Below are 71140 nucleotides of genomic sequence, written 5' to 3'. Positions count from 1 at the left end.
ATCAGCAACAGGTGGAGACAGTTGCCTTCATCAGGTGTGAGTGAATGACTGGCAGGCGCTGCCCCCTGCTGGCAGACTCCTCTCACTGCGTCCTGTTTTACACAAAGAAGGAGAGACAGATTTACATTTCAAACCTCTTTATTAATCCTTCAGCTGCAGGCCTGCGGAGGAGAGGGTCAGCCTGCTGCTCTCCCCCAATATAACAAACAACCCCCACCTTTTTATTACAAATACAAGTCTATGAAGAGTTCCCAAACTAAATCCACGTGCCGTTCCCCAATAGCATCAGAAGTTATTCCTAATAAGAAAAGGTGAAGGCTGAGGGCGGGACCTCCTGATAGAGCGGCCCTTCAACAGATCCTCATGTGTCCCTGCTGCAAAGAGGGCCAGTGAACACACAGTTATATACACACAGGAAATAAGAATACAGAGGGTAATTCGAATAACTCTGAGGTGAGATCTTCCAGCCTTCCATCTGCAGGTTGTTTCTGATGAAGGCTGATTCTGATTTACACCGTGAGCATCAAATGTATACAGAGGGGCACCACCCTCTGGATGGGGGGGTATTAGCTGTTGTAGAGGGGCACCACCCTCTGGATGGGGGCCCTGCAGATGGGGCACTGGGGAGGCTGCTGCAGGAGGGCGTAGCAGGGGCTGCAGCAACAGACGTGTCCGCAGTGCAGGAAGACGAGGCTGCGCTGGCGGCTGAAGCACACGGAGCAGCTGTCGGGCGCCGCCTCCTGCAGCTGCACCTGCTGTATGCTGCCCTTCTGCAGCAGCAGGAAGTCCTGCATCAGGCTGCGCTGCCTCCGCCTCTCACGGTGCAGACGGCAGCGCCTCCACAGCAGTAGCAGCAGCGTGGCAGCGGCAGCGGCTGCGCAAACGGCGGTGAGGATCCTCCAGCGCCGCAGGCCTGCGCTGCGCCGCTGCAGCAGGGAGGCGTAGTCGCAGCGGGACAGGAAGTACTGCAGGCCCTGTTTGGGCGGCTGCAGGCGCAGCAGGTTGTTATCCAGCACCAGCTCGCCCACCCCCGTCACGCTGTCTCCGACCCGCAGCATCTCCTCACTCTCCGTGATGCCGCGCGGCCGCTCCCCGCTCAGGAAGTGTCCGAGGACGTTGGACAGCGTCTGCGCGGCGGGGTGGAAACTCTCGTACACCGTCTCAAGCTGCAGCTCCGCCGCCTCCAGGGGGCGCAGCACCCGCACCGAGACGCCTCCGTCAGGGGAGCAGAGGGAGAACGGCACGGTGTTGGTGCGCTGGTGCAGCAGCTTCTCCGTGTTGTTCCTGAAAACAGCACCGGGTCAGGAGGAACATATTCAACATCCATCAATAATCAGAAAGGATTCATCAAGTCCCCACTGTCTGATCTGACCCTTTACAGAATGTGGGGGTCCGGAAGAGGATTAGGTCCAAGGGTTAGGGTTCTCTAAATATGCATCGAGTCATAGATGGAAGATGTTCAGCAGACTAACCGTCTGAACATTAAGAGTCTCTCTGGGTCTTTCGATAGAAAATGACTCAAAATGTATTCAAAGTCTTGATCCACAACATTTCCCAGAATGCTTTATTCCTGCATGCAATACATTTCCTCTGTGGATCGGACTCTAGATGATTTGGTTTGCAGAGATCTTTGTGGGTCTATACACCCCCCCTTCCCTCACCAGAGGTGTGTGGTTCGGTTCCACACCATCTTCTCCTCCCTCAGCGTTAACCTCTCGATGACGCCTCCGCAGTGCTCCACAAACTGACTGTTCAGAGTCTGTTTCACCGAGCGCACCGCTCCTGCTCACCAACGCATGCATCAAGACAAAGTACAGATGTCAGAATTTATGAAAAAGTTTATATTTTGACATTTAAATTAAAAACCCCATAATTCTGACATTGACGGAGTGAGTAAGGACTGCTGATCAGGGCTGCAGTTCTCTGCGGTTTAGTTCATGCTTTGTAAAGTGAAGCTCCTCACCCTCGATGACGGCGTACGGGACACAGCGACCCGGAGTCTCAGAGAGCAGCCTCACCAGGTCCTGGTCCAGGGACAGCTTCTGAGCCCCCTGAGGAATCACACAGGAAGCATGAACCTCATGCAGCAGGAAGTCCCCCCCCACAGAACCTCATGCAGTAAGAAGTCCCCCCCCGGAGAACCTCATACAGCAGGACGTCCCCCCCCACAGAACCTCATGCAGCAGGACGTCCCCCCCACAGAACCTCATGCAGCAGGACCTCCCCCCCACAGAACCTCATGCAGGAGGACATCCCCCCCACAGAACCTCATGCAGCAGGAAGGCCCCCCCACAGAACCTCATGCAGCAGGAAGTCCCCCCCACAGAACCTCATGCAGCAGGAAGTCCCCCCCACAGAACTTCATGCAGCAGGACGTCCCCCCCACAGAACCTCATGCAGCAGGACGTCCCCCCCCACAGAACCTCATGCAGCAGGAAGTCCCCCCACAGAACCTCATGCAGCAGGACATCCCCCCCACAGAACCTCATGCAGCAGGAAGTCCCCCCCACAGAACCTCATGCAGTAGGACATCCCCCCCACAGAACCTCATGCAGTAGGACATCCCCCCCACAGAACCTCATGCAGCAGGACATCCCCCCCACAGAACCTCATGCAGCAGGAAGTCCCCCCCACAGAACCTCATGCAGTAGGACGTCCCCCCCACAGAACCTCATGCAGCAGGACATCCCCCCCACAGAACCTCATGCAGCAGGAAGTCCCCCCCACAGAACCTCATGCAGTAGGACATCCCCCCCACAGAACCTCATGCAGCAGGAAGTCCCCCCCACAGAACCTCATGCAGTAGGACATCCCCCCCACAGAACCTCATGCAGCAGGAAGTCCCCCCCACAGAACCTCATGCAGCAGGAAGTCCCCCCCACAGAACCTCATGCAGCAGGAAGGCCCCCCCACAGAACCTCATGCAGCAGGAAGGCCCCCCCACAGAACCTCATGCAGCAGGAAGGCCCCCCCACAGAACCTCATGCAGCAGGAAGTCCCCCCCACAGAACCTCATGCAGCAGGAAGTCCCCCCCACAGAACCTCATGCAGCAGGAAGGCCCCCCCACAGAACCTCATGCAGCAGGAAGGCCCCCCCACAGAACCTCATGCAGCAGGAAGTCCCCCCCACAGAACCTCATGCAGCAGGAAGGCCCCCCCACAGAACCTCATGCAGCAGGAAGGCCCCCCCACAGAACCTCATGCAGCAGGAAGGCCCCCCCACAGAACCTCATGCAGCAGGAAGGCAACATGAACTGAGTGCAGTCCAGCAGCAGGACAGGAGGAGACACACCTTCAGCCTCTCCACCGCGCTGGCTCTCCTCCGATAGACAGAGTAGAAGACGGCCGTCAGTGCAGAGCTGGAGGCCAGCAGGAGGAGCTGAGGAGCAGAGGCACCTCCAGACTCCATCTGAGGAGACACATGCATGGATTCAGGATGAACCCTCTCCTTTTCAGGGGGGTTCAAACATAGTTCAAACAGCAAAGTAACAAAACAACAAGACAACAATCACAGCCCCTTCAGACAGAAGCACACAGCACGGAGTGCTAGCTGCAGTGAGAGAGAGTAAACAGTGAGAGGACCAGATCCATCTGAAACCGAGGCTACAGACTCATGTTTCTGTTTATAAGCTCTTTGATATCAGCTGAGACAGAAACACAGCTTTACCGACCCTGAAATCACAAGCTCAATCATGATAAAAAAAGGAAAGTGAAACTCACCTTTACCACAGTGCTCAGTGCTACCCGGGTACAGGTGCAGGGTGCTAGCAGCTGAGTCAGCTCCTATTAAAGAGACATTAATGATGCTGTGTTACAGAGAACGAGCTTCTACTGTCCAAACTACTGGATAGCCCGCTGACCAGGCTCTGTTTCTGACCTGCTTTTACTCACGTCTCCCCTGTCAACATCAACAGCGGATCCTTCAAAATAAAAGCTCTGGAAGTGTGGTTCTTCTTACGGGTTCTTGTCGGTTGTTAACCAGCGTTAAAGGTGCATCATCGCCCCCTGCTGTGCTGGAGTGTGGACCACAAATATCTACCCCCTAACTCTACAAAAAGCACGACATTCATATGATCACCTTTTCTTTTAGAAGAATACTCACCTCATACCAGAACATTCTATGATACATTCATAGAATAAAGGGCAAATACTGTACAAAAAGTATGTTCTGTATCAAGTGAAAAATGCGAGGAGAATAAAAAACAAGCTAATAGAATTACACGTGTCTAAAATACCCCCCTCTCCTCACCACCAGGTATCAGTGCAGCTTCTTTTACAGAGGGAGACATCATTAAAAATACTACGTCACTTAATAAAAGAACTTATACTATACTAATAAAACACAATGCAAACATTTAAAAAGGGACTGAGCACCGTCTGAAACACCCCCAGAGCACACTGAGAAACAAGAATCACCCCGAACAGATTGTGAGGATGTGACAGCATGAGGGAGGGGAGATGTAACAATGAAAGGCTTTTGTTTTGAAGACTTGCTTCTCATCTCAGACTTGTTTTTTGAAACACTGAATTCTTCTTTTATATTTCCTTTCTGCACACTCTGATTGCATCATGCTGTATTTCCTCTCAGGCGTTCAAATCAAACCAGAAAATCATGCACTGTTCAGCTGAAACTGTCCGGATGGTCTCTCATGCACAGGTACGTTTAGGGGATTTAGTCTCTTTATCTTCTACAACATGTCTTTAAACATACTAAACCTCCAGAGTCCTCATCCAGGAGTATTGATTCCTTCCTTTGGTTCACTGTGCAGGAGCAGGTCTCCATTAATGACCTTTATTATGAGCTGAATCCATATCCTGCAGAATGCAGACGAGCTGCTCTGATTGGATTACATGCACACAGTGCCCCCCCTCCCAACACCCCGAGGGCCGAGGGGATCTGATGTCAGTCTCTGCAGGATTTCCTCTTCCAGTAGACTGAGGAGACTGTGTGTGCACGTGTCTGCAGGTGTGTGTGTGTATGTGTGTGTGTGTGTGTGTGTGTGTGTGTGTACGGTGTGTAGGTGTGTGCTATGGGAGCAGATAAATGCATGTCTGAGATGTGTGTGTGTGTGTGTGTGTGTGTGTGTGTGTGTGTGTGTGTGTGTGTGTGTGTGTGTGTGTGTGTGTGTGTGTGTGTGTTGGGGGGGTTCTGGCGCTGTGCAGACTCAGACTAATTGATTTGAGGAGCACATAGAATCTGAAAGAGGGAGCAGCTGATAATGAGGAGGAGGAGGAGGAGGAGGAGGAAGAGAAGGAAGAGGAGGATGAGGAGGAGGAGGAGGCGGAGAAGGAATTGGGATTTTAAAAAAGTTGACATTTACTAAAGACTCCAGAAAGATTTCCGCTTTACGAAAACAGTGAACATTTTGAAGAAACAGTTGGAAAATGTGATCTGGAGCACATATCTGAACTTTGAAGGAAAGAAAATTGAGACAAAAAGTGTGACATTTTATTAGAGCCACATGAAGTTAGTAAGAATATTGAAAAGATATTGGGATATTTTTAGAAGTCGCAATTTTTAGGAAACACATCTAGAAAAATTCCAGAAATTTGAAAAAAAGTCTGATCTTTTAGGAAAAAAGTGATAATTGTGAAGAAATTGTCGGAAATTCAAATTTGGAGAAAGAATTCTGAAATTTGAAAATAAAATTGGTAGAGAAAAAGTTCAAATCTTTTGAAATATTCACACTTAAAGTATTAGCCTGCAGAACAGTACAGCGTCCAGACTGTAGACAGTAGCTTCATTGCCTCGTTTCAAGAGTCATTACACTGTAGAATATAAATCAGGTTTCAGTTTCAGAGTCTTTATCGTTATTCGAGGTGACTAATGTGTTCCTCTAGATGGGAGTACAGACTGTTGTAGCTCTTGAAATAATCAGTAATGTGACTCTGATGGAAATGAGAATATATTTATACAATCAGTGTGTGTGTGTGTGTGTGTGTGTGTGTGTGTGTGTGTGTGTGTGTGTGTGTGTGTGTGTGTGTGTGTGTGTGTGTGTGTGTGTGTGTGTGTGTGAGGACAGATTGTGTCAGCTTCCAGAACATGCACAGTGCATCAGCAGACTGCACAGATGTGTGGGAGAGTTGGAAGATGGACATCGCCCCGGATAGGGGGACAGGCAGCCCCCTCACAGCATCTGCATCTAGCATCGTGTGTTTCTGTGATCGAACAAACCTTTTACTTCCTCCTGCTCAATCTCTCCCTCCTCAGTCACACAGAGAGCAGTAACTCAGCGCAGCCTCGGTGAGTTACACTCTGGTACGGAGCCACTTGGAAGCAAAACAAAAAGCGAGGGGAGGGGGGTTCACTCTGATCAGGCTGCATGATGCAGACAGAGAGGAGGAGGAGGAGGAGGAGGAGGAGGAGGAGGAGGAGGAGGAGGAGCGAAAAGCAGAGAGCCCTCAGTCTCTGCTCAGTGTTCAGTGCAGCAGCTACTCTTCCTCTCCTCTCGTCCTCCTCTCATCTCCTCTTCCTCCCCCTCACAGCGAGAGTCGGTGGCCGTGGAGCGGCTCTCTCTCCCCCGTCATGCTGCCCTGGAGGAGGAACAAGTTTGTCCTGGTGGAGGAGGATGCAAGCACTAAAGGGAAGAGCTTCAGCTACAGCTCCATCCTGTCCTCGCTGCTGCGCTCCTGCCCCGACCTGCTGCCCGCCGCCCCCCCACCCTGGGTGGGCAGCTTCTTCCACAGCAAGCGGCAGAAGGTGGAGCTGAACAAGGAGGAGCCAGTGTACACCGTGAGATACCTGGGCAGCGTGGTCACCATCACGGCGAAGGGCGAGGGCTGCACCCAGGAGGCGGTGGCCAGGATCTGGACGAGGAGTAACTTCGGGGAGCAGAGCGTGAAGATGCGTCTGAGCGTCGGTCCTCAGGGCCTCCGCATGAGCGCCGACAAGGCAGGAAAGAAGAAGCCGGTTCACTTGTACTCACTGAGCCGCATCACCCACTGTGCCGCCGACCCAGCCCGGCCCAAGATCCTGGCCTGGGTGTACCGGCACCAGGTGAAGAACATGGCGGTAGTGCTGCGCTGCCACGCCGTACTGCTCAGCCGGCCGGAGAAGGCGGCAGACGTCGCCTGCAGCCTCTACAGGAACGCCACCTCCGCCTTCAGCGAGTTCAAGCGGCTGAAGCGGCAGAGCGACCATCGGCACGTCCAGCAGCAGCTGCTGGGTGGAGGGGGCGCCGTGCCGCTCATGCCTATCCGCAGGATCCTGAATGGGCAGTGCCACTACAGGCCGCCGGCCGACAGCCTGGGGAGCATCACCCGGCTCTGCTCCATCACCGAGGAGGAGGAGGAGGAGGAGGAGGAGGAGGAGGAGGAGGAGGAGGAGGAGGAGGAGGAGCGGGAGAGGCAGGTGTTCACTACCAGCACCGACCCCACCCAGCTCCTCTCCCAGCTGGACCTCGGGGACATCGCCCGGCTGGAGCAGTGCCAGATCAACTTTGTGAGCGACAACAACAACAACACGTTTACCTTCATCACCTCGCTGGTGTGAGAGACTCCTCCTCCTCCTCCTCTCCTGACGTGACCTTCTCCTATAAGGAACTCCTCTCAGGATGTAACCTCAAAGTTTTCAAACCCCGCTGCAGAAGGACATGCGCAGAATATTTCTGAAGCTGTTGGATCTGCAGTTTATGCGGCGGCGTGTTGACCTGCAGCAGTTGTGTGTTGATGCTTGTTGACCTGCAGCAGCTGCATGTTGACCAGTTGCGTGTTGACCTGCAGCAGCCGCATGTTGACCAGTCGCGTGTTGACCTGCAGCAGCTGTGTGTTGATGTGTGTCGACTTGCAGCAGCTGCATGTTGACCAGTTGCGTGTTGACCTGCAGCAGCCGCATGTTGACCAGTCGCGTGTTGACCTGCAGCAGCTGCGTGTTGATGCGTGTCGACTTGCAGCAGTTGCATGTTGACCTGCAGCTGCTGCGTGTGGACCTGCAGCAGTTGTGTGTTGATGCTTGTTGAACTGCAGCAGCAGTGTGTTGACCAGTTCCGTGTTGATGCGTGCAGACCTGCAGCAGCTGTGTGTTGATGCTTGTTGAACTGCAGCAGCAGCGTGTTGGCCAGTTGCGTGTTGACCTGCAGCAGCTGCGTGTTGATGCGTGTCGACTTGCAGCAGTTGGATGTTGAGCTGCAGCAGCTGCGTGTTGATGCGTGCAGACCTGCAGCAGCTGTGTGTTGATGCTTGTTGAACTGCAGCAGCAGTGTGTTGACCAGTTGCGTGTTGACCTGCAGCAGCTGCGTGTTGATGCGTGTCGACTTGCAGCAGCCGCATGTTGACCTGCAGCAGCTGCATGTTGACCTGCAGCAGCAGCAGCGTGTTGATGCGTGTTACACTGCAGCAGCTGCGTGTTGACCTGCAGCAGCAGCGTGTTGATGCGTGTTACACTGCAGCAGCTGCGTGTTGACCTGCAGCAGGTGCGTGTTGATGCGTGTTGACCTGCAGCAGCTGCATGTTGACCTGCAGCAGCTGCGTGTTGATGCGTGTCGACTTGCAACAGCCGCATGTTGACTTGCAGCAGCTGCGTGTTGACCTGCAGCAGCAGCAGCGTGTTGATGCGTGTTACACTGCAGCAGCTGCGTGTTGACCTGCAGCAGCAGCAGCGTGTTGATGCGTGTTACACTGCAGCAGCTGCGTGTTGACCTGCAGCAGGTGCGTGTTGATGCGTGTTGACCTGCAGCAGCTGCATGTTGACCAGTGGCGTGTTGACCTGCAGCAGCCGCATGTTGACCAGCTGCGTGTTGACCTGCAGCAGGTGCGTGTTGATGCATGTTGACCTGCAGCAGCTGCATGTTGACCAGTGGCGTGTTGACCTGCAGCAGCCGCATGTTGACCAGCTGCGTGTTGACCTGCAGCAGGTGCGTGTTGATGCATGTTGACCTGCAGCAGCTGCATGTTGACCAGTGGCGTGTTGACCTGCAGCAGCTGCATGTTGACCAATTGCGTGTTGCCCTGCATCAGCTACGCGTTGCCCTGCAGCAGCTGCGTGTCACTGCATGTTGTCCTGCAGCAGCCGCATGTGGCCCTGCAGCAGTTGCGTGTTGCCCTGCATCAGCTACGTGTTGACCTGCAGCAGCTGCGTGTTTACAGAGCTGTGGATGTGACGGAAGCACAAAGGAGACGCAGGACGGGCCGCTCCTCTCTTTGTATTGGCATGTTATTAACGTGTTTGCCAGCAGGGACTTGTAATATTTTCAGGGAGGTTCTTTGTAAATGTGTGTAATTTTTCTATTGTGACAATCGTGACAGACTTACAATCACGAGGAGGACTTTATTACGGTTCCTAACGCGCACTAATGAATCAGGCTGTAATTTAGGAACAAGCCATGCAGCCGACATGTTTATCGCCCTCTGTGTTACATACCCGGTTATTTATGCATGCCGTGTGGGCGTTAACCTTTCATGTGACACCTTTTGATCCCCGGCTTTTCAAAGAACACTGTGATGAAGAGCATCTGCTCGTGCAGAAAACACTCATTTATGTAATGCATCATTTCATAACAGCATCTTTTTAGCCACGTTTTGCAGAGTTTCCACATGAGCCCTGAGCAAAAACGCCCTCACAGTCTCCCATAGAGCTGATTCCTGTTTGTATTACCTGTCCAAGATGCATTGTGATATCTACCAGATGAGCTATCTATTTTCCCAATCTGATGAATAAAGTTACCCTCACTCGGGACTTTTGTATTTCTGTTGTCAGAGAGATTATTCAAAAGGGCAGTTTTGCATTTCACCAAAGAGCATCCTCACATCTGTTGGAGTGGGAATGTCTGCCCTGCTTCAGAGCGAGGAGAGGATTTTATCAGGTCAGATGTTAAAGTGATAGATCTGTGCTGAGAGGGGCCATTCATCAGCACACTGAGCTGTGGAGGAAGTGACCATAAAGAACCGCTCTGACGCTGAGGGTCCAAAACAGGGAACAGGAAGTGACTCACATATAATCTGTATTCATCTCATCTGAACATAAGAGAGACAGCAAAGCGCTTAAACCTGAGGCGCCTCTGAGTGTCAGCGTCTGTAATACTGACTCATTAAACACAAACAGAGAGAAAGACTTCACTGACGCAAGGCGAGCCCTCAACATGACTGCTTCCTGTTTGCTGTCATTCCATCTGACTGCAGCTAGCATGCAGTGCTAACGTTTTATAGTTTAATGCGAGCAGGAAAATAAAGAATCTAAGGATTCCTGGCCGTTTACCTTCCTTAAGTTGTCTTCTTTCAGCTAAAAACACTTCCAGCTCATTTCACTGACAGTGATTGAGTCGGTAAATTTCACCTAATTATTAATAATGGTGTTAATGTCAGTAATGTCTGCTCTGATTGGTTAACTGGCCTTCTCTGTTGTGACTGGCCAACCCATCAGACGGTCAGACGGTCAGACGCTCTGACGCTCAGAGATGCTCAGACGCTCAGAAGGTCAGATGATCAGGCGATCAGAGCTCAGAGACGCTCAGAAGGTCAGATGATCAGACGCTCAGACGCTCAGAAGGTCAGACGAACAGACGATCAGACGCTCAGAGGCTCAGAGACACTCAGACCATCAGACGATCAGGCGATGAGACGCTCAGAAGGTCAGATGATCAGAGACGATCAGAGACGATCAGAGACGATCAGAGACGATCAGAGACGATCAGAGACGATCAGAGACGATCACAGACGCTCAGACGCTCAGACGCTCAGAAGGTCAGACGAACAGACGATCAGACGCTCAGAGGCTCAGAGACACTTAGACGATCAGGCGATCAGAAGCTCAGAAGGTCAGATGATCAGAGACGATCAGAGACGATCAGAGACGATCATATGATCAGACGCTCAAAAGGTCAGACGATCAGACGATCAGACGCTCAGACGATCAGAGACGATCAGACGATCAGACGCTCAGACGCTCAGACGATCAGAGACGATCAGACGATCAGAGACGATCAGACGATCAGACGCTCAGACGATCAGAGACGATCAGACGCTCAGACGGTCAGCTGATCAAACGGTCAGAGACGGTCAGAGACGGTCAGACGGTCAGAAGGTCAACTGATCAGACGGTCAGAGACGTCAGACGCTCAGGACGCTCAGACGATCAGAGACGATCAGACGATCAGAGACGATCAGACGATCAGACGCTCAGACGATCAGAGACGATCAGACGCTCAGACGGTCAGCTGATCAAATGGTCAGAGACGGTCAGACGCTCAGAGACGATCAGAGACGATCAGACGATCAGACGATCAGACGCTCAGACGATCAGAGACGATCAGACGATCAGACGCTCAGACGCTCAGAGACGATCAGAGACGATCAGACGCTCAGACGGTCAGCTGATCAAACGGTCAGAGACGGTCAGACGCTCAGAGACGATCAGAGACGGTCAGACGGTCAGAAGGTCAGACGATCAGACGATCAGACGATCAGACGATCAGAGCTCAGAGACGATCACAGCTCAGAGACGCTCAGAATGTCAGACGCTCAGACACTCAGAAGGTCAGACGATCAGGCGATCAGAGGCTCAGACGCTCAGAGGCTCAGAAGGTCAGACGATCAGACGCTCAGACGATCAGAGACGATCAGAGACGATCAGAGACGATCATATGATCAGACGATCAGGGACGACCAGATGATCAGACGATCAGAAGGTCAGACGATCAGATGATCAGAGACGATCAGAGACGATCAGATGATCAGAGACGATCATAGACGATCAGATGATCAGACGATCAGAGACGATCAGACGATCAGAGACGATCAGATGATCAGAGATGATCAGACGGTCAGAGACGATCAGAGACGATCAGACGGTCAGAGACGATCAGACGGTCAGAGACGATCAGAGACAATCAGACGGTCAGAGACGATCAGACGGTCAGAGACAATCAGACGCTCAGACGCTCAGATGATCAGACAGTCAGAGACGATCAGACGGTCAGACGATCAGAGACGGTCAGAGACGATCAGACGGTCAGAGACGATCAGACGGTCAGAGACAATCAGACGCTCAGACGCTCAGAAGGTCTGACGAACAGACGATCAGACTGTCAGAGACAATCAGACGCTCAGACGCTCAGAAGGTCAGACGAACAGACGATCAGACGCTCAGAGGCTCAGAGACACTCAGACCATCAGACGATCAGGCGATCAGACGCTCAGAAGGTCAGATGATCAGAGACGATCAGAGACGATCAGAGACGATCAGAGACGATCATATGATCAGACGCTCAAAAGGTCAGACGATCAGACAATCAGACGCTCAGACGATCAGAGACGATCAGACGATCAGACGATCAGACGCTCAGACGCTCAGAGACGATCAGACGCTCAGACGGTCAGCTGATCAAACGGTCTGAGACGATCAGACGATCAGACGATCAGACGCTCAGACGCTCAGAGACGATCAGACGCTCAGACGGTCAGCTGATCAAACGGTCAGAGACGGTCAGACGCTCAGAGACGGTCAGATGGTCAGAAGGTCAGACGATCAGACGAACAGACGATCAGACGATCAGACGATCAGACGATCAGAGCTCAGAGACGATCACAGCTCAGAGACGCTCTGAATGTCAGACGCTCAGACACTCAGAAGGTCAGACGATCAGAGACGTTCAGAGACGATCAGAGACGATCAGATGATCAGATGATCAGAGATGATCAGATGATCAGACGCTCAGAAGGTAAGACGATAAGATGATCAGACGCTCAGACGATCAGACGCTCAGATGATCAGAGACGATCAGAGACGATCAGAGACGATCAGACACGATCAGACGGTCAGAGACGATCAGACGGTCAGAGACGATCAGAGACGATCAGACGGTCAGAGACGATCAGACGGTCAGAGACAATCAGACGCTCAGACGCTCAGATGATCAGACGGTCAGAGACGATCAGACGGTCAGACGATCAGAGACGATCAGACGGTCAGACGGTCAGAGACAATCAGGCGATCAGACGCTCAGACGATCATATGATCAGACAATCAGAAGGTCAGACGATCAGATGATCAGAGACGATCAGAGACGATCAGATGATCAGACGATCAGACGATCAGATGATCGGACGGTCAGAGACGATCAGATGATCGGACGGTCAGAGACGATCAGAGACGATCATATGATCAGACGATCAGAGACATTCAGATGATCAGACGATCAGAAGGTCAGACGATCAGATGATCAGAGACGATCAGAGACGATCAGATGATCAGACGGTCAGAGACGATCAGACGCTCAGGGACGATCAGACGGTCAGAGACGATCAGAGACGATCAGACTGTCAGAGACGATCAGAGACGATCAGACGGTCAGAGACGATCAGATGATCAGACGATCAGAGACGATCAGATGATCAGACGCTCAGAAGGTAAGATGATCAGACGGTCAGATGATCAGACGCTCAGACGATCAGAGACGATCAGAGACGATCAGAGACGATCAGACGGTCAGAGACGATCAGACGGTCAGAGACGATCAGAGACGATCAGACGGTCAGAGACGATCAGACGGTCAGAGACAATCAGACGCTCAGACGATCAGAGACGATCAGAGACGATCAGACGGTCAGAGACGATCAGACGGTCAGACGGTCAGAGACGATCAGACGGTCAGAGACGATCAGACGGTCAGAGACAATCAGGCGTTCAGACGCTCAGACGATCAGACGCTCAGACGGTCAGCTGATCAAACGGTCAGAGACGGTCAGAGACGATCAGAGACGATCAGACGGTCAGAGACGATCAGACGGTCAGAGACAATCAGGCGTTCAGACGCTCAGACGATCAGACGCTCAGATGGTCAGCTGATCAAACGGTCAGAGACGATCAGAGACGAATAGAGACGATCAGACGCTCAGACGCTGAGACGGTCAGAGACGGTCAGAGACGGTCAGGTGATCAGACGATCAGACGATCAGGCGGTCAGACGGTCAGACGGTTAGAGACGGTCAGAGAGGGTCAGAGACGGTCAGAGATGGTCAGAGACGGTCAGGTGATCAGACGATCAGACGATCAGACGATCAGACGATCAGACGATCAGACGATCAGGCGGTCAGACGGTCAGACGGTCAGACGATCAGACGGTCAGACGGTCAGACGGTCAGACGGTCAGACGATCAGAGACGATCAGACGGTCAGACGGTCAGACGGTCAGAGACGGTCAGAGACGGTCAGGTGATCAGAGGGTCAGACGATAAGATGATCAGACGGTCAGAGACGGTCAGGTGATCAGACGATCAGACGATCAGACGGTCAGACGATCAGACGGTCAGACGGTCAGACGGTCAGACGGTCAGACGATCAGAGACGATCAGACGGTCAGACGGTCAGATGATCAGACGATCAGACGGTCAGACGGTCAAATGATCAGACGGTCAGAGCTCAGGCGCTCAGGCGCTGAGAGACGGTCAGACGATCAGAGCTCAGAGCTACCAGGCATCGTTCCCATATCTTCTCTCATGCTCTGCAGAGAGGAGCTGCTCACCTGCTGGTCGGTAAAGAAACTGCGATCTGAATGCTCCTGCCTACACCGTCTGCAGCCTCACTATGTTTCTCTGAGAGGAAGTGAAAGCCCTCCGCTTCACACGGCTGTACAGCGAGCGGGAGCTCATTAGAGGAAGTCGTCCCCGGAGGCCGCCGCTGTTCCTGCAGAGAAATAAAACATGTTGAGATCCAGAGAGCAGAACTATAGCTATAGCCGTGATTAATTCATGAGGAGCGGGGATTAGTTACAGCCATAAAACATTCATGCTTTATCCCATAAAAACATCATCAGTAACGCCGGGGAAGGAAGAGGAGGAGGAGGAGGGAGCAGGCCTCAGGAAGCCAGAGCGTGCTAGACCACGGTCGTCTGGAAGGGTTGAACAGGATGCTTTTTTTAAAGCGGCTCACTGAACACCAGCCTGAACATGCCTCTCATACTGCAGCACCTCCGCTCACCCTCTGTCTGAAACCAGAACCCAGTCTGCTCTGATTGGTCAACCAGTTTAGAGATGTCCCGCCCCTTAGCCTATCATGTACACTGTGTTGGAGCGCTAGCCAACAGGAGACTCTTTAAATGACAGGGGATGAATAATAGAACAAATAAAAACTCCTAAGCCCTCTCAGCTTCTCCTCCTGCAAACACTGCCTCAGATCCTCTTCACCTGGGCTGCATTACAGAGAAACAACCACAATAAATAATGCCTCCTCCTCTCCTCACTGAAGACTCCTCACTCTGCAGGAGGAGAGGTCTGCTCCTCGTCTTCATCAGCAGGTCGACACAGAGCAGGAGGTCTGATCATCATCATTATACCTGACAGTTAGACTGAGAGAGTTACATCACTGAGGAGGAGGAGGAGGAGGAGGAGGAGGAGGAGGAGGAGGAGGAGGAGGAGGAGAGGAAAGCACTCTGCAGGAGAGTTTGTGAAGAACAAGAAAACAAGATGATTGTATTTTACCCGAAGCCTCGTGTTCGACAGCGGAGACAATCAGTGCTGCACACACACACACAAACACACACACACACACACACACACACACACACACACACACACACACACACACACACACACACACACACACACACACACACACAGCCATAAAGAAAGTGGGACAGGACTCAGAGAGCTGCAGGCTTTCATTACGGCGACTGTTGCTGGATGAGAGTCAAGCAGAGAGAGTGTGTGTGTGTGTGTGTGTGTGTGTGTGTGTGTGTGTGTGTGTGTGTGTGTGTGTGTGTGTGTGTGTGTGTGTGTGTGTGTGTGTGTGTGTGTGTTGGCTCAGAGAGGACGCAGTGTGTGGACCCAGGCCTCGGACACAGTACCTGAGTAAACAGGATGCAGAAAACAAACTGGATTTATTTTCTGCATCGCTGAGCACCGGAGGACGTCAGGAGGCTGAAAACAAGCCTTTATATAACGAGGGTTTTTTTACCAAACGACAGGAAAGGGACATTTCTGCGCTGGCTACAATAATCCAGAACTCTTCCCTCAGGAGGAGCAGCTTCAGAACGGATGCAGATACAGAAACACAAATCAAATCTCATGCAGAAACATCTCCAGCAACTCTTCAACACATGCAGCATTTAGAGAACATTGACACCCTGATTTGCTGATTTGTGAACTGCTCTGAATCTGAACCGCCTCCTCTCCACAACTTCCTGTCCTCTGAGCAGACGTGAGTGTGCGTCGGGCAGCCAGCTGAGTGCAGCTCGGTGGAGGAGCTTGGTGATGTGCTTAAAGATGTTCCAGAGATCTGGTTTGCACATGAGGCCTGGAGGAATGAACCCTTCAGGACTGCTGAAGAACTGTAAAGCTTCATCTCTGATACTGGCTTACCGCCAGAGGAAGTCAGGGGGCTGCATGCATGTTCATCAGGGGGAACATGTCGTGATCAAAGTGGGGAGCGGACTGATGAAATGAGAGTTGTTTATGCTAAACTTCGAGATGATTTGAAGCTGCTGGAACCTTTATTTTTGGGATGAACAGAGAGTGTGTCTGCAGAGCCTCTGACCCGGGTGGCAGCTCCAATCATTCAACTCATTTGCAGATTGTACATGCATGAAGACTCTCACACAGCTCAGATGACTTTAAAGACCTGCAGGTTATACGGGGGGTTTGTAGCTTTGTGTTTCTATCACTGCTATCTCTCTGTGTCTCGTTCACACTCAGCAGTCTGCATGTTCCTGAGAGGGTTTGATATTACACCATCACACACCTCTGAGATGAGAGCTGCAGAGGATATTGATGAACACACACACACACACACACACACACACACACACACACACACACACACACACACACACACACACACACACAATATTTCAAGTCATCATGACCTCCGGTGTCTGGGTGCAGCAGACAGCCATCACTCAGACAATATTAATGAAGATATGAAAGTAAATATCCCCCGCTGCCGCCTCTCATCAGCACCATCATCCACCACAGAGTTCATCAACTACTGTGTGTGTGTGTGTGTGTGTGTGTGTGTGTGTGTGTGTGTGTGTGTGTGTGTGTGTGTGTGTGTGTGTGTGTGTGCAGGTAGAACGGCAATGTTTCCACTCCTTTAAAGTGTCCCAGGGCCTAATGGGTTTATAATGAGTTTCTGTATCTGCATCCTTTCTGAAGCTGTTGCTCCTGAGGGAGGAGGTTTGGACCTGTGGGCCACCGCACCTACTTCTAGGATGTGAACTGTCTCCATCAGGACGACAGAACAGAACTAGCAGAAGGACATGTTGCTATGGAGATGCAGTTTGCAAATTGACTAACAGTCGTCTGATCCCTCAGTAAGACTCTGCAGGCGTTAGCGGCAGAGGGCAGCACTGCTTAGCATTAGTGCACAGCGAGCTTCCCAGCAGAAGGAGGCCGTGTGTTATGTCTCTATACCTCCATCACAGTCAGGGTAACACCGGCATCCCGGGGATGTAAATGCTACTCTACTACTACAGAGTATTTCTCTGTGAGATCAGAGGACCCGTGAGCAGCGTCTTGTTCTCCGGAGCGCTGACATGGTGTTTTTCCTGGAGATTGTTCCTCCTTTTTCAGAACAACTCCATTATTCCCCCGAGGGGCAATTATTCACAGCAGCACAGAAACAGCAACATGTAACACAGAGGAGCCGACATGAGGAATAAAACAGGACTGTGAATACATAAATCATGATGAGGAGAGGGTCAAAGAAGCAGAGTGTAACGGGGGTTAGTTTACCAACAGGATTCACCGGCAGGATGAGAAGACACGGCATGGTTTGTGGTCAGCTTACTAACTATCCTGTTTATCGTACAAATGTATAATAGTCCCATTTGATTATTTACATCTCACTGATGAAATTCACATCAAGCTGCTAAAGTGTTGACTTCCTGAGAAAGACAAATGTCTGTCTCTCTGTCCCTCGATTTAGCTCCCCCTTTCCCCCTCCCTTTGTTTTAGTATCATGTAATGTGGAATCTGATTGGCTGTTCCCCTCCTTCCTTCCCTTTAAGAACCTGGTCTCATGTTTGATCGGGTCAGGTCCTTGTAGACACTGGTGGTGCAGGTTATCTGGCCTCCAGCTGGACCTGATTCTGTTAAATGCTCTTTATTAAATAACACTACTTTGATTTGAAGCTGGGAGATGTGTGCTTTTCTTACCAGAAGGTGATTAAGTGTGGAATTTCCACAACAGTGTTACGCCTGGAAATGCTCATATAATGACAGTTTTTCCTTCTCCTCGCTTATTAATTTCCCCCTCCCCAGCGTGGTTACTCCGGCTGCAGTTTATTCACGCTTACTTTCATTTTGCATCTGATTTGAAGGATTCCTTTGATGCCCTGCTCCCTGTCCCTGCACACACGGCTGTGCATGGTAAACATGATGAAGGGACTGCTGATTTATCTCAGCTAATCAAATCCAAACAGAGAGCTGGCCTCCCCCTCCAGGATAAAACCTCTGAGGATTTAAGGTTCGTAAGAGGGAGGACTGATTACATTTGCTTCTCCTTAAGATGTCAAATCTTGACATCTTAAGGTTTTGGGTGGATGTGTTTTTTGAGAAGCTTCAGGTCAAGGTGCCTCCTTGACGGTTTGAAGTGCGTCATTTCCAGGTTCACCAGTTCTGCAGAAAGTAATGAGAAATCTTTCAAAGGTCCCACAGCAGTTCTTACAGCAAAGGGACAGAGAAACTAACGGCAGAAAGGATGCATTCTGGGTAGCAAGAGAGACAAGAGATTCAGTTTAAATGTTATCCAAGAATCACCTGACTCTCTATCCTCTGGGGGGGGTTAATTTATTTTGGGTTTTGGCTTTTACCTGCTGAACCTGACCGTGTCAGCCATCATTAGTTGGCTGTGTGTGATATGAGATTGACTGCTAGCACTAGCAGAAATAAGGTGGCGTTTGTGATTAGTATTTCATTGAATTTCGATAATATGTGTATAACTTAATGTTCAAATTATATTCTTAGTTTAACATGATCGTGTTCGTGTTGTGGTCCTGGGGGGGGGGGGGGGGGGGGGTCACTTTCATCAGAAGAACTGAGCTAGCCGAACGCTGAACAGACCACGGCAAACCTCTTAGCTAGATGGGAGGCTAATGGTTGAATCGGAATTTATAAGCAAAATCACGAATCAATAAAACAGCCCAGTTACGTTAAAATGAAAATCATGAGACATCTATCACCAGATGAGTGATATGGAAAGGAAAAGTTAAGTTAGAACTCAGTGGCGGCTCCTGACAAATTTCTCAGGGGGGGCAAAAGTTGTGATGATGGCTAAGATGACCCATTCAATGGGTAAAATAATAATAAATAAAAGTCAGATAGCCAGCTTTACAGTGTCACATCTCATTGTTTAATTTGGTTTTCAACCACTAGATGCAACCCCAGACATAAAATATACAATACATTTGGTTCCACAATAAAACACACATTAACAGATAGTTTGTCATCTAATAGTTTGCCCTTGAAATCACTTTTAGCACAGTCTACAATTTATAGCCATCATGGATGCCATAGCAATAATCAAATCAAATTATACTATAATCAAAACTGTAATTAATCAAAATTTTCTGTCTGGCGGAGACCGCCGAATCGGCGGTCTCCGCCAGACGCGCGCGCTGTACGTCCGAGCACGCATCAGTGCGTAACTGCGTATGACGAAATCACGTTAGGGCAAGCCCCCCCGGAGCCCATAGAAATGCATTGTATCGTTCGATTTTTGAAAAAACGAGTCTCAACATGTAAGTCTATGAGAGCGCCTGGGGCGATTTTCAATCTGACTGATATCGCCCCAAGGGGGCGGGGCTACTGGTTGGACAGTGACATCCAGGCTGCTGATTGTCGCAGCGATATTCAGGCTGCTGTTTGGACTATACTATTAAGACTTAGACCGGCAAAATAAACTCTTTTCTCTCTTTTTTTTTTTTTTTTTTTTTTTTCGTTTGGCTTAAGGAGGGCGGTGCACTATCGCCCCCTATGGGCCAGCCGCCCCTGTTAGAACTACTAAAGCCAGTAGTGTGACCCAAGGGCGCCGATTTATGTTTCTGCCAGTGGGTGCTCAAAACAGTGGAATGTCCGCGGTGTTGCAGTGGGGGGTGCTCGGCCTTCTCCGGCTATGGTGCGACCCATGCTAACATGAAAACTAAGCTTCTCCCCCCACAAATGTAAAACTAATCTACACCGCTTTCCGTTGTCACCCTGCCTCTCCAAATGCAAAACTGACATTACACGATAATGCAATAACAGCTGAAAAAGTGCTTAGGTGTGTTTTCTTTAATATTTACCATTCAATCACGCAACTGCTGTCTGTCCCATAGCATAACGTGACAGCGCAGTGTTTGTTTGGAACTATCCGGGCTTACATGAACCACGTGACTGCCCTGGCAACACATCAGAGTGTCGCAACTCTTAGATCTATATGGCTCTGGGCGGGAGGAGAGGCTAACGAAACGCTAAACAGCAGAAGATAATGCACCGAGAGAATGCTCCTTAAGACCAACGATTTACTGAAGAGGAGAGAGAAGTTTATCCTCCCAATTGACCTGAGAGGACCTGAGACACGTTAGCATTACCACAGTGAGACACGTTAGCATTAGCACAGTGAGACACGTTAGCATTAACACAGTGAGACACGTTAGCATTACCACAGTGAGACACGTTAGCATTACCACAGTGAGACACGTTGGCATTACCACAGTGAGACACGTTAGCATTAACACAGTGAGACACGTTAGCATTAACACAGTGAGACACGTTAGCATTAACACAGTGAGACACGTTAGCATTAACACAGTGAGACACCTTAGCATTAACACAGTGAGACACGTTAGCATTAACACAGTGAGACACGTTAGCATTAACACAGTGAGACACGTTAGCATGTTTTCACAGATGAATACGTTAGCATGTTTTCACAGATGAATACGTTAGCATGTTTTCACAGATGAATACGTTAGCATGTTTTCACAGATGACTACGTTATCATGTTTTCACAGATGAATACGTTAGCATGTTTTCACAGATGAATACGTTAGCATGTTTTCACAGATGAATACGTTAGCATGTTTTCACAGATGAATACGTTAGCATGTTTTCACAGATTAATACGTTAGCATGTTTTCACAGATGAATACGTTAGCATGTTTTCACAGATGAATATGTTAGCATGTTTTCACAGATGAATACGTTAGCATGTTTTCACAGATGACTACGTTAGCATGTTTTCACAGATGAATACGTTAGCATGTTTTCACAGATGAATACGTTAGCATGTTTTCACAGATGACTACGTTAGCATGTTTTCACAGATGAATACGTTAGCATGTTTTCACAGATGACTACGTGAGCATGTTTTCACAGATGACTACGTTAGCATGTTTTCACAGATGAATACGTTAGCATGTTTTCACAGATGAATACGTTAGCATGTTTTCACAGATGAATACGTTAGCATGTTTTCACAGATGAATACGTTAGCATGTTTTCACAGATGAATACGTTAGCATACGTTAGCATGTTTTCACAGATGAATACGTTAGCATGTTTTCACAGATGAATACGTTAGCATGTTTTCACAGATGAATACGTTAGCATGTTTTCACAGATGACTACGTTAGCATGTTAACAAACAGCTTGTGTGAACGAATGCATTCATTAGCCTATGCACTAATGAATAAATTAGCATGTTAGCGTGAGAGACACATGCTGTATATTTTATTGGAGCTTTCTGGAAGTCAAAATGCTGTGAAAAGCTCCGTCTCGGAATTCATGCAGAGAGCAGAGCACTAATAGTTCATGTGAGCAGGGTTTGTTGTGGGAGGGAACTTTAGCTTCCAAATGACATTTCAGTCGTGATGTGGTGCCAGAGGCTCTGGAAACATTGTTCACGGGCTGTCAGTGAAGCAGCAGGTCCCCTCCTCTAGCTGGAGTTTCCATCTTTAAAACCAAACGCTAACCATCAGAAACCCATCGACCATCACCAGAAACCAGTGTGAGTTATATTGTAAGGTTTGCTTACGAGTCATGGCTCTGAGTGTGAGATATTTGAGGGTCTCCAGAGAGTGGGAGTAGTTTCAAGTCTGAGTGAAAGGCAGTGAAGGAAGGCCTTCTGTGAATATATCTGACCTATTAAACTAAGAAACGTCCTCAGCTTCCATCAGTCCTCACTGTCGGCTCAGGATAGTTAATGCAGCTCAAAACCCACTGATGTCTCTGGCCTTTAATGTGAAGTATTACTAAATACACATATTAATATAGAAAGTATGCACATGTGTGTACTTGTATGATGAATAATAACTGCACAATGTGATAAGGGTTAAACTCCTCAAGCATGCACACAATAACCATGCCAAACACTTCATATTAACCATAGTTATTAGGAATACCTGTGTGTGTGTGTGTGTGTGTGTTTGTGTGTGTGTGTGTTTGTGTGTGTGTGTGTGTGTGTGTGTGTGTGTGTGTGTGTGTGTGTGTGTGTGTGTGCGTGCGTGCGTTTGTGCTATGGTGTGTGTGTGTGCGTGTGTTTCTGCTACGGTGTGTGTGTGTGTGTGTGTGTGTTTCTGCTACGGTGTGTGTGTCTGTGTGTGTGTGTGTGTGTGTGTTTCTGCTACGGTGTGTGTGTGTGTGTGTTTCTGCTACGGTGTGTGTGTCTGTGTGTGTGTGTGTGTGTGTTTCTGCTACAGTGTGTGTGTCTGTGTGTTTGTGTGTTTCTGCTACGGTGTGTGTGTGTGTTTCTGCTACAGTGTGTGTGTCTGTGTGTGTTTCTGCTACAGTGTGTGTGTCTGTGTGTGTCTGTGTGTGTGTTTTTCTGCTACAGTGTGTGTGTCTGTGTGTGTGTGTGTTTCTGCTACGGTGTGTGTGTCTGTGTGTGTGTGTTTCTGCTACAGTGTGTGTGTCTGTGTGTGTGTGTGTTTCTGCTACGGTGTGTGTGTCTGTGTGTGTTTCTGCTACAGTGTGTGTGTCTGTGTGTGTGTGTGTTTCTGCTACGGTGTGTGTGTCTGTGTGTTTGTGTGTTTCTGCTACGGTGTGTGTGTCTGTGTGTGTGTGTGTGTTTCTGCTACGGTGTGTGTGTCTGTGTGTGTTTCTGCTACGGTGTGTGTGTCTGTGTGTGTTTCTGCTACGGTGTGTGTGTCACCCCCCTTCTACAATAAATTGGATCTGAAGGATTTACGGTAACAGCAACACTGAGCTATAGGACCCTTTAAAACGAGATTGCATTTGGGTGGGGGGGTCATGCCCCAGGGCCCTAACCCTTTCACCCACATGCACACACAAGCACACACACACACACACATACACACACCATAGCACAAACACACACACACATCCTCAAACACTGAAACACATCCTAACACACTGACACACACACTGACACACACACTGACACACTGAAACACACACTGAAACACTGAAACACATCCTCACACACTGACACACACACTGACACACACTGAAACACACACTGGAACACACACTGAAACACACACTGAAACACATCCTCACACACTGACACACACACTGAAACACACTGACACATACTGAAACACACACTGAAACACACTGACACATACTGAAACACACTGACACATACTGAAACACACTGACACATACTGAAACACACTGACACACACTGAGACACATACTGAAACACACTGACACATACTGAAACACACACTGAAACACACTGACACACACTGACACACATCCTCACACACTGACACACATACTGAAACACACACCGAAACACACTGACACACACCGAAACACACTGACACACACTGAAACACATCCTCACACACTGACACACACTGACACACATCCTCACACACTGAAACACACACCGAAACACACTGACAAATACTGAAACACACTGACACACACTGAAACACACTGAAACACATCCTCACACACTGAAACACATCCTCACACACTGAAACACACACCGAAACACACTGACAAATACTGAAACACACTGACACACACTGAAACACACTGACACATACTGAAACACACTGAAACACACTGACACACACACTGAAACACACTGACACACACACTGAAACACACTGAGACACACTGACACACACTGAAACACACTGAGACACATCCACACATACTGAAACACCTCCAGACACACTGAAACACACACTGACACACATCCTCACACACTGAAACACATCCTAACACACTGACACACACACTGAAACACACTGACACACACTGAGACACACTGACACACACTGAGACACATCCAGACACACTGAAACACACACTGACACACACTGAGACACATCCACACATACTGAAACACACTGACACACACTGAGACACCTCCACACACACTGAAACACCTCCAGACACACTGAAACACACACTGACACACATCCTCACACACTGAAACACACTGACACACATCCTCACACACTGACACACACACTGAAACACACACCGAAACACACTGACACATACCGAAACACACTGACACATACTGAAACACACTGACACACACTGAGACACATCCTCACACACTGAAACACCTCCACACACACTGACACACACTGAAACACATCCTCACACACTGACACACACCGAAACACACTGACACACACCGAAACACACTGACCAGTGACGTGCGGTGAGGGGAGGCAGGTGAGGCCGTGCCTGGCATCATGAAAAGTAAAATGAAGAAACAAATGTAATGATCATATTTGTCCAGTTGTTTGTATTATAAAGTTATGTTCCTTTTAATTTCACCAGTTTTACATTATTTTGATCCAAAATCGCTGAATTTTCATATTCACGTTGAAACACTGAGAACGGCTGCTCGGTGAGGCACCAACCTGCTGACATGCTATACAGGGAGACTGTAACTGCTGTCTGTCTGTATGTCGCTATTAAAATTTTCAAACACTCTGGCTATATTAACTAATGTCCATACTTTGGCTGGTGTATATAATATACAGTGTTTTTTGTCAACTGTATGTCTGTAACGTGTCTCTTGTGCTGAGCAAAACCGCTGCGAAGAGAGACTAGGTGAGGCACGCAGTTCTCCTGCCTCATGGCAGGGGGTGCTAGTGAGTCCAGTTCAAATCTGATTGTGATGACGTCAGTGCCTCACCAGCCATGAACTTCACCGCACGTCACTGATACATACTGAAACACACTGACACACACTGAGACACATCCACACATACTGAAACACACTGACACACACTGAGACACATCCACACACACTGAAACACACTGACACACACTGAGACACATCCACACACACTGAAACACACTGACACACACTGAGACACATCCACACACACTGAAACACACTGACACACACTGAGACACATCCACACACACTGAAACACACTGACACACACTGAGACACATCCACACACACTGAAACACCTCCACACACACTGAAACACCTCCAGACACATCCTCACACACTGAAACACCTCCACACACACTGAAACACCTCCAGACACATCCTCACACACTGAAACACCTCCAGACACATCCTCACACACTGAAACACCTCCACACACACTGAAACACCTCCAGACACATCCTCACACACTGAAACACCTCCACACACACTGAAACACCTCCAGACACATCCTCACACACTGAAACACCTCCACACACACTGAAACACCTCCAGACACATCCTCACACACTGAAACACCTCCACACACACTGAAACACCTCCAAACACCTCCACACACACTGAAACACCTCCAGACACATCCTCACACACTGAAACACCTCCAGACACATCCTCACACACTGAAACACATCCTCACACACTGAAACACCTCCACACACACTGAAACACATCCTCACACACCTCCACACCTCCACACACACTGAAACACCTCCACACACACTGAAACACCTCCACACACACTGAAACACATCCTCACACACTGAAACACCTCCAGACACACTGAAACACCTCCACACACACTGAAACACCTCCTCACAATGAAACACCTCCTCACACACTGAAACACCTCCACACACACTGAAACACATCCTCCACACACACTGAAACACATCCACACACACTGAAACACCTCCACACACACTGAAACACATCCTCCACACACACTGAAACACCTCCACACACACTGAAACACCTCCACACACAATGAAACACCTCCTCACACACTGAAACACCTCCAGACACATCCTCACACACTGAAACACATCCTCACACACTGAAACACCTCCACACACACTGAAACACATCCTCACACACTGAAACACCTCCACACACACTGAAACACCTCCACACACACTGAAACACCTCCACACACACTGAAACACATCCTCACACACTGAAACACCTCCAGACACACTGAAACACCTCCACACACACTGAAACACCTCCTCACAATGAAACACCTCCTCACACACTGAAACACCTCCACACACACTGAAACACATCCTCCACACACACTGAAACACATCCACACACACTGAAACACCTCCACACACACTGAAACACATCCTCCACACACACTGAAACACCTCCACACACACTGAAACACATCCTCCACACACACTGAAACACCTCCACACACACTGAAACACCTCCACACACAATGAAACACCTCCTCACACACTGAAACACCTCCAGACACATCCTCACACACTGAAACACCTCCACACACACTGAAACACATCCTCACACACTGAAACACCTCCACACACACTGAAACACCTCCAGACACATCCTCACACACTGAAACACCTCCTCACACACTGAAACACATCCTCACACACTGAAACACCTCCTCACACACTGAAACACCTCCACACACACTGAAACACCTCCACACACTGAAACACCTCCACACACACTGAAACACATCCACACACACACTGAAACACATCCACACACACACTGAAACACCTCCACACACACTGAAACACCTCCACACACACTGAAACACATCCACACACACACTGAAACACCTCCACACACACTGAAACACCTCCAGACACCTCCTCACACACTGAAACACCTCCTCACACACTGAAACACATCCACACACACTGAAACACATCCTCACACACTGAAACACCTCTTCACACACTGAAACACATCCACACACACTGAAACAGAAACAGATTGATAATAAATCAACAAACGGAGAACACGTTTACCTCTCTCCGTCCTGGCGTTATTCTGAAGGGTGTGGGTTCAAATCCCAGGAGGCTCTTATGTGAGAAGCTCACCTCTGTTTTTGGAATCAGTTGATGACATCAAGCTGAACATGAGTTGTATCCTTAAACATCGCTTTAGCCGCCCTCAGAAACCGCAGTCTGAAGGTTGTGGGTTTAAATCCCACCTGTTGACACTCAGAGGAATGCTCGGTAAAGAGGCTTTTATCCTTAACGTCACTTTGGACTGTAGACCTCGAGGGTTTTTCCAGAACTCATGAGGTTCGCAGTGTGAAGCTGGTAGAGAGAGAGCTTTAGAGTCTGAAGGTTGTTGGTTCAAATCCCATCCAGGCTTTTTCATATTTAAGCCCTCGAAAAACCCTCAAGTCATGGTAATTATCCATAAAAACAAATGTGAAAACGTCTTGAATTATAAGTGATATGAATTTTAGTCTGCACTCTGATCCACAGACATGATCCAGAGTCCATCAGGAGAAGATTACCAAGACCATCAGAGACACAAACTGACCCTCCAAAATAAAAGCACGAGGTGGAGGAACCTGGAGTCACACTGTGCAGCAGATTCAAACCGAGGCAGAACATCTTTCAGACTTCAGGCTTCCCTCTGACAGGTGATCCTGCAGGTGTCTCTGTGTGGTAACCAGGTGTTTCCTGTCGCAGCTCAGGTGACAACATCTGGATATTACCAGAGGATGTGCTCTGTGTTTCAGTCAACAGAGTTTCAGTGAAACATCCTGAGCTTGAATATATAATCCAGCTGAGGGACTCTGCTGTTTGATTTCCTCTCTGAGGAGGGAAGCTGCTTTACTGCGACCTATTTCCTCTGTATCTACCCCCCCCCCCCCCAGATCTGCTGCAGTTTAACCCTCTCATCTACAGGAGCCTCATCATTCATATTTATTATTATTTATCCCGTCAGAGCCTCTCAGTCAGTGCAGATGTATCCTCTTCTCTCTCAGGTTTCAGGCGGTTTGAATATTAGTCAGCACACTCAGCTTCCAATCCCCACGAGGAAGTCCGTCTGAATGTCATGTGAGCCCATTTTACTGGAACCCAGAAACAGGCGTTTTATTTTGTTAATAAATATACGTCCTTTCTTTACTTCCAGAACATGGTGACATCCCTACTTAAAACTTGCGCTCCTCTTTGCTACAATCCAACACTCCATGTGATCGACAGGTGAACCAATCAGAGCAGACGGGGCTCTGGTTTCAGACGGAGGGTGAGCAGTGTGAGTTTTTCAGATGCTTTAATAACACCTGAGCGAGCCTCAGAGGATCCTTCAGCTCTCTGATTCAACGTCCTGTTAAAAAGCAGCCGAAATCTGAGCCCGAGTGAGACACACACACACACACACACACACACACACACACACACACACACACACACACACACACACACACACACACACACACACACACACACACACACACACACACACACACCTCTCTGACGTGTTGGTTTTATTTTCTGTCACTGGAGGAAAACTAGAGACAGGAAGGTTGTTATTAGGAAGATAAATCAGCTTCAAACCCAACAGCAGCTCTCAGGATGGAGCAGGACTGTGTGAGCGGTTATATCCGACAGGCCGTTATCAATCATATAAATACAGCGGAGGAAACACGTGTCTGATCCCCCGCCAAGTTAGTTAGTTTACCCACTTACACAGAATTGAAAAGTCTCTCATTTTTATTAAAGCCAGAGGACTTATTTAAGCGCTCCTCTCCGCTCCTCTCCTCTCCTCTCCTCTCCTCTTCCTCTCCTCTCCTCTCCTCTCCTCTCCTCTCCTCTTCCTCTCCTCTCCTCTCCTCTCCTCTCCTCTCCTCTCCTCTCCTCTCCTCTCCTCTTCCTCTCCTCTCCTCTCCTCTCCTCTCCTCTTCCTCTCCTCTCCTCTCCTCTCCTCTCCTCTCCTCTTCCTCTCCTCTTCCTCTCCTCTCCTCTCCTCTCCTCTCCTCTTCCTCTCCTCTCCTCTCCTCTCCCTCTCCTCTTCCTCTCCTCTCCTCTCCTCTTCCTCTCCTCTCCTCTTCCTCTTCCTCGGTTAAATCCGTGGGAGCCAGAACTCTTGTTGGTTGCAAGGGGATCAAATACTTATTCCCTCCATTAAGCGCAAATCAGTTTCTATCTTTAATCTACATTTCTGGATTTTCTTTTTGGTATTCTGTCTCTCACTGTTCAAATAAACCTACCACAGAAATGACAGACTGTTCATTTCTTTGTAAGTGGGTAAACTAAATTGACAGGGGATAAAATACTCATTTCCTCCACTGTATGCATCTGAAGAGTCAGATACAACTTCAGCCTCCTGTCCAGACAGAGTAACATCTCAGAGAAACGGACTGTGATGAAAGCAGCTCTCTTTATCGCCAGAGACACACAGAGGTGTATATTAGAGACACAGAGGTGTTTATTAGATACACACAGAGGTGTTTATTAGATACACACAGAGGTGTTTATTAGAGACACAGAGGTGTATATTAGAGACACACAGAGGTGTTTATTAGAGACACAGAGAGGTGTTTATTAGAGATACAGAGGTGTTTATTAGATACACACAGAGGTGTTTATTAGAGACACAGAGGTGTTTATTAGATACACACAGAGGTGTTTATTAGAGACACAGAGGTGTATATTAGAGACACAGAGGTGTTTATTAGAGACACACAGAGGTGTTTATTAGAGACACACAGAGGTGTTTATTAGAGACACAGAGGTGTATATTAGAGACACACAGAGGTGTTTATTAGATACACACAGAGGTGTTTATTAGAGACACAGAGGTGTATATTAGAGACACACAGAGGTGTTTATTAGAGACACAGAGAGGTGTTTATTAGAGATACAGAGGTGTTTATTAGATACACACAGAGGTGTTTATTAGAGACACAGAGGTGTTTATTAGATACACACAGAGGTGTTTATTAGAGACACAGAGGTGTATATTAGAGACACACAGAGGTGTTTATTAGAGACACAGAGGTGTATATTAGAGACACACAGAGGTGTTTATTAGAGACACAGAGAGGTGTTTATTAGAGACACACAGAGGTGTTTATTAGAGACACACAGAGGTGTTTATTAGAGACACAGAGGTGTATATTAGAGACACACAGAGGTGTTTATTAGAGACACACAGAGGTGTTTATTAGAGATACACAGAAATGAAGTAATTTGTTTTTTCCGTTCTTCTGAAGCTGCTTTCTGACTGCACAGATCTTGATGAAACACAGGACTGGCCCTGACACCACTTCACAGTAATCCATCTCATGTGGAACTGGTCCTTTTCTGTTGTATTTATTAAGCTGTATATTTATATTATTGCACATTTTGAGAAACGTTTTATAAAATATATTTCTATATTTTATTCATTTTCTGGGGTCATGTGCTTCTATCCCCTGCACTGTTTGAGTGTCTGTCTACGGCATATCGTCAGAGGAGCCCCGCTGTGGATCCTGGTCCTTCAGCATCACTCCTGCTCCCCACGGTAAATGTGCGTCCCCTCTGGATCTGACCCGGAGGCGCTGGGAGACCCGATTCCTGCAGCTGGAGTACAGGCTGCTGGTGGCCTAGTTTCAGGAGAAGTCATTATCTGTGTGTGTGTGTGTGTGTGTGTGTGCTGCTTCCTCTGAGAGCCAACGGATCAATACATCAAACAGGACGAGCAGAAAGAGCTGAGGATATATTCAGACACACACACACACACACACACACACACACACACACACACACACACACACACACACAGAAACCAGAGCTGTCTCTAAAGTAGGACAGCAGGTATTCAGCTCAGGTGGGATGTTCTCCCCCCCGCTGCCGACAGGCTGTTTACCGACTGACAGCTGCTAACGTGTTGTCTTTAACACAATCACAGCATCTCTGTTTAACCTTCAGGCTCTCACACACACACACACACACACACACACACACACACACACACACACACACACACACACACACACACACACACACACACACACACACACACACACACACACACAATGCATTTCTAATGAAATATGTTTTGATCTTAATTTGATTCAATGCGACTTTAAGAAGTAAATGAAACCACGTTTATTCCATCGTTTAAAATACATGTTCTGTGATATATTGAAATCCAGGAGCAGACCCAACAACACTGGAGTGAAATGTTTATTTTTATCATCAATTATTCAGTGATTATTGAGAACAATTCAAAAAGGCCAACCACGATTTCCTGGAGTCCAACAATCTTTAAATTAGCTTTTTATTTTCTCAAGAATCAACAGAAATGTTTAGACTTGTGAAGCTTTTATCATCAAATATACAAAGATTTGATTTCATTGAAAGTCCAGTTTTCTTATGTCCTAACCAAAGTAAGGATTGATTCACTCGCTCTGCAGGACTTCTGGATCTGATTGCGTTATATTTACAGATAATCTCTGATGTTAAAGTGTGCATGCACTCTGCTTAGAGCACTTCTAAAGGTTCTCCATGAGCAGGGGTTTAAAATATGGCACCTCATTCTTGATGATGTGGTTAATGTGGTTAATGTGTCCTTTTAATTTAGCCAGAGGGAAATGACTGAGGCCGACAGTTGCTAATGCGCTTCTATGTCCAGAACTCCTCCATCAGGAGGAACAGCTTCAGAGAGGATGCAGAAACAGAAACTCAAATCAAACCTCATGCAGGAACATCTGCAGCAGCTCTTCAACACATGCAGCATCTAGAGAACATTCAGCAGAGGAAACATGAGCAGTTTACTAAAAGCTGCAGAAACCAAACGCTGCAAGAAGCTCCAACACAACGGAGACCAGGGGACACTAAAGAGAGACGCACACAGCTGGAGACCAGGGGACACTAAAGAGAGACGCACACAGCTGGAGACCAGGGGACACTAAAGAGAGACGCACACAGCTGGAGACCAGGGGACACTAAAGAGAGACGCACACAGCTGGAGACCAGGGGACACTAAAGAGAGACGCACACAGCTGGGGACCGGTTGGTGACGTTCAGGATTGATTTGATATCTGCTGCTCGTTCCTCCTGGTGGAAGAGGTCTGGGTTGTTGTAGCACGTTAGCACCTGACGGCCTCCGCAGGAAGTTGGTGGATCATGCTTCGCTCGTTGAGTTTCTGCTTTAAACAGATCAACAACAGCCATGATGAAATATTCTACTTTGAATGATGTCAGCCGCTGTTAATGTTCTCAGGTGAGTTAAATGGGCAGTGGTTCGGTGGCCTCTGAAGGCTGACATCCCACCCCTTAATGACACCAGTAATCAAGCAGCTGATACGTAGCTAGCTTAGCTTAGCACCAGCAAATACCCGGCACATAAAGCCTCAACTTGTTCCAGAAATATCAACTATTCAAACAAATACATGACAGAATTCAAATGAAGACCTAATGTGTGATTGGATGTCAGTAGCGCCGTCACTCTCGTGTGCAGCGGCTGTAGTAGCTGAAGATGGTGTTGTCTATCCACCTGCGGAACTTGGACACGGCTGTGTAGACTCCAGGATACTGGGGGTCCGCACACCCCTTGCCCCAAGAAACCAGGCCGTAGATCCGGCCCTCACAAACAAGAGGACCCCCGGAGTCCCCCTGAAACAGAGAGGTATTAGAATGACTTCCTGTAAGACTTACTGCAGAGCAAACTCTACGGACAGCCTCGGTATTGTACGAGACGGAAACAGTCAGTCCCTGAAATGTTAAACTATAAACACCAATATGCTTTGTGATTGTAGGCTGCATGAGCTCGGCCTCTATCGAGTGCTGTCCCGACGGGTTGCTCTCTGCAGGTAGGAGTACAGCGTGGATGGAAGTATCTCCACAGGTTCAGTGAAGCCCTCACCTTACAGGCGTCCCTCCCCCCGGTGCTGAACCCTGCGCAGATCATGTTCTCCGTGATTCTGCCGGCGAACGACTCGCTGCTGTTGCATGTTTCTGAGGAGACGATGGGCAGCGTGGCGGTGCGCAGGGTGGAGGGGATCTGACCCCCGGTGGGGCTGGTGTAACCCCACCCTGACACCCGGCACATACGGCCCTCCGCGATGGAGGCGCCATGTCGGGGCAGCAGGGCGATGGAGACGTAGCTGTTCAGGTAGACCGGAGCCTTCAGCTACAGGGGGGGGTCAGGGTGGTCAGTAAACAGGGACAGATGGAGTATGAACAATAATTCAGTAGTGCAGGGATGTCTGTGTTGGTTCCTTTAAGGCAGCATCTCCCTCGTCCAATGGGATTCCTCTGTGTGACTTTGGATTATGTCAGAAGATATTCTCTGTGTCAAACAAACCTCCGACTGCTAACACCTCTGAATGATTCCTGAAGTAAAGTCACCAATGCTAAGCTAAAGGAGGCTAATGTTGGGCTATAAAGGAACTACAGCACGGTCACATGACTTCACGTTACCACCGCTAAGCTAAAGGAGGCTAATGTTGGGCTAAAAAGGAACTGCAGCACGGTCACATGACTTCATGTCACCAATGCTAAGCTAAAGGAGGCTAATGTTGGGCTAAAAAGGAACTACAGCACGGTCACATGACTTCACGTCACCAATGCTAAGCTAAAGGAGGCTAATGTTGGGCTAAAAAGGAACTGCAGCACGGTCACATGACTTCATGTCACCAATGCTAAGCTAAAGGAGGCTAATGTTGGGCTAAAAAGGAACTACAGCACGGTCACATGACTTCACGTCACCAATGCTAAGCTAAAGGAGGCTAATGTTGGGCTATAAAGGAACTACAGCACGGTCACATGACTTCATGTCACCAATGCTAAGCTAAAGGAGGCTAATGTTGGGTTATAAAGGAACTACAGCACGGTCACATGACTTCACGTCACCCCTGCTAAGCTAAAGGAGGCAAATGTTGGGCTATAAAGGAACTACAGCACGGTCACATGACTTCACGTCACCCCTGCTAAGCTAAAGGAGGCTAATGTTGGGCTATAAAGGAACTGCAGCACGGTCACATGACTTCACGTCACCACCGCTAAGCTAAAGGCGGCTAATGTTGGGCTATAAAGGAACTACAGCACGGTCACATGACTTCACGTCACCACCGCTAAGCTAAAGGCGGCTAATGTTGGGCTATAAAGGAACTGCAGCACGGTCACATGACTTCACGTCACCACCGCTAAGCTAAAGGCGGCTAATGTTGGGCTATAAAGGAACTGCAGCACGGTCACATGACTTCACGTCACCACCGCTAAGCTAAAGGAGGCTAATGTTGGGCTATAAAGGAACTACAGCACGGTCACATGACTTCACGTCACCACCGCTAAGCTAAAGGAGGCTAATGTTGGGCTATAAAGGAACTGCAGCACGGTCACATGACTTCACGGTCACCACCGCTAAGCTAAAGGCGGCTAATGTTGGGCTATAAAGGAACTGCAGCACGGTCACATGACTTCACGTCACCACCGCTAAGCTAAAGGAGGCTAATGTTGGGCTATAAAGGAACTACAGCACGGTCACATGACTTCACGTCACCACCGCTAAGCTAAAGGAGGCTAATGTTTAGGGTGATGGCGTTGAGTCGTCTCATTTAGACTCTTGTTAGCAACGTTTTTAAATCCACCAGTGGAGTATTGACTGACGTATTAAATGTGGGAGAACAAAATATTAAAGTCTCCTCAGCTTGTGTTAACCTCAGACATTATGTCAAGATAACAACCAAACACACATCAGAAACCTTTGACTTTGTACCTTGATAAGCATGATGTCGCTGTCAGTGTTGTTGCTGTTGTATCCGGGGTGGGGCACCAGCAGCTGGGGCAGGATTTGTTGCTCTGTGCCTTCATAGATGGCCAGAGAATAATCTCCTGCTACTATCATCATCTTGTTCACCCTGCGGAGACATGTAGGTAGGTTTAGTGCAGATATACGCCATAGTGTGGATTAAAATGACTGAAAAGTGCTGCTTAAATCATTTTTAGCAAGATGTAGCTCTGATGTTTCTGTGGACAGAGGGGACTGAGCACCAGGACGTGTATAGACTGCACCATACCATGGAGGTGTTTTTATTAGAGCCGAATCTGTGGCTGTGGTGAAGTTTTCTGTGTTCAACTGTGAATTAAAGGCAAAAATCCCTTAAAAATAACCTCAATTCTTCACATGGGCTTCTGTAGTGAGCACCAAGAGCGACGAATACATGTGTAATGAGAGATTGATTTGAGCTACAGGGCTCGTGTCATCGTAGCTCGTTAGAAGTTCAAAGATAATTGACTCGTTATGTTATTGAAATGAAAAGGAATTGGGCTCTTGTTTGTTTAAACTGTAGGTCGTTCTGATCAGATTCGACTCTACGCAGATGATCCTGTGTGCTGCTTTTGTAGTTTCCTGTTTTATTTTGAAATTGCATTTAGGCATTGCATAATCCAAATGGCAGAGTAACTAGTTATACACACAGGGGGAACAGGTGAACACAACCAGACAGGAGGAAAACACAGGAAGGAAGACAGGACAAGACACAATGAGAATAGAATTTCAAAATAAAACAGGAATCACACAAAACTAAAATCATGACCCTGTTAACACCACAGGCTTTTTGTTTGCTTTGATTAAACAAACTTCTACTAATTAAGAAAACCTCTCACAGAATGCTCTATGGCATTAGAATGAGATTTTCCTTTTTTAAATCACATTTCAAACATGCTAAATGTGATCCTTTCCTGTTGGTGCTTTACTCACTACACAGAAACCATTAGTTTGTAATGGCTAAATACTTGAGTTTGGACTAACCACAACAGACAGAAGGCGGCGGCACGCCTGGAAGACGTCAGATTTCATTCAATGTTCTTCGCATTATATGTGAACAGTTCATAGATTCACCCTTCAGACATCAGAAGTTTCCGCGTTGGTTTTTATGTATTGATTTGAGGATCTAAAATAGGGTTGCAAAATTCCGGGAATTTTCAAAGATGGAAACTTTCCATGGGAGTTATAAAATAAATAAACGGAAATAAACTGGACATTTTCCTAATTGAAGGTTGGCTCTTCATAGGGAACTTAAATATAGTATATTTTAGCACAGTCTTGACTAAAACAAACAGATGCCATTCAAGTATATCCATGCCATTCCTCAATCACATGCACATAGGATTTCTAGAAGACTGGACCACACTTTTGAGCCCAAAGCACAAGAGTATTGAAGCCACACATTGTAACCTGTGGACTACACAAAGTGAAGTAAGGTTTGATGGTATTATGGGGGGATGTATTTATTTTATGTTAAATTGCAAATATCACATACAGATGCATTCAGTGGATAGCTAGCTGATCACTTAGATGCTAAATAAGCCGTAGCTAGCATCCCTTCATTTACCATCTATGAGGCACTCTCATAAAGCTGCTAGCTACCTCAAATGTGATGCTGTTTTTATCTGCCTCCTGCAAGCTGTTTTGAAGATCGTTCCAGTTGTTAAGTAAGCCTAACTATTTATATATCTGTTCCTGACATTGCATCAATTCCCATTATTCCCATGGAAAGTTTCCAATATAGAATATTTCCAAAATTCCCCAGCTTAACTTCCCATGACAATGTTCCACCCCTTTGCAACCCTAGTCTAAAGACAGAGGTTGTTGTTGCTGTACTGCTGGTAAAAACCCCGGGGGCGGAGTCATTTGTGAGATTAGAAATGGAAGAAACAGATCAATTGTTGTTGTTTTTATCTACACACTTGCACAGCACAAACATATGGACCCTGCATGTCTGTGTTGAAGTGTTGAGCCTGAACATGTGCAGAGTGATTGAATCCAATAACTGCTTCTTTCAGAGCAGATGTTTCTGTGCTCCCCGTGAGGTAAGAGACGCCTCGAGCTGTTCTTGTGTCGGATTCACGTTCGGACCGCAGAGCTCCATTGTTCCCGTTATCTGATACGGGATGTTCTCAAGAGATCCTGTAACCACCGGACCGTTTACACGCAGAGCAGTCCAGTTGGAGTCATCACACGTCAACGGGCCGTCTCACTTTATTGTTGTGTCGACTTCTTTACAGAGAAGAGTCACATCAGGACACAAAGGCGTGCAGGGTCCTGTGACCCAGCTCTGTTAAAACCAAGGTACGAAGCCTTTAGACCCAGGTTTGAAGCATTACACTGAAGTACCCTGAATGTATGGGAACTTGGTGTTGACAGGCGCTAATGAGCTACAATGATCCAACCTCTTCCATCAGAGGAACGTGCTGCAGCTTCAGAGAGGATGCAGATACTGAAACTCAGATCAGAACTCATGCAGAAACATCTGCAGCAGCTCTTCAACACATGCAGGAACATCTGCAGCAGCTCTTCAACTCATGCAGGAACATCTGCAGCAGCTCTTCAACACATGCAGAAACATCTGCAGCAGCTCTTCAACACATGCAGGAACATCTGCAGCAGCTCTTCAACTCATGCAGGAACATCTGCAGCAGCTCTTCAACACATGCAGAAACATCTGCAGCAGCTCTTCAACACATGCAGGAACATCTGCAGCAGCTCTTCAACACATGCAGAAACATCTGCAGCAGCTCTTCAACACATGCAGAAACATCTGCAGCAGCTCTTCAACACATGCAGAAACATCTGCAGCAGCTCTTCAACACATGCAGGAACATCTGCAGCAGCTCTTCAACACATGCAGGAACATCTGCAGCAGCATCTAGAGAACATTCAGCAGAGGAAACATGAGCAGTTTACTGAAAGCTGCAGAAACCAAACGCTGCAAGAAGCTCCAAACACAACGGAGACCAGGGGACACTAAAGAGAGACGCACACAGCTGGAGACCAGGGGACACTAAAGAGAGACGCACACAGCTGGAGACCAGGGAACACTAAAGAGAGACGCACACAGCTGGAGACCAGGGGACACTAAAGAGAGACGCACACAACTGGAGACCAGGGGACACTAAAGAGAAACACACACAGCTGGAGACCAGGGAACACTAAAGAGAGACGCACACAGCTGGAGACAGGGGACACTAAAGAGAGACGCACACAGCTGGAGACCAGGGGACACTAAAGAGAGACGCACACAGCTGGAGACCAGGGGACACTAAAGAAAGACGCACACAGCTGGAGACCAGGGGACACTAAAGAGAGACGCACACAGCTGGAGACAGGGGACACTAAAGAGAGACGCACACAGCTGGAGACAGGGGACACTAAAGAGAGACGCACACAGCTGGAGACCAGGGGACACTAAAGAGAGACGCACACAGCTGGAGACCAAGGGACACTAAAGAGAGACGCACACAGCTGGAGACCAAGGGACACTAAAGAGAGACGCACACAGCTGGAGACAGGGGACACTAAAGAGAGACGCACACAGCTGGAGACCAGGGGACACTAAAGAGAGACGCACACAACTGGAGACCAGGGGACACTACAGAGAGACGCACACAGCTTGAGACTAGGGGACACTAAAGAGAGACGCACACAACTGGAGACCAGGGGACACTAAAGAGAAACACACACAGCTGGAGACCAGGGGACACTAAAGAGAGACGCACACAGCTGGAGACCAGGGGACACTAAAGAGAGACGCACACAGCTGGAGACAGGGGACACTAAAGAGAGACGCACACAGCTGGAGACCAGGGGACACTAAAGAGAGACGCACACAGCTTGAGACTAGGGGACACTAAAGAGAAACACACACAGCTGGAGACCAGGGGACACTAAAGAGAGACGCACACAGCTGGAGACCAGGGGACACTAAAGAGAGACGCACACAGCTGGAGACAGGGGACACTAAAGAGAGACGCACACAGCTGGAGACCAGGGGACACTAAAGAGAGACGCACACAGCTGGAGACCAGGGGACACTAAAGAGAGACGCACACAGCTGGAGACCAGGGGACACTAAAGAGAGACGCACACAGCTGGAGACCAGGGGACACTAAAGAGAGACGCACACAGCTGGAGACCAGGGGACACTAAAGAGAGACGCACACAGCTTGAGACCAGGGGACACTAAAGAGAGACGCACACAGCTGGAGACCAGGGGACACTAAAGAGAGACGCACACAGCTGGAGACCAGGGGACACTAAAGAGAGACGCACACAGCTGGAGACCAGGGGACACTACAGAGAGATGCACACAGCTGGAGACCAGGGGACACTACAGAGAGATGCACACAGCTGGAGACCAGGGGACACTAAAGAGAGACGCACACAGCTGGAGACCAGGGGACACTAAAGAGAGACACACACAGCTGGAGACCAGGGGACACTAAAGAGAGACGCACACAGCTGGAGACCAGGGGACACTAAAGAGAGACGCACACAGCTGGAGACCAGGGGACACTACAGAGAGACGCACACAGCTGGAGACCAGGGGACACTACAGAGAGATGCACACAGCTGGAGACCAGGGGACACTACAGAGAGATGCACACAGCTGGAGACCAGGGGACACTACAGAGAGACGCACACAGCTGGAGACCAGGGGACACTACAGAGAGACGCACACAGCTGGAGAACAGGGGACACTACAGAGAGATGCACACAGCTGGAGACCAGGGGACACTACAGAGAGACGCACACAGCTGGAGACCAGGGGACACTACAGAGAGACGCACACAGCTGGAGACCAGGGGACACTAAAGAGAGACGCACACAGCTGGAGACCAGGGGACACTACAGAGAGACGCACACAGCTGGAGACCAGGGGACACTAAAGAGAGACGCACACAGCTGGAGACCAGGGGACACTACAGAGAGACGCACACAGCTGGAGACCAGGGGACACTACAGAGAGATGCACACAGCTGGAGACCAGGGGACACTACAGAGAGACGCACACAGCTGGAGACCAGGGGACACTACAGAGAGATGCACACAGCTGGAGACCAGGGGACACTAAAGAGAGACGCACACAGCTGGAGACCAGGGGACACTAAAGAGAGACGCACACAGCTGGAGACCAGGGGACACTAAAGAGAGACGCACACAGCTGGAGACCAGGGGACACTAAAGAGAGACGCACACAGCTGGAGACCAGGGGACACTAAAGAGAGACGCACACAGCTGGAGACCAGGGGACACTAAAGAGAGACGCACACAGCTGGAGACCAGGGGACACTACAGAGAGATGCACACAGCTGGAGACCAGGGGACACTAAAGAGAGACGCACACAGCTGGAGACCAGGGGACACTAAAGAGAGACGCACACAGCTGGAGACCAGGGGACTGAATGTTCTGTAGCTGCTGGAGACCAGGGGACACTAAAGAGAGACGCACACAGCTGGAGACCAGGGGACACTAAAGAGAGACGCACACAGCTGGAGACCAGGGGACACTACAGAGAGACGCACACAGCTGGAGACCAGGGGACACTAAAGAGAGACGCACACAGCTGGAGACCAGGGGACACTACAGAGAGACGCACACAGCTGGAGACCAGGGGACACTAAAGAGAGACGCACACAGCTGGAGACCAGGGGACTGAATGTTCTGTAGCTGCTGCAGATGTTTCTGAGTTCTGATCTGAGTTTCTGTTTCTGCATCCTCTCTGAAGCTGTTCCTCCTGATGGAGGAGTTCTGGCCCTGTGGGCCACCGTAGGTACTGAGTAGATTTAAATGATACATAATCATAAATGAATCTGACCCGATGTTGCAGTGTGCGGCGGTGAGGACCCAGTACTTGTTGATAAGCGCCCCCCCACACCGATGCTGCCTCTGCATGGTCTGGATGGAAACCATGTACTTTATGAAGTACGGCACCGGAGCGTAGCCTCCCACGATCCGAGCCGTCTGACCTGTGGCACACAGGAGAGAAAGAGGAGGATTCACAGAGAGGAACACACCTCGCTGACCACCGGGAGTGAGCAGGGATTACTGCAGCTGCAACGTCAGCAACAGCACAGCCATGAAGGAACCAACCAGCAGATCGCACCGACCAGTGACGTCCGGATCTGAAAGTCCCTTCTAAGTGTCAGCTTTGGTGTTCCTTGAAACCTTTGGGCTGGATGCAAATGTCTTTCTTTAAACCCGATGAGCTGAAGCTCTGCTGTCACTTTTGGGTTCCTTTCCCAGTGTTTGAATCTTGAATAGCAGTAGACAGGAGTGTTGGAAGTTTACTAGGTAACATATTGAACCAGCGCACTCATTAGGGCTCATAAAAAGAGTTGTGATTTATACAAATAATAAGTCCCTTTATTCTTCAGAGTTCCCCGGCTACCATCGAGGACACCTCTCTGAGGAGATCTATGTTCTACAATTAAAATAAATCAGACAATTATTCAGGTTTCATATTCAACACTCGACCCAGAAATTAAAAATCAAATGCCGGCTGTCCTGGATTCAGAGCAGGGATATAATTAGCAGCCGTGTTACGTGTCAGGAGCTAAACCGTAACTCTAGTACACACACGCACGCACGCACGCACACACACACATCCTCAGCATCTCATCAGTGTTTTCTGTTCAGTCCCAGAGGTCTGTGAGCCACAGATTTGATCGGGTCTCCTTTCTCGTGTTATCTTTGTGGAATAATTGCCGTGGCACAAAAGCGGGCGTTAGCTGCGACGACTCTTTGTTTTTGTATTGTTTGGTCTGTTGTTCCCCAGGTTTCAGGTTCTTCTGGTGAAAAGACACACTTTTACTGACCTTTACGTTAAAAGCTCTTCATCTCACACAGATATCTTTGATGTCCTTCAGCTGGAGGTGTAACTCCTAAACTGAATGGTTTGTATTACTCCTGCCTGCTCATGCGGACACTTATTGTTTAGGGTGTTTCTTAACTTTTTGAATCGTGTGTCTGTCTTTTTTATTTATTATCTAATCCTGCTTTTCTATTCTTCCCTTTGTTTTAGTGCAACAAATGAAGGATTTCTGATCAATGTTGGGAGAAAATCTGCACTTTTTAAACCAAAATAAAGCTTTTCCTCACTTTCCAAACACAAAGCTGAACCTGGAAAATAGCTGAAAAAGAATTGTGCAGAGTCCGGTTTCAAACAGAAATCAGCTCATTTTTAGTCTGATCTGCGCTTCTCTTATTCCTGTCAGTGTGATCTGTGATTAAATCTGTGGCTCTGGATCAGAGAGCGCCTCGGGGGGAGCCAGGACTGAAGAGCCTCTCCTGACACTCTTAAAACAGGGAGAGAAGGGATGCTAAAACACAGTCAATGACAATTTATCAACCGAAATATCAGGATGTAAACGCATCCAACCCGTGCTCAGCTGTTAGTCGAGTCATTGATTTGTGTATCAACAAGAACCATTGTTTCCCTGCAGAACGGCTCACAGTGTTTCCAGCCTCTCCAATATATTACAGGGAACATCTTTGGAGATCTAAACACTTCACCTTCGGACATTTTTCAATCTGTTCGGAACTATTCTACACTGTGATTACAAGAGGAACTGCAACCCAGAGACTCTTTAATGTAAAATCTGTTTATAAAAGTACTCACAGTGGACGGCCAGGACGTGCAGCAGGACGCAGAGCAGTAAAGATGGCAGGTCCATGATCAGACAGTGAAGCAGCTCACCTGTGTGCAGCTCACCTGAATGTGATGCACGCTCAGGTTTCTGATAGTTTCCGTCTCCTCTGTCACCTCCTCGTCCTGGAGGATGTATAATTGAAGCTCCCAGCAGTCTCACCTTTACACCATTTTACTGGAAGCACTCAAAGGTGAAGCATGCATCTATAATTTCCTGGTGACATGCCCCCCCCCCCCCCACACACACACACACTTTAGTCATTGTGTTGTGAGTCTTTTTGTGATCGTTTTATTTTGCATCCTCTTGGTTGATACGTGTCTCTTTAAGGGACATTTTGAAGGTGAACGTTTTGAGACTTGTGATGTATAACGTGTCTTTTTTCAAACTCGTGGAGATAAAACATCCAAAAGCATAATCATTTGTCTCTTACAGACGAGGCCACCGGAGAGTTTCTCTTGAGATCTGACTGAGAGGGAAATTCTTTGTGAGTTCTGACCTTTTGCTCGTATCTCAAAAACGTTGGAGATCTGAATCCTGTTCACTTGTATCGACAGATTTCTCCTAAATTCACCAAAAGTAGGCATTAGATAACCCTTCCCCAATGGGGTCCCTCAGGGCTCCGTCCTGGGCCCCTCCTTTTCTCTCCATACACCAATCGGCTCTCACTCGCTGTAATGGCTTCTCCTAGCACAGCTACGCAGAAGATACTCCACTGGTTCTGTCTTCCCCCGGTCTGACCCCAGGTCAGGCGAATCGCTGCTTGTCAGCTGATGAGTGTTTTATTTTGTTTGTCAGATAGTTTATAGATATTTTACCTTCACGGTCAAATTGTATACTTTTTACTCTGGAATACCATTTCCATTTTAATATGGTTTATTTCTACCTGTTCCTGCAGAATCATAATCCGAAATCTTGATTTGTACAGGGCCGGTACGAGCACTGAGGTACAGAGGTCGTACCGGCCCTGTACCTCTAATTGTTCTCTGAGGTACAGGGCAGGTACGAGCACTGAGGTACAGAGGTCGTACCGGCCCTGTACCTCTGATTGTTCTCTGAGGTACAGGGCAGGTACGAGCACTGAGGTACAGCGGTCGTACCGGCCCTGTACCTCTGATTGTTCTCTGAGGTACAGGGCAGATACGAGCACTGAGGTACAGGGCAGGTACGAGCACTGAGGTACAGCGGTTGTACCGGCCCTGTACCTCTGATTGTTCTCTGAGGTACAGGGCCGGTACGAGGCGCAAAGAAAACGGGTAGACTTAGGTATTAAATAAAAGGCAAGCACACGTAAGAGAAGGAGGAGCCCTTAATGATCCCTGGGGGATTTGACCCGCCCGGGGAGCAGGGTAGGGAATGATGCCTTGCTCAGGGACACCACGGTAGCACTTGGTCTTTTGGGGACTCGAATTGGTGACCTTCCGGTTCCCAAGCTACGTCCCGTCAGACTTCACCTCCACCATTATAGAAAGTGAATGTGTTAACATCATTAATGGAGTGGTGCAGTTCCATGGTGATATGGGCTGGATAAAGGGCTCTCCTGCTGCTTGTGAGGGAAGCTGCTCCCCCCTCATGAGGGGAGGTGCCATTCTCACCACTAACCTCCCCAGGAAGCACTGCTGAGGGCTGCCACCGATTACAGGACTCGCTGCTGCACGCCATACGCCAGCCGTCATTAAAGATGGATCGGATAGCTTCTCATGTCCCCGGAGTCTGAATCATGGCTCTGTAACAAAGAGCGTCTCTGTAAGACGAGACATCTGAGATTGTATATCAGTGCCAGGATCTCTGTCCTCGCTTCTCCAAAAAATCTGCGTTTCCCTTTAAAATGTCCCCTCAAATCCAAGACTCTCATCAGCTGACCAACGGGAAATCTCTGAGTGTTGGATGTTAACGATTATACACTAAATGAAGTATACCGAGTAAATAGGTTTACACACACAAGAGAAAGATGGAAATCAAAGCATATATTTAATATTCATGAGCAGTACATTTCCCCTCTGTGGGACAAATCAAGCATCCTGATTAGTACAGCACTGCAGCCTAATACATGAGATATTATATCATGTACTTGTGTGTATAATCATCACTATAGTACGACCACAGCAGCATACAGGATGTCACACAGAGGCAATCACAGCGGCTGAGGCTCGGACGCTTCTCAGAAACCCTCTTACCCTGCAGGGAAAACTTTTCTCTCGCTAGTTTTTCATGCTTTTTTTTACAACAGCACAGGTGTATTGGTTTACTCTCCCCCAAAATACAGGTAATATAAATAAATGAAACTCTACGGAGCAGATTTGGGATTCTTCAGTGAGTGTTGCTCCTCCTCCTGAAGCCTCGGGGTCCGACCCGCCCTGGGGAGGCTCTCAGGGAGGAGCTCAGCAGAATATCATGTCCTCCGTCCCCCAGGAGCCCAGGGAGGACCTGAGTCTATGTGGAGCTCCTTTCTTATTAGATAAAAGCCCCCCCAACATGAGTCTCAGCGGTCACAATGATACGGAATCAGAGTCAGACTCACGGCTGGAGCTGCTCTTATGTATTAATACCATCTGTGTTCAACAATGACATTTAAGCTGCCTGAAGTTGCTAAAGAATCGTGGAGTAGAAGCTGAGCATAACTGAAGGTTTAGCACGTGAGGTTTAGATCCCTCACGTGCTAAACCAGAAGACAACTCATGAGGAATGTTCACCTTTATAATAACTTATGTAGAAAACCAAGTCATCATCAAACCGTGGTTTTACATCGCTGATCGTCCAGACAAAAACCAAACTCTCAGCTGTTCTGCTTTCAGAGTTTTAAAGGAAACAGAGAGAGTAACAGATATAGAAAGAGGAGTCCTCCAGGTCCGGGGTGAACCCAACCTCCTCCAGCATGCTGCGCTGTGTTGGTTTGTCTCTGGAGACACTTTGCTTCCCCGGCAAAGGCTTTAATGTCGGATGCAGCTTCAGCGTAGAAATGAAAACCTTAAACCCTGAGCTCCTCCAACAATGCAGGATATCATATACAAGACATAAAACAATCAAACTAATTCAGATATAAAATACAAATAGTGCAATAAGAGTCTGTCATCAAGGCTGTCATTACCGAGTTAGAGGAATCAATGCAAACCGATGAAAGCTTGGAGGCGCTCCACAGAGCTCAGGTGTTAACAGCCTTGTGGCCTGTGGGATGAAACGTCTCTGAGTCTGGTGGTTTTGGTCCTGATGCTGCAGACTGCCTGTCAGACGGCAGGTTTAGTTAAGCCAGAGAACTCAAACAGATCCAGGGTCTGTGGGATTGGCTTCGTGGTACAGGCCTCTGGTGTGTCTTTAGAGCCATGGAGATGAACTGTGGATTTTCAGTTTCTTCAACACTAATACACATTTGTAAGTGTAACTTCAATAAATAATATACCCACAACAAACGGACGTGTCTCAATCATGATGGGATCCCTCCCCCATATCATCGAGGCCCTGAACATTATTCCTCTATAATCGATCCCAGGTGTGCAGCAGAGCTCAGAAACGGAGATAATGCACTTTGTCTCGCAGTAGGTCAGACTCTTTGTTGCAACGTGAGATTCCTCAGAACAAAACAAGACCAAAAGATAATTTCAACAAAAGATGTGAACGAGGACAAGTGTGTGTATAAAAGGAGCTGCCCAGCCCAGGTCAGCAGGCGCAGAAACTGCACAGGTAAGTGATCATTTCTCTCCAAACGCTGATATTCAGGGGTCTGTCTCACAGTTTAAAATGGGTTAAAACGACGACACGTTCAGTTTGCCAACATTTAGCCAGGAGTTACACAAGGGTTGCAAACTTTTAGTCCCGTTTTAGTAACTTAAATTCAAATCTGTTCAAAACGCTCTGAGGTGTCATCTGGGAAGAAGTCTGGCGGTGGATTTCCAGTTCTTTTTATCATTTGTTTGAATTTTGACTCCTTCTTATATTTGGTATAAACATAATTGGATGTAATCTCCGTTCTGCATCACAGAGGCTCAGTGAAAACATGGCAGCGATGACGGGCTCCGCTGTGCTGCTGCTCCTGGCCGTCGCAGTTTCAGGTGCGTTTTACTAACTTTGTGCTTCATGAAACAAACACGTCAGTAATTCCACGGTGGTTTAGCAGATTCATTCACGTAGTCACACAGAAAGTAGCAGGGGTAGTTTCCGTATTAAAGTCATTATTTAAAGGAAGTACTTTAGTGGTATACATTTTATTTCCTGTAATAAATGAATACAAGTTCCCACACAGCACTTTATTTCCCCGAGCAAATAGGCAGACAGAACCCTCAAAGATAGTAAAAGTATAGCAAACACTCGTTAAGCTTCAATGGTGAAGCTTCTAATCAGGATCTAAATCGTTGAATCCACAAATATAACTGAAGGCAGTACTATGAAAGACCAGCCGAGCAAACACAATATCAATTTACATTTCAGTTATCAGATCAACCACAGTCTGAAATCCAATGGATTTGTTTTGGACTTTGCTTCTAAATGTACAGAAAACGTTCCTCCTCCTTTTCATCATAATTTGCTTATTTACAGCGTTACAGCAAAAGTGACATCAGGTAAAAAGGCAAACAACATGTCAGAGAGAGAGAGGCACACATTAGTGATGAAACATCACAGATAAAGGAAACAAGTTCAATATATTGATAAGGCACACTACAGGGGTACAGAACAAGAGCCCAGGAGTGTGTCTTCCTCTCTGAGCACGTGTGATCCGTCCCCTATACATGAGTGTGTTGCTGTTCCCGTTGACCTGCATTGTGCTGCCCTTTCTCCGACACGTCCCGTGTGCAGAGGTCTTACCGGCGAGGATCATCGGGGGTCAGGAGGTGGTGCCGTACTCTGTCAAATACCAGGCGTCCCTGCAGTATAAAGGGAGCCATTACTGCGGGGGGACGTTAGTGCACCCCCAGTGGGTGGTGTCTGCTGCCCACTGCTGGCGGCCGTGAGTACTGCACACACTCACTTTACCTGCAAGTGGACAGGGTCAAATATTTAACTGACAGGTATCACCATGAAACCCCCCCCCACTTCATTACTGACATTAACACAATTACTTTTTACATTACACATTTGCACACAGGTCATGTTTAAATATGCTAATGAGGCTTTATGTAATGCTAACTCGACAGGCACAAACAGACACAGTGAAACAAAGCCCCGGATGTGCATTTAGACGTTTCCTCCTCCTGACCTGAGAGAGCGATTGCTATGGAAGATAAATAGAAACAGAATAAGAGCTGAATTAATTGGACGTACGTTTACACACACACGGAATTAGCTTTGATCTGATAACATTAGCTATCTGAATGTGTTCGGACATGGTTGTTGTCCTGTGTGCAGGAGTGGGCTGATTCAGGTGGTTCTGAGTGAACACGACCTGACTGCAGTGGAAGGATTTGAGCAGGTCTTCAACGTCTCACTGATTAGTCTCCACGGCTTTAACTACCGGACTTTCGACAACGACATCATGCTCCTCCAGGTGAGTCCGAGGTTAAAGTGAACGCTTCTACACGTAGCTGGAGCGGATCCAGTCCTCCTGCCGTCCTCCTGCCGTCCTCCTGCCGTCCAGCTTCTCCTTCACATCGCTCTGCGCACCACGAGCTTCTAAAAGCAAGGACTGAAATAACTCTGAGTCCTGTCACGTGCACTAACTCTCTGAGTCCTGTCACGTGCACTAACTCTCTGAGTCCTATCACGTGCACTGTGCACTGCTCTGTGACTCTTATCACGTGCACTAACTCTCTGAGTCCTGTCACGTGCACTAACTCTCTGAGTCCTATAACGTGCACTGCTCTGTGACTCTTATCACGTGCACTAACTCTCTGAGTCCTGTCACGTGCACTAACTCTCTGAGTCCTGTCACGTGCACTGCTCTCTGAGTCCTATCACGTGCACTAACTCTCTGAGTCCTGTAACGTGCACTAACTCTCTGACTCCTATCACATGCACTGCTCTCTGACTCCTGTAACGTGCACTAACTCTCTGACTCCTATCACGTGCACTGCTCTCTGACTCTTATCACGTGCACTAACTCTCTGACTCCTGTCACGTGCACTACCTCTCTGACTCCTATCACGTGCACTGCTCTCTGACTCTTATCACGTGCACTAACTCTCTGAGTCCTGTAACGTGCACTAACTCTCTGACTCCTATCACGTGCACTGCTCTCTGACTCTTATCACGTGCACTAACTCTCTGACTCCTGTCACGTGCACTACCTCTCTGACTCCTATCACGTGCACTGCTCTCTGACTCTTATCACGTGCACTAACTCTATGACTCTTATCACGTGCACTACTCTATGACTCTTATCACGTGCACTACTCTATGACTCTTATCACGTGCACTACTCTATGACTCTTATCACGTGCACTGCTCTCTTTGCTCTAAGGTTGTTTTCACTGAGACTTGAGGAGTGGGTTCCAGCCTGCAGCAGCCTCTTTCCTCTTTGTGTTTCTAAATGTATTGTTAAATAAAAATAATCCCCCCTCCCCCCCCCCCCCCCCCTCCCGTTGCAGCTGAGCCAGCCAGCGGTGCTGAACAGTTACGTACAGCAGGCGGTGCTGCCGGACCCCTCGGACCCCCTCCCAGCCTCGGGCAGCTCGTGCACAGTGAGCGGCTGGGGGGTGACGCAGATCTACAGCTACTACCTGTCTCCGGTGCTGCGCTCTGTGGACGTGCAAATGATCCACTACTGCAGCTACTACTACTGGGGGAGGGTCAGCAGCAACATGCTGTGTGCCGGCTCTCCGTTCGGGGGCAAGGACTCCTGCCAGGTACTCAAAGTACTTTATCTTACAGCACAGCTGAAGACCATATGAACTAAGAGGCGTGATCAAAGCCCAGAGGTACAAATTACAACGTTTACAAAAGTACACATCCAGGTGTTCAACAACAAGTACATCTACAGTGCAATAAATACAATAACAGCAGCATTACCAGCTGGAAGTACGCTGTGAAGTACAAGTACATACTGCAGCCGTATCACAGATGCTGTCCCAGAGGTTGTTGTGTAATATCTGGGAGAAGTACTCAGATCTTGTACTTGAGTAAAGTAGAAGTACTCAGATCTCGTACTTGAGTAAAGTAGAAGTACTCAGATCTTGAGTTAAAGTAGAAGTACTCAGGTCTTGTACTTGAGTAAAGTAGAAGTACTCAGATCTCGTACTTGAGTAAAGTAGAAGTACTCAGATCTTGAGTTAAAGTAGAAGTACTCAGGTCTTGTACTTGAGTAAAGTAGAAGTACTCAGGTCTTGTACTTGAGTAAAGTAGAAGTACTCAGATCTTGTACTTGAGTAAAGTAGAAGTACTCAGATCTTGTACTTGAGTAAAGTAGAAGTACTCAGATCTTGTAGTAGAAGTACTCAGATCTTGTTCTTGAGTAAAGTAGAAGTACTCAGATCTTGTACTTGAGTAAAGTAGAAGTACTCAGATCTTGTACTTGAGTAAAGTAGAAGTACTCAGATCTTGTACTTGAGTAAAGTAGAAGTACTCAGATCTTGTACTTGAGTAAAGTAGAAGTACTCAGATCTTGTACTTGAGTAAAGTAGAAGTACTCAGGTCTTGTACTTGAGTAAAGTAGAAGTACTCAGGTCTTGTACTTGAGTAAAGTAGAAGTACTCAGATCTTGTACTTGAGTAAAAGTAGAAGTACTCAGATCTTGTACTTGAGTAAAGTAGAAGTACTCAGATCTCGTACTTGAGTAAAGTAGAAGTACTCAGATCTTGTACTTGAGTAGAGTAGAAGTACTCAGATCTTGTACTTGAGTAAAGTAGAAGTACTCAGATCTTGTACTTGAGTAAAGTAGAAGTACTCAGATCTTGTACTTGAGTAGAGTAGAAGTACTCAGATCTCGTACTTGAGTAAAAGTAGAAGTACTCAGATCTTGTACTTGAGTAAAGTAGAAGTACTCAGATCTCGTACTTGAGTAAAGTAGAAGTACTCAGATCTCGTACTTGAGTAAAGTAGAAGTACTCAGATCTTGTACTTGAGTAAAGTAGAAGTACTCAGATCTTGTACTTGAGTAAAGTAGAAGTACTCAGATCTTGTACTTGAGTAGAGTAGAAGTACTCAGATCTCGTACTTGAGTAAAAGTAGAAGTACTCAGATCTTGTACTTGAGTAAAGTAGAAGTACTCAGATCTTGTACTTGAGTAGAGTAGAAGTACTCAGATCTTGTACTTCAGTAAAGTAGAAGTACTCAGATCTCGTACTTGAGTAAAGTAGAAGTACTCAGGTCTTGTACTTGAGTAAAGTAGAAGTACTCAGATCTTGTTCTTGAGTAGAGTAGAAGTACTCAGGTCTCGTACTTGAGTAAAGTAGAAGTACTCAGATCTTGTACTTGAGTAAAGTAGAAGTACTCAGGTCTTGTACTTGAGTAAAGTAGAAGTACTCAGATCTTGTACTTGAGTAAAGTAGAAGTACTCAGATCTTGTACTTGAGTAAAGTAGAAGTACTCAGGTCTTGTACTTGAGTAAAGTAGAAGTACTCAGGTCTTGTACTTGAGTAAAGTAGAAGTACTCAGGTCTTGTACTTGAGTAAAGTAGAAGTACTCAGGTCTTGTACTTGAGTAAAGTAGAAGTACTCAGGTCTTGTACTTGAGTAAAGTAGAAGTACTCAGGTCTTGTACTTGAGTAAAAGTTCCACATCATTCTTCCTAATCTGCCGAGCAACTAAAGGGATTTAATACATGTATTGGAGTATAAGTACACCATGTACCTCTGAACTGTAGAGGAGTGGAAGTACGCAGTAGCTTGAAATGGAAGTAGGTAAAGTACTTTGTACTACAGTACAGTACTTGATTAGATGTACTTTAACCCGCTGTTGAAGACCGTCTCTCTGTGACCTCAGGGGGACTCCGGGGGGCCTCTGATCTGCGACGGGAAGCTGGAGGGCATCGTGTCCTGGGGAATCAGCTGCGCCAACCCCTACTACCCCGGGGTCTACACCAAAGTGAGGAACTACGGGGGCTGGATCCAGCGGGTCATCGCTGCGTACTCCCCATGAAGCGGCGCTCCACCCTGCAGACACCAGGCTCCACTCTGAAGACAGTGACACGGTTCCTGACGTCCTGAGGGTTTATATCTGAGTCACTGCTCGATGTGGAGCTCAGAGCCGTGGGGATCTGTAGATGTTTGGGTCTATATTTATGACACTTAACGATCTCCCTTCAGTGCTCTGATGGAGAAAGGAGGTGGAGAAACAGCGGGCGGAGTTTTATTTTGGCCGATAAATTGTTTGTGTTTTCATAATTCAGATATCAATTCCATAATAATGAGACCCACGGTATTTCATTATTTTATTGACTTGTGTTCGTGCATTTTAATGAGATTCATGAACAGAGTAAAGAAATATTTAAATGACTAAATACTCATACCCCCCCCCCCCCCCCCCCCCCCCTTCATTTGATTTAACCAGCACTAAAGTCAGAGCACTCATCTGGAAATCCTCCTTTCTGCTGCTCTCACTGGTTTGGCAAAAATAAATATATATAAAGACTTGTGTTGTGGCGTCTCACTTCAGGAACTCAGACACTTTATATCTCTTTGCTCCACAAATGCATTCTTCAAAATTCTCTTCTCCAGTAAATTTCAGAATCCTCTTTTTTTCCGAAAGCCTCAAAATGTTCATTTTCTTCACAGTCTCTACACTCTCTGCTCTGAAATGATGGCACATTTGTGTTTAAAATAAGAATAGCTTCTGTTCAGAGAGCCATCCTCTCCTGGCTCACCAAAATGATCTAATAAAGAAATCAGCACCTGGGATCGATGGTTTCCCATTGAGAACACATCCAATGAAACAGTAGACTCCAGAACTGCATTCCAATATGTTTACTGTGGATTTCAAAGATTACAATTCATCTATTCAGAGTACACGAGATCCCTCAGTTAAAGTGTCCCAGTACTCCCAGTGAGAACTGATTGATACTGGTGGACATTAAACTGCCCTCCAGTGCTCAAAGGGGTTCTGACAGTATGGCAGGGACTCTCTAATCAGCCACCAGTACTCGTGTTCCTCAGAATCAGCTTCATCAACAAACTGAACACAGAAAGGATGCATTCCTCTCAAAGTAGAACCAAGCTGAGCCAAGCTGAACCAAGCTGAGCCAAGCTGAACCAAGCTGAGCCAAGCTGAACCAAGCTGAGCCAAGCAAAGCGTGAGCCTCCATAAATCTGGAGAAACAACCAGACATGTGGAGACAAAGACCCAGACGCTGGAACCAGAGCTGAACCGGAACTCTTTGTATGTGATCTGGTTTCAGAGCACAGATAACGGATCTGCTGAGGGGCGTACGAAGGAGCGGCAGGAAGAGCTCAGGAAGAGTCCGTCTGATTGGTCAGAACTCTGGTGGGATACGTGAAGTCTGTCTCTGAGTTTCATTTGTTGTCCCTCTGTAATCTGCCTCAGGTCATCTTAATCTAAGGTCTACCTTTACCACACACATCCATCCAGAGGAGGACTGGCTCTAAGATCCTCTACTCAAGTTCTGTAACAAATCCAGTTTGGAGGAACCAGAACCTTTGGTTCATATTTGAATTAATATAAATCAGCTGATGAATCATGATGTAGTCAGAATCAGAATCCCTCTGATCGTCCCACAGAGGGGACATCAGTGTGCAGGGGTCTACCGGGGGCCATGATGTAGTCAGAATCAGAATCCCTCTGATCGTCCCACAGAGGGGACATCAGTGTGCAGGGGTCTACCGGGGGCCATGATGTAGTCAGAATCAGAATCCCTCTGATCGTCCCACAGAGGGGACATCAGTGTGCAGGGGTCTACCGGGGGCCATGATGTAGTCAGAATCAGAATCCCTCTGATCGTCCCACAGAGGGGACATCTGCGTTGTTACAGCAGAAAGAACCAAAGACAGCTTAGTGTTTCACCAAGATACAAAACAATATATACAAGAAGCACACAAAATGAAAGTATAGCAGCCAGATATATATCGCACAGTATTAACACAACAGGGGGTGTTATAGTCAGTGACGTTACATGTGGGGGGGGGGGGGGGGGGGTCTACCGAGGGCCATGATGGAATAAGGATACATGAAATACCTGTCAGTATAAAAGACTCTAAAGCTCCAGCTTCACCTGCTGCACAGACACAGTGATGAACACATGAATGCTAATTATAATCCAGTGATAGAAGACATCCGGTGTGTCCCAGGAACCAGAACTTCGGCTCAGTAGTTCTACACAGAGGTAGGGTTACTGCTCTACTGCAGTAACAGATCTGAGTACTGGTGGTAACGTGATCAATTGGACAGACAGCCGGTCAGTCTGTGATCCTGTACACACTGATCTATGCTCCTGCAGAGGACAGAGAGACACTGAGGAACCAGTCCAAAACCCAAACCCAGCATAGAGAGGTTCAGTGAATGTGGTTCTGAAGGTGGGGAGGTGGATCAGTGTGTCAGAGGAGACTGTAGAAGGAGAGAGAGCCAGCAGGATGATGTTATTGTGACAGACAGAGTAACTACCACCAGAGCAGTTCAGACTCCAGGACTGATCATTCCATCCAAACCAACAGTCCTCACTCTCTCCTCTCCTGCTGGTTCCTCTGTAAGTCACTGATATATAAACCCCTCCTCTCCACTCGACCTCCCAGTAACAGCGACCAGTCAGAGCTTCTCTACACATCAGCTGAGGACAGAGGTCAAACCTCTCTGGATGATCAGGATATGGCTGCTCCTCTCTCACTCGTGTCACCGTCCTGTTGTTGTCAGACAGTCTGAGGTTCCTGTTTGCTATGTCTGAGTCCAGAGAGAGTCCACAGGAGTCTGATGAGAGACAGCAGGTATTAAAGGGTGTTACTGTACCTGTGGTGTCCCAGTGTGAAGAGGTTCATGATTAAACACACACTTACACTTCCTGAGACCCGGCCTCAACCAGCGGACTGCAGCAGGCTCCAGGCTGAAAGCAGGGGGGGGGGGGGGGGGGGTTAAACCTCACCAGATCAGAACACATCCTTAATCTAAGACCCACCCTGAACACAGAGCTGTGGTTCTGCTCTGTCTGAACATCATGAGTTCTTCAGGTCCATCAGAACTCTGGTCCAGGTTGCCAAAGTCCTGCTGTCTGATTGGCCGCCTGTTTCCTGTATCTTTCTCAATATGTTTCAGACAGACGGCGACTCCCCCGTGGAGACCGTGTATTAATGAAACGGGCAGCCTTTGTTCCTCTCTGCTATGACACTCTCTGCTCCTCTCTGCTCCGTCTCCCACCCTGAACTCTGAGTGTAGCGCGAGAGAAAAAGGGACGCTTCATTGATCTGTGTGAACATTAAACCCCCCCACTCTGTTTCTGTTGGTCTTCCACATGAACATGGACCCACTGACGGGGGTCTCCTCTCAGCTGCCGACAGACAGTGTGGAGAGTCAGGGTCTATCAGCTCTGGTTGGTTCAGGTCACAGAGCCACTTTCTACCTCCTCTATCAGACTGCCTCTCCTTACCTGAGCGAGTCCAGTCCAGCAGACAGCAGCCCCCCCCTGAGTCTCCTGGGTGATTGTAGCTCAGGTCCAGCTCTCTCAGATGGGAGGGGTTGGAGTTTAAAGCTGAGGCCAGAGCATCACAGCCTTCCTCTGTGATCAGACAGCCTGACAGCCTGCAGACACACAAACAAGCAGTCAGGGGGGGGGGGGGGGGGGCTTATTACTGCATCACCTCTGCACCTACAGGCTCTGCTCCACACTTCAAATGCACAGCATGGTAAATATGGGAGAGGCTGATAACAATGGAGATCTACTTCTGCCCTGACCTGGAGGGAATTTGGGTGGAAAAACCGAACAGGGTCTTTGAAACACCTGCTCAACAGGTGTGAATAAATAGACACGCTTCATGCTGGAGGTCATGAGGTGAGCAAAAGGACAATTATTGTTGTTCTGGCAGGGTCCTGTGCTCCTGAACTTCAGGAAACAAATCAAATCCTGTATGGAAAAGATACTTAGGGTCATGATCCCATTTAACTTTGAGACACTATACCTGGGCTTAGGACCAGACACCATCAACACACACATGTTCAATATCCTGTAGGAAAAAAGCCCTGACTAGGAAACGGTTGACAGCAGAGGCCCCTAAGGTTGAGGTCTGTTCTGATGTTAGTCATGGCACATATGTGATGGGGAAAGGGACTTCTGTTGTGAGTCTTGAAAGTGACAGCTTCAGGATTGTTGGGCTTCATTGGTCGAGGGCATGTCTACAGGTAGACCGGATTTCACTGGAATTGTTGTTAGACTCTAAAACCTACCTCCATGTTTGAAGCTGAGCTACTCCGATGTTAGGGTTACTTGATTCTCTTGTTCAGGAATACACCTACAGAATCTGACCCCCCTTACTTTATTTGGTTTACATTCTGAGTATATCGTCTGTTTATATATTACTATTCCCTGTCTGTAACAACCAGACTATTGCAGAACGACCCTTTTATTGCAGCTGATCATTACTCATATGATTTCCCCTTTGGTATTTGGAGAGTTGAAGCAGCTTCTTTGCATGCTGTTATGTCCTGTATTCCTAATAACAATGTGGATAACAAATGCACAGCATGGTAAGGGTCTTATTGATATGAAGAGATCCTGAAACAAAGGAACCAGGAGGGGCTCGGCTGAAACTGCCTGGATGAGTTCTGGAGGTCAAAGTCTTCTGACCAATCACTGAAACTGAAGCTCTCTGTAGAGGCTTTAGAGGAGATTGCTGTGTCTGGTTTCACTTCAATGATGTTACTGATGATGGTGTTCCCCCCCACCACAGCATGGCTGATGCTGGTATTGACTTCAAACTGTTCTGTGCTCTGACCTGAGGGTCTTCAGGTCACAGTGTGGACTCTCCAGTCCAGCAGACAGCAGCTCCACTCCTGAGTCCTGCAGGTCGGTGTTACTCAGGTCCAGCTCTCTCAGACTAGAGGACTGGGAGCTGAGGACTGAGGACAGAGCTGCACAGCTTCTCTCTGACAGCTTACAGCCACTCAGCCTGAGAGAGGATGAGGACAACAGTTACTCAGAAGACAGCAGAGTATTAATAACTGATTCACTAAATCTAAAGACCTCTGTACTCACAGAGCTTTGCGGGAGGCTTTGACCACAGTGGCAGCAGCCTCAGGAGAGCCTCCTCTGAAGCAGAGTATTTCTGCAGGTCAAACACGTCCAGATCTTCTCCTGATGACAGTAAGATGAAGACCAGAGCTGACCACTGAGCAGGAGACAGATCATCTGTGGAGAGACGTCCTGAACTCAGGGACTGTTGGATCTGCTCCACCAGAGAACGATCCTTCAGTTCATTCAGACAGTGGAACAGGTTGATGCTCCTCTCTGGAGACAGATCCTCTTCTATCTTCTTCTTGATGTACTGGACTGTTTCCTGATTGGTCCCTGAACTACTTCCTGTCTGTGTCAGCAGGCCTCGTAGGAGGTTCTGATTGGTCTGCAGAGAAAGACCCAGGAGGAAGCGAAGGAACAAGTCCAGGTGTCCGTTTGGACTCTGTAAGGCCTGGTCCACAGTTCTCTGGTAGAGATGTGTTAGTTTAGATTTGGGGCTGAAGACTTTAAGCAGCCTGGAGGTTGTTGGTTCTTCTGACAGCAGGTTGACTCCAGACTTGATGAAGGTCAGATCGACATGAAGAGCAGCCAGAAACTCCTGAAGGCTCAGATGGACGAAGCAGAACACCTGGTCCTGGTACAGTCCTCTCTCCTCTCTAAAGACCTGTGTGAACACTCCTGAGTACACTGAGGCTGCTCTGATATCGATGCCACACTCTGTCAGGTCGGACTCATAGAAGATCAGGTGGCCTTTCTGCAGCTGCTCAAAAGCCCAGAGACTCCATCATCTCCCTGCTCTCTGGACTCCAGTGTGGATCTGTCTCAGCTCCTCCATCATACTTGATGTTCTTCACTTTGGACTGAACCACCAGGAAGTGGATGTACATCTCAGTCAGGGTCTCGGGCAGCTCTCCTCCCTCTCTGGTCTTCAGCACCTCCTCCAGAACTGTAGCAGAGATCCAGCAGAAGACTGGGATGTGGCACATGATGTGGAGGCTTCGTGAGGTCTTGATGTGGGAGATGATGGTGCCGGCCTGCTCCTGATCTCTGAACCTCTTCCTGAAGTACTCCTCCTTCTGGGGGTCAGTGAACCCTCTGATCTCTGTCACCATGTGCACACACTCAGGAGGGATCTGATTGGCTGCTGCAGGTCGTGTGGTTATCCAGAGGCGAGCAGAGGGAAGCAGCTTCCCCCTGATGAGGTTTGTCAGCAGCACATCCACTGAGGTGGACTCTGTGACATCAGTCAGGACCTCAGTGTTGTGGAAGTCCAGAGGAAGTCGACACTCATCCAGATCGTCAAAGATGAACACAACCGGGAACTGAAGAAAGCTGCAGACTCCTGCGTCTCTGGTTTCAGGGAAGAACTGATGAACAAGTCCCACCAAGCTGTACTGGTTCTCTCCCAGCACATTCAGCTCTCTGAAGGTGAATGGGAATGTGAACTGGATGTCCTGGTGGGCTTTGCCTTCAGCCCAGTCCAGAGTGAACTTCTGAGTTAGGACTGTTTTCCCGATGCCAGCCACTCCCTTTGTCAGCACTGCTCTGATTGGTGCATCTCTTCCAGGTGAGGCTTTAAAGAGCTCTTCTTGTCTGATGGGGGTTTCTGGTCTGTCTGGTTTCCTGGATGCTGTTTCAATCTGTCTGACCTCATGTTCCTCATTGACCTCTGCAGCCCCCCCCTCTGTGATGTAGAGCTCTGTGTAGATCTGGTTCAGAAGGGTTGGGTTTCCTGCTTTAGCAATGCCCTCAAACACACACTGGAACTTCTCCTTCAGGGAGGACTTGAGTTTACGCCGACAGACTCCAGCAGCAGCTCCTGAAAGAACAAACAGCAGATCATTCGGTCACTCTGTGACTCTGGCTCTCTGAAGGACATATGGATATATGTTGGTCCCTTGAGACATCAGCAGATGAGACATTTATCCAGAGTGTTAATCTCTATAGAAACCCTCTTACTGCTCTGCAGACGCTCAGCCAGCTCCTCCTGCTCCTGCAAGACTGCTAGGTCTACACTGGCTGAGTGTTTACCTGATCTACTTGACTCCTGTAGTGCAAATTCCGATTCCCTTAATCATCTCACAGGTAATCTAAACAGCATCTGGCTCAAAACGCTTGACGCTGTTGCTGCTCTCACAACCAGAAAACGTACTAGGATTAAATCGGCACCAGGGTTTTCAGATGACACCCGTTCACTCAAACAGATCTGTAGAAAGCTTGAGCTCAAGTGGTGTGTAACGAACAGGGGTGTTATCGCCTCGCCTGGATCGAGAGTTTTAAGAAGTGTAAACATGCACTTTCAGCTGCAAGGACAGCATACTTCTCTAGCTTGATTAACATTAATAAAAATAATCCACGGTTTCTGTTTGACACTGTCGCTAGACTCACGCGGAACCTCCGTGCCAATAGCTCTTCATACAGTGCTGATGATCTTCAAAAATTCTTTACCAATAAGATTTCATCAATTGGAGATAAGCCCACTGCTCCACACTCCTCTCAAAATGATGGCTATGAATTCTCCAATTCTTTGATGGATGCAGACACTGTGACTCGGACCAACTGCACCCTTTCCCAGTTGGAAATCATTTCCCCTGAGGCCTTTACCAGACTGGCAACTGCTTCCAAACCCACAGCCTGCATATTAGACCCTATACCTAATCTAATCCTTTTAAGGAACTGCTACCTGTATTCAGTAGTTCTGTTCTTGATATTACAAATAAATCATTTTCCATGGGCTCGGTTCCCTCAGCTTATAAAACTGCTATTATTAAACCATTGCTTAAAAAACCTAATACTGCAAGTTCTGAACAATTATCAACCAATTCCCAATCTTCCTTTGAGCTCAAATTACTTGAGAGAGTAGTCGCTGATCAACTCATTTCCTACTTATCCAACAACAATCTGTTTGATAAATTCCAATCTGGCTTTCGCTCCCGTCATTCTACTGACTCTGCCTTGACCAGAGTAGTCAATGATTTACTAATTACTGTTGACTCTGACTTCACATCATTGCTGCTGCTTCTTGACTTGAGTGCAGCTTTTGATGCTGTGGATCACAGCATAGTTCTACACTGCTTGGAAAAGCATATTGGTATCCATGGGACAGTGCTCTGATGTTTCATTCATATTTATCAAACAGAACCCAATGTGTACTTTACAACAACACAATCTCTGAATGTTCCAGAGTAAAGTTTGGTGTACCCCGGGGATCTGTACTGGGCCCTATGCTTTTTGCTATCTACAGTACATGCTTCCCCTTGGTGACATCATTTCCAAATATGGTATTAATTTTCATTACTACGCTGACGATACGCAGTTATATGTACCTGTTAAGCCAAATGCCCTTTCCCAGCTCCTACATTTAGAGGCATGTCTATCAGAAATAACAGATTGGATGGATATGAACGTTGTGCTGTTAAATTGAGATGAATCAATTAGTTGTTAGACCTGCAAAATATGAGCATCAGTTTGAGAACCTGAGTGTCAATATTGATGACTGTATTATCTCTGAAAGCTCGACTGTCCAAAACCTTGGAGTGATTTTTGATTCCTGTCTGACATTCCAGTCTCATATCAAGACTTTTACCAAGACAGCATTTTTCCATCTTATTGATATTGCCAAAAATTCGACCCATTCTATCACCGTGTGATGCTGAAACTTTAATCCATTTTTTCACAGTTTTTTTTCAGGGGGGGGACATTTGACAAATCTCTGAGTGGTTAACCAATCAGAGCAGAGTGCGCTTTTGCAAAGGTGGGGGCATGGGCTCTTCAGAGCGTTTTCAGACGGAGTGAAAAGTGGTCATTTATGCACAGGCAGTGTGAGGAAAATAAAGCGCTGTTTCAACATTGAAACATGTCAGAGTGGAGCAACGACACACATGGAGCTGAAGAGCAGCATCACAGGGACCTTTAAGAATATCAGCAGCCTGCTTTTTCTAATGGAATCAATTACCTCCCCTGCGAAGACTGCCTATCCACCACCGATGAACTGGTCTCCCATTACAATGATGGACTCCATAACCTTTTAAACAGACATGCACCTCTTAAAACCTGGTTTACACCTGAGTTACGCCAGCTAAATCTGGCCTCGTAGTTCATAGGGACATGTACAACAGCCACTTCTCTATAAGGATGCTCTTTCCTCCGCTAGATCAGCATCCTATACCAACTTAAGGTCAGGTGAAGGAAACACCAGAACCCTGTTCTCTTCAGTCAACACCATTCTGCAACCACTGGACTGTCTTGCATCCCACCTGTATTCAATCAAAAATATTCACCAGGAATTGACCTCCTCTAGATATACTTCACTTCACTCAGCTCCATCTGCTCCCCACTCCTCTCCACTGTCCAGCTTCGAACTTCCCACTCTCGCTGAAATATCTAATCTCATCTGTAAATCCAAATCATCCTCCTGCCAGCTGGACCCCCTTCCTACTTCCTTCCTTCCTGCTCTGATACTGGTTTGATCCTGAATCATACATATATAATGTCCTCCTCTGTAGCTGTTAGTGTGTCATTATAGCACACTGAAGGAATTACAGTATAGATATGTGATGCCTCCTGTCATCATTAATGGACGTCCTTTCAGAATGACGCTCAGAGGAGAGGAGTTCCAACCTCTACACTCCTGCTGCTTCCACTTCTTCCTCCTCGTCTCCTCTATCCTCGCTTCCCTTCCTCGACTCCTCCGCTCGCATCTCCCGTGGGTGGGACTAAGACGCGAGGTGAGGAGACGATTCGAAGAGAGCAGCCGAGGAGAAAGGTCGAGGATAGGAGTGAAGGAAAAGAGTCAAGGAGAGGAGTCAAGGAGAGAGGTCGAGGAGAGGAGTGAAGGAGAGGAGTCGAGGAGTCAAGGAAAGGAGTCAAGGAGAGGAGGGGAATGGAGGAGGGGAAATGAGAAAGGGCCCAGAGCCTCTCTGTGATTGGTTGATTATCATGTGACCGTGTTTGACATGAAGAGGGCAGTGAGACGACACAGGAAGTCTGAGCTTGGTTTGTTATCAGTTTTATTAATACGAACTCTAACAACTCCGTTAAGATATCATCTGCTGCATCACATCACATCTGCTGCATCACATCACATCTGCTGCATCACATCTGTTGCATCACATCAGCTGCATCACATCACATCTGCTGCATCACATCTGTTGCATCACATCTGCTGCATCACATCACATCAGCTGCATCACATCTGTTGCATCACATCACATCTGCTGCATCACATCTGCTGCATCACATCACATCTGCTGCATCACATCTGCTGCATCACATCACATCTGCTGCATCACATCTGTTGCATCACATCTGCTGCATCACATCACATCAGCTGCATCACATCTGTTGCATCACATCACATCTGCTGCATCACATCACATCTGCTGCATCACATCTGTTGCATCACATCACATCTGCTGCATCACATCTGTTGCATCACATCAGCTGCATCACATCTGTTGCATCACATCTGCTGCATCACATCACATCTGCTGCATCACATCTGTTGCATCACATCAGCTGCATCACATCAGCTGCATCACATCACATCTGCTGCATCACATCTGTTGCATCACATCACATCTGCTGCATCACATCTGCTGCATCACATCAGCTGCATCACATCTGTTGCATCACATCTGCTGCATCACATCACATCTGCTGCATCACATCTGTTGCATCACATCAGCTGCATCACATCTGCTGCATCACATCACATCAGCTGCATCACATCTGCTGCATCACATCTGCTGCATCACATCACATCTGCTGCATCACATCTGTTGCATCACATCTGTTGCATCACATCAGCTGCATCACATCTGTTGCATCACATCACATCTGCTGCATCACATCTGCTGCATCACATCTGTTGCATCACATCTGCCGCATCACATCTGCTGCATCACATCTGTTGCATCACATCAGCTGCATCACATCAGCTGCATCACATCAGCTGCATCACATCACATCTGCTGCATCACATCTGTTGCATCACATCTGTTGCATCACATCACATCTGCTGCATCACATCACATCTGCTGCATCCCATCTGTTGCATCACATCTGTTGCATCACATTAGCTACATCACATCTGCTGCATCACATCTGTTGCATCACATCTGCTACATCACATCACATCTGCTGCATCACATCTGTTGCATCACATCTGTTGCATCACATCAGCTGCATCACATCACATCTGTTGCATCACATCACATCTGCTGCATCACATCTGTTGCATCACATCTGCTGCATCACATCTGTTGCATCACATCTGTTGCATCACATCTGCTGAATCACATCTGCTGCATCACATCTGCTGCATCACATCTGTTGCATCACATTAGCTACATCACATCTGCTGCATCACATCACATCAGCTGCATCACAACAGCTGCATCACATCTGTTGCATCACATCTGCTGCATCACATCTGCTGCATCACATCTGTTGCATCACATCTGTTGCATCACATCACATCTGCTGCATCACATCAGCTGCATCACATCACATCAGCTGCATCACATCTGTTGCATCACATTAGCTACATCACATCTGCTGCATCACATCTGTTGCATCACATCACATCTGCTGCATCACATCACATCTGCTGCATCACATCTGCTGCATCACATCACATCTGTTGCATCACATCACATCTGCTGCATCACATCTGTTGCATCACATCTGTTGCATCACATCTGCTGCATCACATCTGTTGCATCACATCTGCTACATCACATCTGCTGCATCACATCTGTTGCATCACATCTGCTACATCACATCACATCTGCTGCATCACATCTGCTGCATCACATCTGTTGCATCACATCAGCTGCATCACATCACATCTGTTGCATCACATCACATCTGCTGCATCACATCTGTTGCATCACATCTGCTGCATCACATCAGCTGCATCACATCAGCTGCATCACATCTGCTGCATCACATCTGTTGCATCACATCACATCTGCTGCATCACATCACATCTGCTGCATCACATCACATCTGTTGCATCACATCTGCTGCATCACATCACATCTGCTGCATCACATCACATCTGTTGCATCACATCTGTTGCATCACATCTGTTGCATCACATCTGTATATTTTAGTTAAAGCACTGAAGGATATCTTTGATCTCAGAATGTTCAGTAGAGCTTCTTTCCTCTGATTGGTTGTAATCAATACATTCTGTTTATTTCTGGATCCTCTGTAATCGACGCAGAGTGATCCTCTTTATATTCGTAGGCTTTCTGTTGATGAACATGGTCAGAGATATTTGACGTTGGGGAGGACGCAGAGCATCTCAAACAGGAGGTTAGCTCCGGTCAGCGCCGTGTTTCCTGAGAGAGAAATATGTATTCATTCAATGATTTAATACATCTGTACATCTGTATGAAGGATTGAGTAGAGTGTGTAGTACCGCTGGTGTCGTAGGGGGGGGACACCTCCACCAGGTCACAGCCCACAAGGTTCAAACCCCGACAGCCGCGAATGATCTCCACTCCCTGAAAGAGAAATAAATCATCTCCACACTAGAGCGACCGACAGGGGTAAAGTTACACGCTTTATTCTGAAAATCACATTCACAGTTTTTTTACAAATCTGAACATTTTGATATTCCTCCCAAATATCCTAAAATTCTCACCGTTTCCAAAATCTAAATATTCTAACTTTACTCAAATGTAATAATGTTTCACTTTTTCCTCAACATTTTGAAACTCCCTTTTTTTTAAATCTCCAACTTCAGATTTTTTCAGAAAATCAAAAGCTTTTGACTTCTATTCTGAAAATCTCAGATGCGCCCCCCCCCATTCTAAAGACAGTAGAGGGGGCAGTACATGAGTAAACGTGTTATCCAGCACTGAACAGTCGTGTAGTATACCTGAATGGGGGTGAGGCCTGCGATCTCAGGGGTCCCGGTGCCCGGAGCGAAGCCAGGGTCCAGAGCATCGATATCAAAGCTCAGGTACACTGGACCCCCCGCCATCTGAGCCCTCACCTCCTCCATCAGAGGAGCCAGAGACCTGAACCAGCACTCCTCCACCTGCACCACACGGAAACCCTGCACACACACACACACACACACACACACACACACACACACACACACACACACACACACAGTACCTAAATTAGGAAGCATATGTTATCAGAGGTACTTGTAGCAGTGAATCCAGAATGTAGTGAGTACCTCCTTTAACCAGCAGGTAGTCAGTACCTCCTTTAACCAGCAGGTAGTCAGTACCTAAACCAGCATGTAGTCAGTACCTCCTTTAACCAGCAGGTAGTCAGTACCTCCTTTAACCAGCAGGTAGTCAGTACCTCCTTTAATCAGCAGGTAGTCAGTACCTAAACCAGCATGTAGTCAGTACCTAAACCAGCATGTAGTCAGTACCTCCTTTAACCAGCAGGTAGTCAGTACCTAAACCAGCAGGTAGTCAGTACCTAAACCAGCAGGTAGTCAGTACCTAAACCAGCATGTAGTCAGTACCTAAACCAGCATGTAGTCAGTACCTCCTTTAACCAGCAGGTAGTCAGTACCTAAACCAGCATGTAGTCAGTACCTCCTTTAACCAGCAGGTAGTCAGTCCCCGGTGTTACAGGAAGTAGCTGGTACCTGTATCAGCTAGAGTTTACTATCAGCGGTACCTGAGCGCGGCTCCAGGCGTAGGAGTCAGCGGAGTAGCCCGACCCCCGCAGGCCGATCTGCACCACCCGGCTGCAGTCCAGCAGCCCCTCTTCCACACAGCGTCTGAAGGGGGTCCCGTGTCCGATCCGCTCCCCCAGGACCACATCACTGGTGTCAGCGTGAGCGTCCACATGAACCAGACCCACTGGACCATGCCTCAGAGCCAGAGAGTATTACAAGATATTAGAAGATATAATAAAATATTGAACGCATTTTTAGATATTTATTCTACTTTATTTTTTTCTCTCTTTTCTCAAATATTTCTTTGAATCATTTTCAGTTTTTTTTGTTGCACATTTTCTACATTTTCAGAAAATGTCTCACTTAATTTTGAACAGTTTCCAATTTTGGGGGGAAGTTCTGCTCATACATTGATAAAAACCCCAACAATATAATGAAGCAGAAAGTACAGTGGGGCAAAAAAGTATTTAGTCAGCCACCAATTGTGCAAGTTCTCCCATTTCAAAAGATGAGGCCTGTAATTTTTATCATAGGTACACTTAACTATGAGAGACAGAATGGGGGAAACAATCCAGGAAATCACATTGTAGGATTTTAATGAATTTATTTCAAATGATTGTGGAAAATAAGTATTTGGTCAATAACAAAAGTTCATCTCAATACTTTGTTATATACCCTTTGTTGGCAATGACAGAGGTCAAACGTTTTCTGTAAGTCTTCACAAGGTTTCCACACTGTTGCTGGTATTTTGGCCCATTCCTCCATGCAGATCTCCTCTAAAGCAGTGATGTTTTGGGGCTGTCGCTGGGCAACACGGACTTTCAACTCCCTCCAAAGATTTTCTATGGGGTTGAGATCTGGAGACTGGCTAGGCCACTCCAGGACCTTGAAATGCTTCTTACGAAGCCACTCCTTCGTTGCCCTGGCGGTGTGTTTGGGATCATTGTCATGCTGAAAGACCCAGCCACGCTTCATCTTCAGTGCCCTTGCTGATGGAAGGAGGTTTTCACTCAAAATCTCACGATACATGGCCCCATTCATTCTTTCCTTTCCACGGATCAGTCGTCCTGGTCCCTTTGCAGAAGAACAGCCCCAAAGCATGATGTCTCCACCCCCATGCTTCACAGTAGGTATGGTGTTCTTTGGAGGCAACTCTGCATTCTTTCTCCTCCAAACACCACGAGTTGAGTTTTTACCAAAAAGTTCTATTTTGGTTTCATCTGACCATATGACATTCTCCCAATCCTCTTCTGGATCATCCAAATGCCCTCTAGCAAACTTCAGACGGGCCTGGACATGTACTGGCTTAAGCAGGGGGACACGTCTGGAACTGCAGGATTTAAGTCCCTGGCGGCGTAGTGTGTTACTGATGGTAGCCTCTGTTACTTTGGTCCCAGCTCTCTGCAGGTCATTCACTAGGTCCCCCCGTGTGGTTCTGGGATTTTTGCTCACCGTTCTTGTGATCATGTTGACCCCACGGGGTGAGATCTTGCGTGGAGCCCCAGATCGAGGGAGATTAGCAGTGGTCTTGTATGTCTTCCATTTTCTAATAATTGCTCCCACAGTTGATTTCTTCACACCAAGCTGCTTACCTATTGCAGATTCAGTTTTCCCAGCCTGGTGCAGGTCTACAATTTTGTCTCTGGTCTCCTTTGACAGCTCTTTGGTCTTGGCCATAGTGGAGTTTGGAGTATGACTGCTTGAGGTTGTGGACAGGTGTCTTTTATACTGATAACGAGTTCAAAAAGGTGCCATTAATACAGGTAACCAGTGGAGGACAGAGGAGCCTCTTAAAGAAGAAGTTACAGGTCTGTGAGAGCCAGAAATCTTGCTTGTTTGTAGGTGACCCAATACTTATTTTACCGAGGAATTTACAATGAATTCATTAAAGATCCTACAACGTGATTTCCTGGATTGTTTCCCTCATTCTGTCTCTCATAGTTGAGTGTACCTATGATAAAATTACAGGCCTCTCATCTTTTTAAATGGGAGAACTTGCTCAATTGGTGGCTGACTAAATACTTTTTTGCCCCACTGTATCTCAGGTTGAAGCCTCTGAAATATAAACGTATTTCTAAATATCTTTGAGGAATTCTTCTAAAGCTTTCTCTCACACTATAGACCCAACAACCAGGCTGGTCTGTGAGATGAGCAGCCAGATCTCAGTGTGTGGGACTCTGTCCTCTCTCCTGAAGTCAAAGGCGGAGAGGTCAGGGGAGAGATGGGAGCGGGGGTAGAGGGAGATGAGAGAGGGGGAGAGAGAGGGAGGGACGGAGAGAGGTAGGGAGGGAGGGAGGAGAGAGAGACAGAGGATTGAGGGAGGGACGGAGGATAGAGAGAGAGAGAGGGAGGGAAGGAGGGAGAGAGTGAGAGGAGAGAGGGAGGGAGGGAGAGAGTTCAGCATCCTGACCGCCTGGTGGAAGAAGCTGTTCCTCAGCCTGGTGGAGCTCGAGCGGAGGCTGCGGTACAGCTTCTCCCTGAAGGCGGGAGGCTGAAGAGGCTGTTGGAGGGGTGGGTGGGGTCTCCCGCAATGCTGAGTGCTTTGCGGGTGAGGCGGGTGCTGTAGCAGTTCTGTAGTGTAGGGAGTGAGACCCCGATGATCCTCTGGGCAGAGTTAACATGTGATGTCCCTGTGAAGCATCAACAGCTTACAGCGTGCATTTTGTTGTGCAACAGCGCATTGAAGGCTGACCATGAAGATCTTTGGACCGCGTAATAAAGTGAAGCAGAGTCAGAGGTGAGGGGATCAACCAGCAGCCGTTTCTGCTGCTTCATTAACCAGTCTGCAAACATCCCATCGGGTCCTGATTCTCAAATCTGAGGCTTCTCTTATCTTTGAGACTTCTTTGAAAAGTGAAAACCCTGGTTTTCTTTTGGACAGTTTTTGCTCCCAGGACTTCAGATAGATTGTTAGTAGCAGCCCTGAAGAAAAGCCCTGTCCTAACCTTTGGTTCAGAAAACATGAACAACAGTCCAGCCGGATCAGCATCGTGAGCGGAACTTACCTCTCAGCCACAGCCTGCAGGATGGGGTAAGCAATGGTGTGATCTCCACCTGCAGGAACAACCAGTGTTAGAGACCCCTGACCCGGCATGGACCCAATAATACCGCACTCTGAGATTATTTTCTGACATCCAAAATCACATGGGGGGATCCCATCGGACGAGGGAGGTGCTGCGTTCAGGAACACAGGGATATATGAGATAGTAATCCTCACCCATGGTGAGGGGGATGCATCCTGCAGACAGGACCTTCCTGTAGGCCTCTCTGATGCGTGTGCACGTGTCCTTCAGGTCGTACAAGTTCACGTTCACGTCTCCGATGTCGGCCACCACCAGCGACTCGTACGGAGCCGCTCTGGTTCCGCTGTTGAAGCTGCGCAGCATCGCTGACTCCACACGGATCTGCCGGGGCCCGAACCTGCAGGGGGAGAGTCAGGGGCCCTTAATAAATACCATTCCCTCTGTCTACAGGTCTCTCAGTAATGTAAGCATGGTGCAGACCCTGAACGCAGCACATCATATATTCAGTAAAGGTTCTGCCGACCAGAGGTGCAAAGTCTAGTACTGTTCCAGAGTACACATTGAGGTACTTGTACTTTACTAGAGTATTTTTCATTTTCAATGTCCCCCCCGTTTCATTACTACCTCATACTTTTGACTCCACTACATGTATTTTACAGATTCAGTTGGTGGTTACTTTGCAAAGACTATTAATACACAATATAAATCTACTGACACATTATTTATTGTATCATGGGTTAAGTTAGGAGTTTATCAAACACCCAAATAAACATCCCTTTTTGCAACATTGAAGTGATGAACACAATAATGCATCGATCCTTTTAAATACCTGGTGCTGATGTGTGCCGTTCTGCAAAAGGAATACTTTTGGTACTTAACGTTGATGCTAATATTCCGTACTTGTACAATTTGTAATGCCGGACTTTTACATGGAACTGAGTACTTCTTGCACCTCTGCTGCAGACCCTGACGCAGCACAGTACACTAAAATTGTAAAGACCCTGAACGCAGCCCAGTATAATAACGGTGGTGCAGACTCTGAACGCAGCCCAGTATAATAACGGTGGTGCAGACTCTGAACGCAGCACAGAAAAGTAAAGTTGTGCAGACCCTGAACGCAGCACATCAAATAAAGCTGTGCAGACCCTGAACGCAGCACAGAAAAGTAACAGTTGCGCAGACTCTGAACGCAGCACAGAAAAGTAAAATTGTGCAGACTCTGAAAGCAGCGCAGAAAACTAAAGCTGTGCAGACCGTGAACGCAGCACAGAAAAGTAACAGTTGCGCAGACACTGAACGCAGCACATCAAATAAAGCTGTGCAGACTCTGAACGCAGCGCAGAAAAGTAAAGTTGTGCAGACTCTGAACGCAGCACAGAAAAGTAACAGTTGCGCAGACCCTGAACGCAGCACATCAAATAAAGCTGTGCAGACTCTGAACGCAGCACAGAAAAGTAACAGTTGCGGAGACCCTGAACGCAGCACAGTAGTGTAACCCGTAATCTGTATAAAGGTTGAACAGTAACCTGGCCCCGGGTCTGTTGGATGTCCCGGTATCGATGGGGACCCCGATGAAGGCAGCATCCAGGCCCTCCGCGGTCTCCTGGTGGGGCAGCTTGTTCATGGTGGGGATCCCCGAGACCCGGGCCACAAACTCTGCACTGGGGGGAACATTGAAGCGTGTCCCGGAGCTGCTCCTGACCGGGGGGTGGATCTGCGACCTGCAGAGGGGGGTCGGGAAGGTCCGGGTCTGCAGGGAGAAGAGCCCCCCCGCAGAGACAACAGATCTACTAAAGGTCCTGCACAGAGACCACATGCCGAGATCTGAACCAGCTGTCTGTCAGAGTAGCGGTTATTGCTGAGGGTACTTCAGGTGCTCACAGGAACATTGGAACTTTCTGTATTAGTTATGCAGGGAACATGAGAAGTGCAGCAGTGTGGTTTTAAATCCTACTCTATGTGATCGTGTTGAATGCACCGTGAGCACATTAACATGCTGCATCAACTTTAGTGAGAACACAGTTCCTGCTTCAGATTGTGATTCACGTGTCTCTACATCTCAGAGTTATGCTGTGAGCCTGAAGGCAGCACGGGTTCACACTGGAGCAGCTATGAGGAGGAGGAGGCGGAGGAGGAGGAGGGGGGGGAACGTGGAATTATTGTCTAACCCTCTCGCTGTGTTTCCCGACAGAGGAGACAAAGTCCGGCTTGTTATCTTCTCGAGCAGCTCAGAGTGCAGAGGGCGCTGACAGCTTTGAGTCGAACCTCCGGAACGATCCTTTTGCTGTTTACCTGTTTATGCTTCTTCCACACTTGATTGTTCAAAGCCCCAACTGGTTCCATCACTTCCCGTTTAAACAGAGATATGACCCATTTCTCCATGGTGCTGTCTTTGTGAACCACTGTGTGATTTATACACTCTATAAATAAAGAGTCTTGATGTGATTTCTGTGTGTTTTCACTGGATATTTGAACCCATCACAGACAGCTTGGCTTTGAGTATTCTTAAATATCTTTGGAGGGCGTCTTTTATTAGTGTCACAGCCTGTAGTGTAGTTATATTTAATCTCAGGATACCAACACACCGATAATCCCTCTCCGTTTATTTCAGTGAGACGTGCTGCTCCTGCGACACGCGCACGCGCGCACACACACCTACCTCCGCCACAGGAAGTAGATTGAACGTGTTTCTATTTTCAGTTGTAGGTGTAATACCTCGCAGTCTCACAGCAGGGGGCACTACGCATCCACACCTGAAATAAAATGCTCTTTGTGTGTTTGATGCGTTCAGGAACCACTGAGAGGAGTTCACCTGGGTTTCAGGTTGTGTCACCTCAGAAACGTGTCTGCGGGGCATGGAAATAAACTCCAGGTGAGGAGCAGGTAAAACCAGACTGAGACATTTGAACAGCGTTTTTTAAA

At 47.7% G+C, this 71140-nt stretch overlaps 5 protein-coding genes and 1 pseudogene across 8 annotated transcripts; 2 read left to right on the top strand and 4 right to left on the bottom strand.

Annotated features, from left to right (window-relative positions):
• Window positions 1–126: 126 nt before the first annotated feature.
• Window positions 127–3958, bottom strand: mul1b (mitochondrial E3 ubiquitin protein ligase 1b). Of its 2 annotated transcripts, none has more exons than XM_063884549.1 (6): window positions 3878–3958; window positions 3721–3783; window positions 3293–3409; window positions 1964–2051; window positions 1662–1782; window positions 127–1284 (listed from the first exon to the last, which is right to left on the bottom strand). In XM_063884549.1, the coding sequence occupies exons 3-6, from the start codon at window positions 3407–3409 to the stop codon at window positions 567–569; spliced, it is 1044 nt and encodes a 347-aa protein (XP_063740619.1). In that variant the 5' UTR covers window positions 3721–3783; window positions 3878–3958; the 3' UTR covers window positions 127–566. The 2 variants fall into 2 exon arrangements, with proteins under 2 accessions (XP_063740619.1, XP_063741378.1); XM_063885308.1 differs by having other exon boundaries at window positions 3892–3945.
• Window positions 3959–6439: 2481 nt separating this feature from the next.
• On the top strand, window positions 6440–8370 carry fam43b (family with sequence similarity 43 member B). The gene has a single exon (XM_063891990.1). It carries the CDS (start codon window positions 6527–6529, stop codon window positions 7490–7492), a length of 966 nt encoding a protein of 321 aa, XP_063748060.1. The 5' UTR covers window positions 6440–6526; the 3' UTR covers window positions 7493–8370.
• Window positions 8371–31591: 23221 nt separating this feature from the next.
• On the bottom strand, window positions 31592–42532 carry zmp:0000001088 (trypsin-3). The gene is made up of 5 exons (XM_063890101.1): window positions 42478–42532; window positions 40675–40825; window positions 34793–34934; window positions 32939–33205; window positions 31592–32688 (listed from the first exon to the last, which is right to left on the bottom strand). The coding sequence occupies exons 1-5, from the start codon at window positions 42530–42532 to the stop codon at window positions 32518–32520; spliced, it is 786 nt and encodes a 261-aa protein (XP_063746171.1). The 3' UTR covers window positions 31592–32517.
• Window positions 42533–46056: 3524 nt separating this feature from the next.
• Window positions 46057–51875, top strand: LOC134862333 (trypsin). Of its 3 annotated transcripts, XM_063880213.1 has the most exons (6): window positions 46057–46183; window positions 46482–46551; window positions 47294–47444; window positions 47843–47981; window positions 49021–49278; window positions 51352–51875. In XM_063880213.1, the coding sequence occupies exons 2-6, from the start codon at window positions 46497–46499 to the stop codon at window positions 51505–51507; spliced, it is 759 nt and encodes a 252-aa protein (XP_063736283.1). In that variant the 5' UTR covers window positions 46057–46183; window positions 46482–46496; the 3' UTR covers window positions 51508–51875. The 3 variants fall into 3 exon arrangements, with proteins under 3 accessions (XP_063736283.1, XP_063736273.1, XP_063736266.1); XM_063880203.1 differs by lacking the exon at window positions 46057–46183 and having other exon boundaries at window positions 46416–46551; XM_063880196.1 differs by lacking the exons at window positions 46057–46183; window positions 46482–46551 and having other exon boundaries at window positions 47191–47444.
• A 1882-nt stretch (window positions 51876–53757) lies between these two features.
• On the bottom strand, window positions 53758–59176 carry LOC134862674 (NLR family CARD domain-containing protein 3-like; annotated as a pseudogene).
• Window positions 59177–61843: 2667 nt separating this feature from the next.
• Window positions 61844–70095, bottom strand: agmat (agmatinase (putative)). Its single transcript, XM_063880164.1, has 7 exons — window positions 69745–70095; window positions 68413–68615; window positions 68201–68249; window positions 65195–65390; window positions 64428–64607; window positions 63966–64050; window positions 61844–63885 (listed from the first exon to the last, which is right to left on the bottom strand). Exons 1-7 carry the CDS (start codon window positions 70032–70034, stop codon window positions 63812–63814), a joined length of 1077 nt encoding a protein of 358 aa, XP_063736234.1. The 5' UTR covers window positions 70035–70095; the 3' UTR covers window positions 61844–63811.
• Window positions 70096–71140: the final 1045 nt, after the last annotated feature.

This window comes from Eleginops maclovinus, chromosome 1, assembly GCF_036324505.1.
Source record: "Eleginops maclovinus isolate JMC-PN-2008 ecotype Puerto Natales chromosome 1, JC_Emac_rtc_rv5, whole genome shotgun sequence".
Lineage (NCBI taxonomy): Eukaryota > Metazoa > Chordata > Actinopteri > Perciformes > Eleginopidae > Eleginops > Eleginops maclovinus.
Note: the sequence above shows the minus strand (reverse complement) of the source record. Positions and strands in the feature narration are given on the sequence as shown.

What these genes read in the sequence shown, in the direction of transcription:
- agmat (XM_063880164.1), bottom strand. Translation starts at nt 70,034, where the DNA reads ATGTGGTCTCTGTGCAGGACCTTTAGTAGATCTGTTGTCTCTGCGGGG. An exon ending in ACGCCTGGAGCCGCGCTCAG is followed by an intron (nt 64,608 to 65,194) that starts GTACCGCTGATA and finishes GTGTGTGTGCAG; the next exon opens with GGTTTCCGTGTGGTGCAGGT. An exon ending in CCCCCCCTACGACACCAGCG is followed by an intron (nt 63,886 to 63,965) that starts GTACTACACACT and finishes TTTCTCTCTCAG; the next exon opens with GAAACACGGCGCTGACCGGA.
- mul1b (XM_063884549.1), bottom strand. Translation starts at nt 3,409, where the DNA reads ATGGAGTCTGGAGGTGCCTCTGCTCCTCAGCTCCTCCTGCTGGCCTCC. An exon ending in GCGCGGTGGAGAGGCTGAAG is followed by an intron (nt 2,052 to 3,292) that starts GTGTGTCTCCTC and finishes GTGATTCCTCAG; the next exon opens with GGGGCTCAGAAGCTGTCCCT. An exon ending in AACCGAACCACACACCTCTG is followed by an intron (nt 1,285 to 1,661) that starts GTGAGGGAAGGG and finishes TGCTGTTTTCAG; the next exon opens with GAACAACACGGAGAAGCTGC.
- fam43b (XM_063891990.1), top strand. Translation starts at nt 6,527, where the DNA reads ATGCTGCCCTGGAGGAGGAACAAGTTTGTCCTGGTGGAGGAGGATGCA.
- LOC134862333 (XM_063880196.1), top strand. Translation starts at nt 47,227, where the DNA reads ATGAGTGTGTTGCTGTTCCCGTTGACCTGCATTGTGCTGCCCTTTCTC. An exon ending in GCTGCCCACTGCTGGCGGCC is followed by an intron (nt 47,445 to 47,842) that starts GTGAGTACTGCA and finishes TCCTGTGTGCAG; the next exon opens with GAGTGGGCTGATTCAGGTGG. An exon ending in GGGGCAAGGACTCCTGCCAG is followed by an intron (nt 49,279 to 51,351) that starts GTACTCAAAGTA and finishes CTGTGACCTCAG; the next exon opens with GGGGACTCCGGGGGGCCTCT.
- zmp:0000001088 (XM_063890101.1), bottom strand. Translation starts at nt 42,532, where the DNA reads ATGGACCTGCCATCTTTACTGCTCTGCGTCCTGCTGCACGTCCTGGCC. An exon ending in GCCGCACACTGCAACATCGG is followed by an intron (nt 34,935 to 40,674) that starts GTCAGATTCATT and finishes ATGTCTCCGCAG; the next exon opens with GGTGAACAAGATGATGATAG. An exon ending in GGGGGAGGGACGCCTGTAAG is followed by an intron (nt 32,689 to 32,938) that starts GTGAGGGCTTCA and finishes TCTCTGTTTCAG; the next exon opens with GGGGACTCCGGGGGTCCTCT.